The following is a 72,089-nucleotide window of genomic DNA, read 5'->3' on the forward strand; positions in this document are numbered from 1 at the left end:
GATGAAAATTTCAATGTGTGACGGTACCCTTAGGGAATGAGGGATATCGGAGGGAACGTGTAAGCGAGACAATAGTTCCAGGGAATTGTGAAGGCGTCTAGCGCTACTGGGCCCCCCCGGGGATCGATTGAGCAGAATGTGTCTACTTTCTGGTTTTGACTGTTCGCAAACAGGTCTATTTCTGGATGTCCCCAACGTTTTATGATCTGGTTGAACACTGATTGTTTTAGCTCCCACTCCCCTTGTTTTAAGCATGTCCTGCTCAAGAAATCTGCAGTTCGGTTTTCTGAACCTTTTATGTGGAGAGCTGTCAGGGATTTTAGATTGTGTTCTGCTATGTGGAATATGGATTGGGTTACCCCCATTAATGCTCGAGACCTGGTGCCCTCTTGGTAGTTTAGGTATGCTACCACTACCTGGTTGTCCGAAAAGATTTTTACGTGATAGGAGCAAATGAGCTTTAGAAAGTGCGTTAGGGCCAGTTTTACCGCTAACAGTTCTTTCATGTTTGAAGAGGCTAGCTGTTGATTTTGGCTCCAATTCCCGTGTGCCACTTGATCGTCTATGTGTGCTCCCCACCCCCAGGGGCTTGCATCTGTCGTTAGGATTTTTTCCGTCGGTAGTGCCCAAGGAACCCCTTTGGTTAAATTCACTGGGTCTGCCCACCATAGTAGGGAGTGTATCGTGTTTGACGAGATACTTAATCGCCCGTCTAAATTTCCGCGCAGAGACATGCTTGAGTCTAATGTTTCCCATTGCAGGTCCCGGGTGTGACATTGTGCCCACTGTACTGCCGGGATACAGGCGGTCATAGATCCCAGCAGGGACATCGCTTTTCTTAGAGTAGTGACCGGGAATGTTGTCATCTGTGACACTATCTGTGTCATTTTTTGGATCTTCCCCTGTGGAAGATAGCATTTCTGCGTGGTTAAGTCTAGGACTATCCCTAAGTACTCCTGTACCTGGGTTGGCACTATTCTGGATTTGGGTATGTTCAGTAGCCAACCTAGACTCATCAGTGAAGCCATGACCATCTCCAACTGTTGTTTGCAATGTTGGGATGAAGTTCCTACCACCAAGAGATCGTCCAGATAGGGAACTATTAGGGAACTATTAGGACATTCTGTTCCCGTATGTGGGCCATTACCTCTGACATTTTTGTGAATACCCGTGGTGCGATGGCTAACCCGAAAAGGAGAGCCCTGAATTGGTAGTGTTTCTCTTCCCCCTGGATAGTCACTGCCAGTCTCAGGTATTTTTCATGGTTGTTGTGGATAGGCACATGGTAATACGCGTCTCGTAAATCTAGAACAGTCATGAAGCACAAGGGAAAGAGCATCTTTACACAAGATTTTATTGTCTCCATTTTGAAATGTTGAATCTCGAGGAAATTGTTTAATCCTTTGAGATTTATGATCGCCCTGTGCGATCCGTCCGGTTTCCTGCGAAGGAAGAGGGGAGAGTAGAAGCCCATACCTTTCTCCTGGTAGGGGACTTCTTGCAACACTACCTTCTGAATCAAGTTCAAAATCTCTTCCTGAAGAGCTGACTGTTCGTGTGATTGTCTCTGAGGTGTTATCATGAAGGAATTGCCGGGAGGGGTGTGGAATTTCAGTTTGAGACCTTCTCTTATTATGCTTAGTATCCAGGTACTGTTTGAAATTTTTTCCCAGGCTGGAAGAAAACAGGTCAATCTCCCTCCGACCCGGGGAATACCTTCATTGTGATTTCGTATTGTCGGGGGGGGGGGGGGGGGGGGATTTGTTGAATATGAAGCCTTTGTACTTATTTCTTCTGTCCTCCCAACCATCTTTGTTCCCTTTTGGGGGTTTCCTCCGCATGAACTTTCTGCTCCGAAAAGGACGCCTGTAAGACTGATTGGGGAACCCGGGAAAAGATTTTTTCTTATCCCCGGCTTTGTCTAAGATGTCATCTAATGTTGACTCAAATAAGAACTCGCCTTCACATGGTATTGAGCATAATTTGGTTTTTGTTTGCAAATCCCCTGGCCAGCATTTTAGCCACAGGGCACGTCTTGCGGCGTTTGAGAAGGAAGCTGACCTAGCCGCCAGTCTGGCTGAATCTACTGATGTGTCGGCAAAAAGGCTGCCGCACCTTTCATAACAGACACTGCCTTTTGAAATGTCTCTCTTGAGACCTTTTCTTTTAATTGGGAATCTAAGTGCTCGAGCCATACCATTAAAGCACGGGCAGTACAAGTGGCCGCAGTGGCCAGTTTTAATCCACCTCCTGCTGCTTCCCAGGAGTTTTTTAAGAAAGTCTCGGCTTTTTTGTCCATCGGGTCCTTTAAGGTACCCATGTCTTCGAATGGCAGGGCGAATTTTTTAGAGGCCTTTGCTATGGCCACATCCAATTTTGGCGCCTTACTCCAGGATGAGCAGGCTGGGTCGTCGAAGGGGTATTTTCTCTTGGGGGTTAAGAGAACTTTTTTGTCTGGTTTCTTCCATTCTCTTTTAATTAGGGAGTGAATCTTTTCATTTATTGGGAATGCTCTCCTTTTCTTTTGTTCCAAACCACTGAAAATTATATCCTGCGCCGTTTTTTTAGGGCATTCGTCTACCAGACGGTCCCTGTTATGACCCCAATGGCAGGGGGTCTCAAAGACAAATAGCGAAGTCTGCAAACATAAAACCCAGCTCATAGGGCAGTGGTAACTGGGCTGACCATATACCTGAACCTAGCACACAAATAACAGCAGCCGGGGAACGTACCTACGTTGATTCTAGACGTCTCGCGCCAGCCGGAGAACTAACTAACCCTAGCAGGGAAAAGAAAGACCTTTCTTGCCTCCAGAGGAAATACCCCAAAAAGTTGGATACAAGCCCCCAACAAATAATAACGGTGAGGTAAGAAGAAAAGACAAACGCAAGAAATGAACTAGGTTTTTAGCAAAGAGAGGCCCACTAACTAATTGCAGAATATAGGAAGATGACTTATATGGTCAGCAAAAACCCTCACAAAAACTCCACGCGGAATATTCAAGAACCCCCGAACCGTCTAACGGCACGGGGGGAGAACATCCGCCCCCTAGAGCTTCCAGCAGTATCAGGAATCACATTTAGTACAAGCTGGACAAAAATAAGAGCACAGTAAATAACCAAAAACAAGAAAGCAGGACTTAGCTTAATTTTGCAAAGAACCAGGACCAGCAGAAAGGAGCAAACAGAAGGATCTGATTACAACGATGCCAGGCACCAGACTGAAAATCCAGGAAGTTCAAATAGCGACACCCCTGGACTAACGAGGCCAGGTGGGTACCAAGCAAGGGAAGGAATATCAAAGTGTCATATCACTAGTGACCACAAGAGGGAGCCAAAAAGTCTAATTCACAACAGGTCCCATTGTTGCCCTGACGGCTTTCACGAGGGCATCTGTCTCTTCGATAGGGAAGCAACTGCGTCCCCCTTCTGAAGATAGCGAAGAGGACTCGGAGGCTGATGAATCACTAGAATCGGATATTTCACTCTCTGACTCGTCCATACTGGATTCAGGGGACCTATGGCTTGATTTGCGTTGTTTCTTTGAGGTCTTAACGCCCTTAAGGGCACTCTCCACCTGGCTCTTTATTAGTGACTTTAAGTTTGAGGCAAACGCCGGGGATTCTTCCGGAATTGTTTTTTCTATGCAATTGCTGCATAGCTTTTTCTCCCATGAGGAAGGTAACTCTTCCGGGCATATAGCACATACCTTGTGCTTTGATTTGGTTACACATTTCTTTCCCTAGAAAAAAAGAGTAACTCTGTATTAAACTCAGGACTTTCACGTAGATCACTCACCCTCCTGTGGACAAGAGATACCGTCTCGGGCCTGGGGACTATATCCACCGCTGGATTCGTCACAGGTCGCGTGGTTTTCGCAGAAGCTCGGCTGCGTTGTGACCCTGAGCGTCCACTGCTGCTGCGCTGCTGAGAGGAAGTTTCCCTTGCGCTGATGCTGTGTACGCTGGTGCCGCTGTACCTGCGCTTGCTCGGGAGATAACTGTATAATCTCCTGCGCATCCTGCTGCTCCTGGTCGCTCACAGTGGCTTCCGCACTGTGATTAGTGCAGAGGAGATTTGAATTGTCCACATTTTCCTGCCTGGAGGCGCTCCCTTTATGCTTTGCGCTGCCGGCGGAAGTGATGATCTGAGCATGCGCACTGCTCGTTCTCATAGGGGAGGATATAAGCGGGGACACGCTGCCGCGCGCGCGCCCCTCAGCGTTCTGCCGACGCCCGCCCGCACACATGCTCGCCCTGGCCCAGGCGGCGATGGTGCCGGCGTTTCAGCGGTCCCACGTGCCCGGCGTCTCTCTGCCCAGGACTCCACATACCGGCATCTCGCCTGGGACCCCATGGGACGGTAGCCACCGCTACCCCCATGCACCGCTGTACGAGGCTATCTTGGTGACCGCCGCCACCTGCCTCCTTCCTTCCTTTTTTTTTTTTTCCCTTTGGGGAAGGCAGACTTAATCCTCTTCACTGCCTCCCCCTCCTCACTCACTCTCCAGGTCCGCCGACCCCAGCGGTGGTGCTTCAGGGAAGGAAAAAATGGGGAGAGAAAAACCGCTCGACCCAGCCGTGACAGGGTGCCCCCTGCCAGGAACCGAACTGGATCAGCCCCTGGTTTCCACGAAGGATCTTCAGGTACGTGCTGTAGGTTCCCCGTCAGGGACAGGAAACCAACTGATGTGGGAGAGAGGTACGCCCTTTTTCACCTGTAGGTTTCCTGTCCCTGGGGGCGGACCCCTCTCTCCGTGGTGCAATCATGGGGGATAGAGAAATAGTGGAATCACCTCCAAATAAAACAGTGTGGGGTCCCCCTATTTTGTTAAGCAGCCAAGGAAAAAGCAGACAGCTGCGGCCTGGTATTCTCAGGCTGGCAAGGCCCATGGATTTTGGCCCTCACCAGCCTAAAACTAGCAGCCCGCAGCTGCCCCACAATTGGCACATCCAAAGATGTGCCAATTGTGGCACTTTACCCGGCTCTTCCCACTTGCCCTGTAGCGGTGGTAAGTGGGGTAATATTTGTGGGGTTGATGTCACCTTTGTATTGTCCGGTGACATCAACCCGGCTTAGTAATAGAGAAGTGTCTATAAGACACCTATCCATTACTAATCCTATAGTTATATGGTACATAAAGACACAGCCAGAATAAAGTATTTTAATTGAAATAATCACAGACTCCTTTAATAGATCTTAATTAAACCATACTTACTGCATCGCCCATTCCACCGATGCCCTCGTTCTCCTGTAAGAGAAATAAAATAAAAAAGCAACAGTATACCATACCTGTCCACGGAGAAGATAATCCATAATGTCCCACAACGAGTCCATCTCTGCTACATTTGGATGCCTTTAGCTGAACGGTGGCATTATGCCAACATCCAGCCTGGCATCCAGACACAGCTGAGCTTGTAGATGAGCACCAGAGATAAATCGGTCTCCAGCAGTCACCTGCACTGTAGTTTTCACAATCAGCTGACCGTGAGCACTTAAAACTTAACGTTTAATCACTAAAGTAAAATGGACAACAAAATAACACAAGAAAAAAACAAACTGCTTGTGCAAACCAGTGCTCTATTAAAAAATGGTTTGATCTCACCAATGGACATGGATCCACAGCAAGTTCCCCTATTAGGTCATCTCATGAATAATTGATTCACGAGGGGGGAGGGGTAGAGGATATAAGGTTATATAAATACCTGTAGGAGCCAGTGGGCCAACAGGCAAGATTAATAGCTAATGTGACTGTGCCTATGCATTCACCTAGGCAGTGACACAGACAGTTACGGATCCGACCACTGTGGGGTTCAACTACACACACAAAACTTGCACATACTCAAAACGCACCACACATAAAACTCGCCATGCGTAAAACTTGCTGCACACAACTTGCTACACTAGCCTGTCACATGCAACTCGACACACAAAAAGTTGCTACACGCATGTCGCCACACAAAACTCATCTCACAAAAGTCGCTACACGCATGTCGCCACACGCAACTCAACATACACAACTTGACACATGAAACTCGCCCTAAAACACACACAAGTCAGGTATTATCCTTCAAAAATAAAAATCTGATTAATAAGCAGACAAACTACAAGAGCAACAAATGTACCATATAGGAAATACGGCAGCTGTCAGTCACATGACCTGTCTATTATGTGTATGTGTGAGCTAATATATACTGCCAGGGAGGAGGGCTTCCTGTTGGCTGGGGATTTATCAGGCTGCCAATTAGCTTACAAATACTGAGGTAAAAATACTGAGCAAATAACGTGTGAACGAGGTCTAATACAGGAGGAGATGACACACACATATATACTATATACAGGAGAGATGACACAGGTATATACTATATACAGGAGCAGATGACACACAGGTATATACTATATACAGGAGCAGATGACACACAGGTATATACTATATACAGGAGCAGATGACACACAGGTATATACTATATACAGGAGGAGATGACACAAAGGTATATACTATATACAGGAGGAGATGACACACAGGTATATACTATATACAGGAGGAGATGACATAGAGGTATATACTATATACAGGAGGAGATGACATACAGGTATATACTATATATAGGAGGAGATGACATAGAGGTATATACTATATACAGGAGGAGATGACTTACAGGTATATACTATATACAGGAAGAGATGACATACAGGTATGTACTATAGGAGGAGATGACATACAGGTATATACTATATATAGGAGGTTAATCCCATTATCCTATTTAAATTTTGGCCTGCACTTTAACCCCTTAATGACCGCCAATATGTCTTTTAACTGACCTGAAATATAAGAGAATAGCCTCCCCATACAGGTAATAATCCAGGAGCTGTCGGCTGTACACTATAGCTTACAACTTGCTGTATCAGCCATGATCAGTGTTTGCACCATCCAAATCTGTTTAACCCCTTAGATGCTGCTGTTAATAATGACTACATCATATAAATGGTTAACAGAGTGTGGCTTCTCCCTCTTTATCCCAATTGGTGCCCTCAGATCATGATTGTGTGGTCCTGATGCTTGCCGTGGCAATTCACGACCAAATACCGGCCTTAGAGTCTGACGGCTGTTGTAACCTGTTCAGTAGTTAGCGGCATTTAGTTGGTAAAAATACACATTGTCATTTCTGTCATGTCAGTTTGCATTAATTCCTGAAAATTACCTGAAGGGTTAATAAACTACCTGACTGCAGTTTTCAATATGTCAGGGGGTGCCGTTTTTAAAATGGTATAACTTTTGGGGGTTTCCCAATATATGGGACCCCTAAAGTCACTTCAAACATGGATAAGCCCCCAAAAAATAAATTTTGTAAATTTCCTTGAAACAATGAAAAATTACTGCTACATTTTGAAACCTCCTAAAATACTAACAAAATAAAATAACATTTTACAAATGGTGCTGATGTAAAGCAGACATGTTGGAAATGTTATTTATTAATGGTTTGCTGTGGTATGACCATCTGGATTAAAGGGATAATCATTCAAAGTTTAAAAATTGCAAATTTTTTAACATTTTTCTCAAAGTTCTGATATTTTTTATAAATAAATACAAAACATATTGACCTAAATTTACAATTATCATAAAGTATAATGTGTCACGAAAAAACAATCTCAAAATCACTAGGATATGTTGAAACGTTCCAGAGTTATTACCACAAAAAGTGACACTGGTAAGATTTTAAAAATTTGGTTCGGTCACTAAGGGGTTAATATGCATAATAACATAAAACTGCATGAAGTTTACATGCCAGTGAAAAGTGACTGAAAAAAAAGAGGAATTAAATCATAGAAAATAAAAAGAATTCTTTATTGAATAACAATGATAAAAACCTAGAACATAGAATTTAGAATTTAAAAAGACGGGATGAAAGAGACCTCCAAAGAAATTTCAGGAACAGAGGCACAACAGACCACCATATAGATGAAAAGATTTTAAAACACCACCCGCTAAAAACCAAATTGAATCGCTATAGCCTGCTAATAACAAATTGGATTTCAGAACCAACAAAAAAGATATGTGATATAGTAACACCCAGTAGGGGGAAATCCATAAAGTACAGATGGTCAGATTAATTCAATTGCAGCCAGATACAGATCAGTTAGGACAATGCACACATCAATAGGGAGAAAACCGGCAAAGGATATATAAATAAATTTTACCTGCAACCAATGTGTTGGTAAAGTGCTGCGGTGTGGTGCAGAGAGGAGGGGGTACTGCGTGCCGCTTCCTACGCCCGACGAGCGCTGTTTCGCTGATGCTTCTTAATGGGGCGATACAGGTACTAAGGTGGAAGGGGATTTTATACATGCCGAATGATTGCTTTACAACAGGTGCCGACTAACGAAATAAAGAAAACCGGATGTGTACACAGTGTTGCCAGGGCGTTACTGCTGCACGTGTCGCCGGAATCTGACTCCCTTGCTAATGGGACTTCCGGAACGGCGCTCTGTGACCCGCAGTGGAACGCGCTGCGGTCACATGTGGAGCACTTCCGGGAGAACCGGATGTGTACACAGTGTTGCCAGGGCGTTACTGCTGCGCGTGTCGCCGGAATCTGACTCCCTTGCTAATGGGACTTCCGGAACGGCGCTCTGTGACCCACAGTGGAACACACTGTGGTCACGTGTGGAGCACTTCCGGGAGTCAGAGAGAGATACAAGAAACCGCGCACGCACACTGAACATGCTGGCCACTGCGTGTGTAGCAGGAAAGGATGAGATGAAGGGAAGGCATTTACTTCATAATAGAAGTATGTGGGAGTTCTTACACGATTTCGGGAGCAAATAAATATTGAGGGGAAGAGTAAAAGTGGGAGAATGGATAAAGACTGGGATTACCGACAGTGACATAAAATGGGATATGCAGAATACAATAAAAATAATAAATAAATAGATAAAGATAAATATGCATATTGGCATCAATAAAGGAAAAGTGAAAAGAGAAGTAGAGTGGGAGGTGCCAGAAAGTGCTATATTAAGGTGCTACATTAGGATAGAAGGAAAGGTCATGATAAGTCCGGGAAATATTTAAACGACCCCGGGTTATAAAGTGCATATGTGCAGTTGGGCAAAACCCAAAAATATATAAGATAGATGTAAACTAAATTGTAAATATATTATATATAACATATCTATGTGGTGGATACACAGGTAAGTATATAATAAAGTGCACATAGGAATGTGAAAATATAATAAAAATAATGAAATGAAGTAAATAGGTGAGACAAATCTTGTTAAAATACAGATGTCAAACTAAATTTATATCATATCCCAAATTTGTAAGTCCACAGGAGTCTAAGTGGATTTAATTCATGTTGATATCCTTATTCTCGATGTTAATCCCCAGAGCGAATCCGGAGCAGAGAAGGTACCATCGCTGAAACGTCCTACATGGACCTTGGTTTGGATATAAGGAGAAGTATCATATAAAACCAACGCCCATCATCGACACCTATTGTTGCCTGCGGTAGATAAAAATTCAAATTTAGTACAAAATTTAAAATGGAGGAAAAAGGTATGGGGTAAATAAAAATGAGAATAAAACCTTAGAACCTAAAAGCCTCGGACAAGAGGTTAAAAAAATATGTGGTACTACAAAAACGAAAACTACTATAAGGGAAAATTGTTACAAAAAGGAATTGAAACCCAGGCTTTCATTGAGGCCTATAGGGGTCATCGTATTTAGTTGGTAAATCCATCTGCTTTCTTGTTGTGCCAATATTTTTCCCAAGTCCCCTCCACTTATACCCAGATCAATTTGCTCAATTGCTATGAAAGTAAGACCCCTAGGGTTAGAATTGTGATGGATTTTGAAATGACGGTGTAAAGTTGAGCAATGAAATGTCTTCAATGGTTTTGGCTTTTTCAATGTCTCTAATGTGCTCTCTTATTCAGATTTTAAATTCACGTGTAGTTAGTGCAATGTATATACGGTTGCAGGGGCAGGTTGCATGATAGATGACTCCACATGATCCACATGTAAGGTGTTTTCTGATAGTAAACAGCCTGGATCCACCTGAGTTTGGGAAAGTGTGGGATTTTTTTGCATTAAGACAAGCTTTACACATCCCACAAGGAAAAAAGCCCAAAGGTTGAGATGGATGACGTGATATATGGGGGGGATCATAGTGGCTGTGGACCAATAAGTCTTTGAGGTTACGGCTTCTTTTGGCCACCATGGATAGATATGGGGAAATACATAGTTTGAGGGTGGGGTCGGTCATCAGGATATGCCAATGTTTTTGTAATAGCCGTTTTATGTCTTCCCATTGGGTGTTGTAGGTTGAACTAAATCTAACCTGTCCATCTTGTGTTGGGCTATTTTTTTCGGTGTATATATCAGTTGTTGTCTTGGAGTCCTCTTAGCTTTTTTTATAGCCGTCTCTAATACAGCGTTTGCTGTATCCCCTGTTTCTAAATCTGACTGACAGGTCTGTGGCTTGTGTTTCAAAGGAGGACGTTTCAGCGATGGCGCCTTCTCTGCTCTGGATTCGCTCTGGGGATTAACATCGAGAATAAGGATATCAACATGAATTAAATCCACTTAAACTCCTGTGGACTTAAAAATTTGGGATATGATATAAATTTAGTTTGACATCTGTATTTTAACAAGATTTGTCTCACCTATTTACTTCATTTCATTATTTTTATTATATTTTCACATTCCTATGTGAACTTTATTATATACTTACCTGTGTATCCCCCACATAGATATGTTATACTAGCTATTGAACCCGTTCTACGCCCGGGTGGCGAGCATTTATATTGGTATATGGTCTCCATCCTGGTATGTGCGGCTCCCATCTTGCTCTCCCATCCTGTCATGTGCTGCTCCATCCTGCGTCCTCATTCTGTCATGTGCTGCTCCCATCCTGTGCCCCAATCTGTCCTGTGCTGCTCCCATCCTGTCATGTGCTCCCATCCTGCGCCCCATCCTGTCATGTGCTCCCATCCTACACCCCCATTCTGTCATGTGCTGCTCCCATTGTGCGCAATCATTCTGTCATGTGCTGCTCCCATCCCGCGCCCCCATTCTGTCATGTGCTGCTCCCATCCCGTGCCGCCATTCTATCATGTGCTGCTCCCATCCTGCGCCCCCATTCTGTTGTAATGTGCTGCACCCATTCTGCCTGTTCCTGTTTCCATTCTGCCATATGTTGCTCCCATCTTTTTCTCTCCGGCTCTACTGCCCGCAGGCGGCTGTGCTGAGTGCCGGCGGCTGTGCTGAGGGCCGGCGGCTGTGCTGAGCGCCGGCGGCTGTGCGTGGCTGTGGTGAGTGCGGGCGGCTGTGCGTGGCTGTGGTGAGTGCGGGCGGCTGTGCGTGGCTGTGGTGAGTGCGGGCGGCTGTGCGTGGCTGTGGTGAGTGCCGGCAGCTGTGCGTGGCTGTGGTGACGGCGGGCGGCTGTGCGTGGCGGTGCTGAGTGCGGGCGGCTGTGCGTGGATGTGGTGAGTGCGGGCGGCTGTGCGTGGCGGTGCTGAGTGCGGGCGGCTGTGCGTGGCTGTGGTAAGTGCGGGCGGCTGTGCGTGGCGGTGCTGAGTGCGGGCGGCTGTGCGTGGCTGTGGTGAGTGCGGGCGGCTGTGCGTGGCGGTGCTGAGTGCGGGCGGCTGTGCGTGGCTGTGGTGAGTGTGGGCGGCTGTGCGTGGCTGTGGTGAGTGCGGGCGGCTGTGCGTGGCTGTGGTGAGTGCGGGCGGCTGTGCGTGGCTGTGGTGAGTGCGGGCGGCTGTGCGTGGCTGTGGTGAGTGCGGGCGGCTGTGCGTGGCTGTGGTGAGTGCGGGCGGCTGTGCGTGGCTGTGGTGAGTGCGGGCGGCTGTGCGTGGCTGTGGTGAGTGCGGGCGGCTGTGCGTGGCGGTGCTGAGTGCGGGCGGCTGTGCGTGGCTGTGGTGAGTGCGGGCGGCTGTGCGTGGCTGTGGTGAGTGCGGGCGGCTGTGCGTGGCTGTGGTGAGTGCGGGCGGCTGTGCGTGGCTGTGGTGAGTGCGGGCGGCTGTGCGTGGCTGTGCTGGGCGCCGAGTGCTGGGGGCTGTGGGGGTCAGGTGCCGGAGTCGCCGCTAGCTCAGGCCCCCGGCACTTGCTATATTTACCTGACTGTCCCGTTCCACTGCTGCGCGCCGCTTCATCCTCCACATCCTCTGGCTGTGACTGTTCAGCATTAAGCGCGTCATCGTGCCCTCTGAACTGAACGTCACAGGCAGAGGATGGAGCAGCGCGCATCGGTGGAACGGGACAGTCAGATAAATATTGCATACTCACCCCCTCCTGGGTGGTACCTGCTTTTCCGTTGGAGATCGCGGTGTGCGTTCAGTACTTACGCATACCGCGATCTCCTGGGAGCGTCACTCTGTGGGGTCCAGACTGCGCCGGCGCTTGCGCAGTCTATAAAGGCTTCGGACAGAGTGACGCTCCCAGCGTTATATTATAGATATAATATATTTACAATTTAGTTTACATCTATCTTATATATTTTTGGGTTTCGCCCAACTGCACATATGCACTTTATAACCCGGGGTCGTTTAAATATTTCCCGGACTTATCATGACCTTTCCTTCTATCCTAATGTAGCACCCTAATATAGCACTTTCTGGCACCTCCCACTCTACTTCTCTTTTCACTTTTCCTTTATTGATGCCAATATGCATATTTATCTTTATCTATTTATTTATTATTTTTATTGTATTCTGCATATCCCATTTTATGTCACTGTCGGTAATCCCAGTCTTTATCCATTCTCCCACTTTTACTCTTCCCCTCAATATTTATTTGCTCCCGCAATCGTGTAAGAACTCCCACATCTATTATGAAGTAAATGCCTTCCCTTCCTCTCATCCTTTCCTGCTACACACGCAGTGGCCAGCACTTCAGTGCGCGTGCGCGGTTTCTTGTATCTCTCTGACTCCCAGAAGTGCTCCACATGTGACCGCAGTGCGTTCCACTGCGGGTCACAGAGCGCCGTTCCGGAAGTCCCATTAGCAAGGGAGTCAGTAATTACTGCGGCGCGTGTCACCGGAATCTGACTCCCTTGCTAATGGGACTTCCGGAACGGCGCTCTGTGACCCGCAGTGGAACGCACTGCGGTCACATGTGGAGCACTTCTGGGAGTCAGAGAGATACAAGAAACCGCGCACGCACACTGACTACGTCCTGGCAACACTGTGTACACATCCGGTTTTCTTTATTTCGTAACGCTACGTTCACATTTGCGGTCAGCGCCGCAGCGGCGCTGCATGCGTCATGCGCCCCTATATTTAACATGGGGACGCATGGACATGCGTTGTGCTGCGTTTTGCGCCGCATGGCCGCAAGCGTTGGACGCAAGAAACGCATCAAGTTGCATTTTTTTTTGCGTCCAACTTTCGGCCAAAAAGGACGCATGCGGCGCAAAACGCAGCGTTTTAGCGTGCGTTTTGCCGCGTTTTTGTTTGCGTTGTGCGCTGCGGCGCACAACGCAAATGTGAACGTAGCCTTAGGCTACGTTCACATTAGCGGCGCCCGCCGCAGCGGCGCCGCATGCATCATGCGCCCCTATATTTAACATGGGGGCGCATGGACATGCGGTGCACTTGCTTTTTGCGCCGCATGCGTCCCTGCGGCGCCCGCGTCGGGTCGCGGAGGACGCAGCAAGTTGCATTTTTGCTGCGTCCAAAATCAATGAAAAAAAGGACGCATGCGGCGCAAAAAGCTGCGTTGTGCATGTGTTCACATTTGCGCTGTGCGTTGCGGCGGCGACGCTGCGGCGCACACCGCAAATGTGAACGTAGCCTTAGTCGGCACCTGTTGTAAAGCAATCATTCGGCATGTATAATGTATAAAATCAGCGAAACAGCGCTCGTCGGGCGTAGGAAGCGGCACGCAGTACCCCCTCCTCTCTGCACCACACCGCAGCACTTTACCAACACATTGGTTGCAGGTAAAATTTATTTATATATCCTTTGCCGGTTTTCTCCCTATTGATGTGTGCATTGTCCTAACTGATCTGTATCTGGCTGCAATTGAATTAATCTGACCATCTGTACTTTATGGATTTCCCCCTACTGGGTGTTACTATATCACATATCTTTTTTGTTGGTTCTGAAATCCAATTTGTTATTAGCAGGCTATAGCGATTCAATTTGGTTTTTAGTGGGTGGTGTTTTAAAATCTTTTCATCTATATGGTGGTCTGTCGTGCCCGTTCCTGAAATTTCTTTGGAGGTCTCTTTCATCCCCTGTCTTTTTAAATTCTAAATTCTATGTTCTAGGTTTTTATCATTGTTATTCAATAAAGAATTCTTTTTATTTTCTATGATTTAATTCCTCTTTTTTTTTCAGTCACTTTTCACTGGCATGTAAACTTCATGCAGTTTTGTGTTATTATATATAGGAGGAGATGACATACAGGTATATACAATATACAGGAGGAGATGACATACAGGTACATACTATATACAGGGGAGATGACACAGGTATATACTATATACAGGAGCAGATGACACAGGTATATACTATATACAGGAGGAGATAACATACAGGTATATACTATATACAGGGGATGACATACAGGTATATACTATGTATAGGAGGAGATGACATACAGGTATATAGTATATACAGAAGAGATGACATACAGGTATATACTACAGGAGATGACACATAGGTATATACAATATACAGGAGGAGATGACATACAGCAGGTATATACTATTTACAGGGGAGATGACATACAGGTATATACTACTAGATGGTGGCCCGATTCTAATGCATCGGGTATTCTAGAATATGCATGTCCACGTAGTATATTGCACAGCCCACATAGTACATTGCCCAGCCACGTAGTATATTGCCCAGAGCCACCGTGATGTCATGGCAGGTCCTGCTCGCGCAGGCGCGCAGGGCCTGTGATGACGGTGCGGTCACATGACCGTGACGTCAGGGAAGGTCCTTCTGCCATACGATCCTTGGTACCGGAACCTGTCGCTGGCACACAGTGGTTACCGGAGGGTGGCGAGGAGCGGGAAAGGCAGCGGAAGGTGAGTATATAATGATTTTTTATTAAATTAATTTTAACATTAGATCCTTTCACTATTAACGCTGCATAGGCAGCGTCAATAGTAAAAACTGGTCACACAGGGTTAATAGTGGCGGTAACGGAGTGAGTTACCCGCGGCATTACGCAGTCCGTTACCGCTGGCATTAACCCTGTGTGAGCTGTGACTGCGGGGAGTATGGAGCGGCCGCCCGGCACTGACTGCAGGGGAGTAGGGAGGGACTAATTGGACTGTGCCCGTCACTGATTAGTCGAGGCAGCCATAACAGGCAGCTGGCGAGACCAATCAGCAAATGAATAACTGTGACGGAAGTTGCCGACAGAAGGACAGAAAGACGGAAGTACCCCTTAGACAAATATATATAGAGATATACAGGAGATGACATACAGGTGTATACTATATACAGGAGATGACATACAGGTGTATACTATATATAAGGGAGATGACAAACATGTATATACTGAGGGAAAAATGTGAGGTGAAAATGAAAAGGTGTGAGTGCAAAATGAGAGGAGTGAGGGAAAATAGTGGAGTGATCGGAAAATGACAAGTGTTAGGGGGGAATGAGAGGAGTGAGGGGAAATGTGAGGAGAAATGAGAGGAGTTGGGGGAAAATAAGAGGAGTGAGGGGGGAAAATGAGAGGTGTGATGGGAAAATAAGAGAAGTGAGGTGCTATAACTAACCAGAGATATTTACTATGCCCAGGCAACGCTGGGCTCTTCAGCTAGTACTATACACAGGAGATGACATAGAGGTATATACTATATATAGAAGATGACATACACGTATATACTTGTGGCGCCCCTAGGGGTATTTGCCACAAAAATAGTTATTGACACAAAATACAAATATTAAAATAGCAAGACTGCACTACCATCTCCGGCCAGAAGGGGGAGCTCCAGAGACTCCCCTTGATCTATTCTGGTCTGAGAAAAAGATCGGCAGTTGGGTTGAGGAGCTGAAAGTGTGAGGTCGTATAACTGAGCTCCTAACAGCCCTATGACGGATTATAGGCCCGTAATACCCATAGTAGGAAAAGAGGAATAGAGAAAAAGGACATTGTGAGAACCGGGTAGTAATAACCTCTACCCAGAATAGGAGCAGAGACGGATACCGGATCCGTGGCTATATTCATTATATATAATACAGCAACCGGAAGGAAGTGAGGTGATATCAGCTTCACCAGGGTAAGACGCAGCAACAGACACAGAGTTCAGCAGTACTCCCAGAGGGGGCAAGCCGACAAAAAGGACTCGGGTTGTCCGTCGAACCAGAGCACAGAAGAGACAGATTGGGTCGGCAGCCAGTTCACAAACAGCAGCAGGGCCGTACAGAAACTGTGCATAATAAGAGGTGGAAATCCTGACGGGGTCAAAGTAATTCAGGGTTCTTATACAGACTCCGGTGACAGTATTGGTGGCAAATCCCTTTTTGTTGAAGTAAATTGGTTAAACGTTTCAGCGCCTCAGTCTTTCATTTGGACAATAGCCGTCGATCCAGGATCGGGGTCATCACAGCTGAGAAGACCTGCTGCTGACCAAGTAAGTGTCTGTTCCTTCATGATATCCCTTACACTGTGCATCGCCTGAGGCCACAGCACCGGGTCAAGCCACTAGTGACATCCCCCTCAAGAGACAGACCTCATTGATCTGGTGCTGGGTACCTCGGTCTCCCGGGCGTCACATCTGGCGTCACGAACAGGATAGGGCCAGCCCGTACACCGGGTATTGTGTGCCGTAATTGGAGTCTGAAACTGTGAAAATTTGGATGAAAAGTCTTGGAAATTGACTTTGTTAAAGAAAATCCCGTTCCACATTGAAAACTATTGAAAGTGACTTTTCTCCATTGGTTATAATGGGGTAAAAATGGCTGCCATCCCCTGAAGTAATCATCTCATAACCGTCAGGCACAAAACTGTTAATCGAGCTACGTCATTACCCAAGCCCCAGTCTAACTGAAAAACTTCAAAATCCACCATCACAGAGCGTGCGGCAGTTAGAGGCAGCAGGGGGCGTGTCATTGTCATCCTGCTGCACAGAGGAACGAATCTACATTATCTAGACGGAAGCTGGGACCGGAGGGGTCTGGATTAACTAAGGGGGTACAGTATGTCGCAGCACGGAGACGCCGCATCACCCGGCGACGCTAATGCAGCTGAAAGACAGAGTGTCGATAGCCTGGCAGCGCACCAGTGCAAGGAGTGGCGCCCATCATGCCGGTGTTAATGCCATTTACCCCGGGTGGCCCGTGGCTTCCAATGTATGAAGGTGAACCTAATACCCTTGACGGTTTCAGGGAAAAGATGCTGGCTCATTTTGATATGTTCCCCGTGGGTGAAGCTCAGCGTGTTAGTCTCCTGATGATGCAGTTAAGTGGCCATGCTAAGCGAGAAGTCACGGCATGGGCAACTGATCTAAAAGGTACTGTTGAACGCATATTTGCTGGATTAAAAGCTACATTTGAAACCACTGCCAGCAGCAAAGCTAAAGTACGATTCTTTAATTGCAAACAAAAAGCTAATGAGGGCGTGAGAGATTTTGCCTTAAACCTGCAGGAAGCCCTTATATCACTTACACTGGCTGAACCCATATTTAACACAGGAGCCGATAAACTGCTAAGAGATCAATTTATTGAGGGACTCTACACCCCTTCTCACCGGGGGCATGTGAGCATGCTTGTTTTTAAGGACCCTGAATTGACATTTGCCCAATTAAAGGAGAGCGCTATACGTCTCCAGCTGGCAGAGGCACCTCGGGATCAGGATCTCACACAACCCATGGCAGATGCACTTCAGCAACGGGGAATGCCAGTGACATCAGCTACGTCCGGTGCCAGTGCTAAGTCCCTGGGGCCCATTACTAATGAGGCTCTTCAGCAAAAGCTTGACTCTTTAACTGATGTTGTTGCTTCAATGGCTAAAACCATGCAGGAGATGAGAGAACCCAAGATGGAGTTGGCAAACCGTAGAGAGGATGTTCCATGAATGAGGTCCCGGAGATACCCGACATGGAGAGGACGACCCCGTGACCGCTACCAACCGGATGGACAGCCCATTTGCTGCCGTTGCCAGCAGCCAGGCCACTTCGCACGAAATTGTGATTTAAATGGGAATCCCCTGGGAATGCGGGCCGATTCGCAGGAATGAATTTTCAAGGCCCAACACCCTGGCACGACAGGTACATCGGAGGACGACCCATCATCCCTATCGTGCTGGACGGAATTCCCCTCAACGCTTTGCTGGATACAGGTTCCCAGATTTCATCTATACCATATATCCTTTATAAGAGGTACTGGGCTGAGGTAGATATTGATAAAGGACCTTCTGATGTTGAACTAGATATATGGGCCAGTAATGGTAAGTTGGTACCGAAACTAGGATTCAGGGAGATGACCATAAAGATTGGTAAAGCAGAATTGAAGAAACAGGGTATAATTGTCGTTGATGTTGACCGACAGAACTGTGAACCAACTGTATTGATAGGAATGAATGTGTTAGAGAACTGCTTTTCCGAAGTTATTTCTGTCTTACAACAAATTGCTGAAACCGCCCGATCCTGCCAGCAGAGAGTTCTCCGGAGGGAAATAAAAGTATTAATGTTAAGGCATCAGATAGAAGTTGCAGGTGGAGAAATCGGCAGTGTGAGGGTGAGTGATCCAACGTCTATTGTAATCCCACCAAAAACAGAAATGCTGGTATGGTGTAGAGCGGCCATTGGTACTATAGGACGAGACTATCAAGCCTTAATAGAACCAGCGTACACCGACAGCAGACCCACTATACTCACGGCACGAGGGGTGGTCGAGGTACACCGGGGACGGGTGCCGGTACGACTTTTGAACTGTGGAGAGGAAGAGGTCACTTTGCCAAGGTACGCTACAGTGGCAAAGTTATATACTGTTGACAACAATGCCATCACAACCGTTGAGCCCTTAGAATCGACCTGTCAGGTGGAAAATAACGGCTCAGATGGAGGATTAGTGCCAACAGCTAGACGTGGGTGTAGATTCAACACATACCCATCAAAGACAAGGGGTATATAGATTAGTGACGGAATATGAACAGGTCTTCAGTAAACACCCATTGGACTTCAGACGGATAGAAGGGGTGGAACATACAATCCCCACCGGTGACCATCCCCCGATAAAAGAAAGATATAGACCCATACCGCCCGCTCACTATCAATGCGCGAAGGACATGCTGAGAGAGATGAAACAGGCCGGGGTAATAAGAGATAGTTGTAACCCTTGGGCGGCCCCTCTGGTGATAGTAAAAAAAAAAAGGACGGAACCATGAGAATGTGCGTAGACTACCGGCGGATTAATAACATCACCCATAAAGACGCCTATCCCTTGCCTAGGATAGAAGAGTCCTTGACTGCTTTGAAATCTGCTAATTATTTTTCCACCTTAGACTTAACAAGCGGGTATTGGCAAGTCCCTGTGGCTGAGAGAAAGAAAAAACGGCATTCACCACACCAATGGGTCTAAGCGAATTTAATCGCATGCCGTTCGGACTCTGCAACGCATCCGGTACTTTCCAGCGACTGATGGAATGTTGCCTCGGACACAAGAACTTCGAGACCGTCCTCCTGTACCTAGATGATGTGATCGTCTACTCAAAGACTTACGAACAGCACTTAACAGACCTGGCAGAGGTGTACGAAGCCTTATCCAAGTATGGTATGAAAATCAAACCATCCAAATGTTACCTTCTCAAGCCAAAGGTACAATACTTAGGGCACATCGTGAGTTTGGAGGGAGTAACACCGGATCCCGAGAAAATAACTGCCATAAGGGATTGGCCAAGACCTACCAATGCAAAAGAAGTGAGGCAATTCTTGGGATTAGTGGGTTACTATGGTAGATTTATAAAAGGATTTACCAAATTGGCAGCGCCCTTGCAAGATGCTTTCATAGGGCAGACGAAGAAACCTTCAAACCGAAACCCTCCTTTTCAGTGGAACGACGAAAGAGAAGACTCTTTTGAACAACTAAAGAAGGCACTAACCGGAGAAGTTCTGGCGTACCCGGATTACCATCAACCTTTCATCCTCTACACCGATGCCAGTAATGTGGGATTGGGAGCGGTGCTGTCACAAAAGCAAGAAGGTCGGGAGAAAGTCATCGCCTTTGCAAGTAGAAAACTCCGGCCTACTGAAAGAAATTTTGAAAATTATAGTTCCTTCAAATTGGAGCTACTGGCAGTAGTTTGGGCTGTGACTGAACGTTTCAAACACTATTTGACCGGTGCAGAATTTATTGTCTATACTGACAACAATCCATTGACCCACCTAGACACGGCTAAATTAGGTGCGTTAGAACAACGATGGATAGCCCGGTTATCTAATTACAACTTCGTGATCAAGTATCGAGCAGGTCGCAAGAATGGAAATGCCGATGCCCTATCCCGGATGCCACACTTGAGAGATGTAGAAGAAGAAACGGGGGAGCTTGAAGAAATTGAACTACCAGCCTTTCATCAGCCCAAGGCAAAACATCGTCAGTCAAATACCTATCAGAAACAACAAGAAGTGAATTTTAATCCGTTAGCACACCATAGATGGGCTGACACCCAAGATAGCAATCCGGCTGTGAAGATAGTGAAGGAACTATTGACTGAGCAAAGTGCATATCCCGATGAGGATGCCCCAGAAGAGACGCATCAACTCTGGAAAGAGAGAGGCAAAATGTTCCTGTATCAAGGGAAACTCTGTAGAAGATACACCAATCTGAAAACACATGAATTGGTTTGGCAGATTATCGTGCCTAAACAAGATGTGAGGATGGTCCTCGAGGCTTACCACAATGGTGCTGGTCACTTTGGTTGGAAAAAGCTAGAAGTACTTCTGAGAGAACGATTGATTTTCTCATCCCGACCCAATAAAATCTAACAGTGGTGTAGAAACTGTGGCCTGTGCAACCTCAGAAGGAACGATCAAAAGAGCACCACTGCAGCCCATAATCACCAAACAACCACTTGAACTGGTAGCCATGGACCACGTGAAGTTGACACCGAGCCGGTCCGGTTACGTCTATGCCTTGACCATCGTGGACCATTATTCGCGCTTCTTGGTAGTAGTACCTGTAAAGGATCTGACTGCAAAAACAGCAGCCAAAGCGTTCCAAACGTACTTTTGTAGACCCCATGGATATCCGGAACAGGTTCTCACTGACCAGGGTACAGCCTTTGAATCAGAGATCTTCAGAGAATTCTGTAATATGTATGGTTGCAAAAAGATCCGGACGACGGCCTATCATCCGCAAACAAACGGCTTATGTGAGAAGATGAGCCATATTGTGATAGACCTACTAAAGACTTTACCTGAAACGGAAAGGAATCAGTGGCCAGAGAAATTGCCTGACTTGGTGGATCTGTATAATCATGTCCCGGTGAGCTCTACCAACTGCACCCCAGCTTATCTTATGCGTGCAAGACCCGGCCAATTACCAATCGATCTAGAAATGGGAATTCTGAAACCAGACGCAGAAGTTCAAGACTCCAATTGGGATGTCGTACGGCAAAAGCAGTATCGCCAAGTGCAAGAGAGTGTGGAAAGAAGCCTCAAGCAAACCAGAGAAAGACAAGAGCGAACTTTCAACCAGAATGCTCTAGCAACTCCATTAAGACCGGGTGACCAAGTACTCAAGAGGAATCATCGAACCAATAAACTGGATAATCAATGGGAAGCCGTACCCTACACAGTTTTACCAACAAGAATGGATAATCCTAAAATGTGTCTCATTAGCAAAAACGGAGGTTTAACATCTGTACTAGTGTCAAGAGACAATCTTAAATTATGTCCGGAAACGTTGAAAGAGCCAGAAGTTGTCCAGCCAGAATCAGAAGTTATTCAACCTATACAGGTTCAACCAGTAAAGGAAAAAGAGGAGGAAATGTATCACACCTGTATAGGAGACTTTCCCAAAACCCTACTAAAAAACCATGGTGCAGTAGTGGTTCCCATGGTGGCCTTTTATCCAACACCGAACCCAATATTAGAAGTCCCAAGACAGGAAGAGGCTGACCCCGTACTACAAGAGGTTCCAGGTCAGGAAGAACAGATTCCTGATCAGAGTGATCCCATTCACGGTGGACTTGCCAACCCCATAGTGGTGGAATTATCTTTAGCAGAGAGGGCAGATACTATATCCGCAGTAGACAGTAGTACACCACATAAAGAGACACCGCTATTACGTAGATCCCAGCGTAGTACCCAGGGTCAATTACCGGCCAGGTATGCGGATTACCAACTATAAGACTACAGTCATTGTTATCGTTCTGTAACGTTTAAGCCCAGTACCTACAGAGACTTACCTGTATGAACTTCTTGCATATTCTTGAACTTTTTATCAGCCCGGAAACACTAAATCAAAGCTCCGGAAAGACTGCTTTGTGAACTTTGCTTCCTAGTACCTTCAAGGATAGAACTGTATTAATGGACGCTATTTGAAGTGACTTTTTACAGAATTCCATTTTTTTTTCTTTGTTTCTTTGAGTGGTTTTTGTAATTTTTCATTTTTAAGACTCTGTATATATCAATTGTTATTTCAAAATGTTATCGTCCCACAGTCCCGGAGTACTGTTTTTAACTAAGGGTGAATGTGGCGCCCCTAGGGGTATTTGCCACAAAAATAGTTATTGACACAAAATACAAATATTAAAATAGCAAGACTGCACTACCATCTCCGGCCAGAAGGGGGAGCTCCAGAGACTCCCCTTGATCTATTCTGGTCTGAGAAAAAGATCGGCAGTTGGGTTGAGGAGCTGAAAGTGAGAGGTCGTATAACTGAACTCCTAACAGCCCTATGATGGATTATAGGCCCGTGATACCCATAGTAGGAAAAGAGGAATAGAGAAAAAGGACATTGTGAGAACCGGGTAGTAATAACCTCTACCCAGAATAGGAGCAGAGACGGATACCGGATCCGTGGCTATATTCATTATATATAATACAGCAACCGGAAGGAAGTGAGGTGATATCAGCTTCACCAGGGTAAGACGCAGCAACAGACACAGAGTTCAGCAGTACTCCCAGAGGGGGCAAGCCGACAAAAAGGACTCGGGTTGTCCGTCGAACCAGAGCACAGAAGAGACAGATTGGGTCGGCAGCCAGTTCACAAACAGCAGCAGGGCCGTACAGAAACTGTGCATAATAAGAGGTGGAAATCCTGACGGGGTCAAAGTAATTCAGGGTTCTTATACAGACTCCGGTGACAGTATTGGTGGCAAATCCCTTTTTGTTGAAGTAAATTGGTTAAACGTTTCAGCGCCTCAGTCTTTCATTTGGACAATAGCCATCGATCCAGGATCGGGGTCATCACAGCTGGGAGGACCTGCTGCTGATCAAGTAAGTGTCTGTTCCTTCATGATATCCCTTATACTGTGCATCGCCTGAGGCCACAGCACCGGGTCAAGCCACTAGTGACATCCCCCTCAACAGATGGACCTCATTGATCTGGTGCTGGGTACCTCGGTCTCCCGGGCGTCACATCCTATATACAGAAGAGATGACATACAGGTATATACTATATACAGGAGATGACACATAGGTATATACAATATACAGGAGGAGATGACATAAAGCAGGTATATACTATTTACAGGGGAGATGACATACAGGCATATACTATATACAGGAGATGACATACAGGTATATACTATATATAGGAGGACATGACATACAGGTATATACTATATACAGAAGAGATGACATACAGGTATATACAGGAGATGACACAGGTATATACAATATACAGGAGATGACATACAGCAGGTTTATACTATTTACAGGGGAGATGGCATACAGGAATATACTATATACAGGAGAAGACATACAGGTGTATACTATATATAAGGGAGATGACATACATGTATATGCTTTGTACAAAAAGAGAAAAAAAAAAAAAGGTGAGTTTAAGCGCTCCTTTCATATTGGTGCTGTGCGGCGGCCATTGTTGCTGTGGCTTTGTGCTGGTGGGGCGGCGCGGTCTGGAGTCATGGGGGCTCAGTCTTGCAGCATGGGTGCTGTGGAGCAACAGGCCGTCCGCCCTGCTGGTGCATGGCCGCTGTGGCGGTGGTCGCCCTATGGCTCCGCTCCGTTAGAGCGGTAGGACCCACTACGAGGTTTGCCGTGAAGGGGCAGTGGGCTTCATACAGTCTGATCAGAATGTTAAACTGAAAACCTCATGTTCAGTAATAAAAAATTTGCCTAGCGGCTTTAGATCAACGTATGATTTTTGGAGGTGTGGTTCATGCTCTTTTTTTTTTTCTTGTTCTACATACATGTATATACTGAGGGGAAAATGAGGTGTGAGGTGAAAATGAAAGGGTGTGAGTACAAAATGAGAGGAGTGAGGGAAAATAGAGGAGTGATCGGAAAATGACAGATGTGAGGTTGAAATGACAAGTGTTAGGGGGGAATGAGAGGAGTGAGGGGGAAAATAAGAGGAGTGAGGTGCTATAACTAACTACAGATTACTATGCCCAGGTGTCTCTATAAAGACGATGCAGTTTTACCACATCTCATGACAGTGAATGGGTCATTTACACTGCGGAGACGGAGCATCTCCACTACATAAATGGACATGCTGCGGTCTGGAAAGACACTCCACATGTCCGGATACGCAGGGAGCCGCTGGTGTCTCTGAATGCATAGTGGAGAGGGGCTTTCCTGAAATCCCATCCACTATGCTGTAACATCTGGCTGCTGCAGGTCTGACCCTGTGGATGTACGCAGCCTCAATCCCGCAGCGTTTACTGACCGTGTGCACATACCCTTATAGTTCTCCAGGTTCCACTCCTGGCTTTGGTGCACTGACGTGTGAATGAGGCCCTGGCTACCTTGCTGAGTACACACCGCCCCACATGTAGCCACTAGGCAGGGTGTTGATTGGCCTCTATTTCCCGGAGAAACTGTGACACCAGCCGGCCGGGACATGTCAGCCCCTACAGCAGCTGTTGCCGGCCGCCTATGGCCCTCCTGTGGCTGCATAGCTCCTCGGGCCGTGCGCCTGCGCCCTGGGACAGAGCTGAGCGCACACAGCGCCAGCAGCCGCTCCGCTCCCCTGTCCCCAGTATGATATCGTGCACTGCTGCCCTAGAAATATCTCAAAGAGCAGGAGCTCAGTCTCCGCCCATAAATAAATCGGACCACGCCCCTCAGAGGTCACTCCCGCTTCACGTGCACCTCACGATAATTCCGCCCACTCCCATCCAATGAAAAGCCTTATTTCCGGTAAATGGGCGGGCGAGATAGAGCGAAGACGTATCCCTGGCTTACAGTCAGGTGGGTGTGGCCCAGGCAGTGCTGGGCGGCACCACTAACAATGTGGGCGGGGACACGTCTTTTCAGCCTTTCACTACATAGGAAGCGCATTCATTTCTGATCGTGCAGCGCCGCGGCCGGGCCTGAGCTGAGGATACCGACACGGGCGGTATGTACCTGCGGAAAAGGCTGGGTCACGTGATGCAGGGCTGGCTGCCGGTGTGCAGGGGGAGAGTCCTGCTTTGAGGGCCCGGGATCCGGCGCTCGCGTGTCACGTGGTGGGGGCTTGTGCAGGGTCGCTGGTCCTAGTGGCAGGTGACTTCCATAGTTGGCGCTGCTGTCTGTCCGCCTCCTCACTCACCTGTCCGATGTCATCAGGCAGCGGAGTGAGTGGCCCGGATCTGGCAGCGAGCAGTGACCGCTCAGTGGCGTCTATGGCTGCATGCCCCTGGTGTGGGGACGGGCTGGGCAGCTCCAGCAGCCCCTGTGTAAGGAAGGATTCTGGGAAGGGTCCAGGAGATCGGGAGGCAAGCCGTCAGCATCCCCATCAGATGCTATAGGGGCAGAGACCCTGATTCCAGACACGTGTCAATTAGTCTACGTTCACATTTGCGTTCGGCGTCGCCGCATGCGTCATGCGCCCATATATTTAACATGGGGGCACAAGGACATGCGTTGTGATGCGTTTTTTGACACATGCGTCTTTTGGGGCGCACGCGTCAGGGCGCAGAGGATGCAGCAAGTTGCATTTTTTGTGCGTCCAAAAATCATGCAAAAAAGGACGCATGCGTCAAAAAAACAATGAGTTTTGCATGCGTTGTGCGTTGCGTCGCCGACGCAACACACAACGCAAATGTGAACGTAGCCTAACTGCAGATTTACCAGTTCTCTGAATGCTGAACTCGGTGTCCTACACCACTGTCTGGCAGCTTTCTGCCTATGCACAGTGTACACAGGAGCTGCTAATCAGTAGTGGGGTTATACAGAGCTCATGAATATGGAGGCCTACATGGCAGCAGGTTTATTTGCCCTTTAGTGATGATCTTCTGCTGATAAAGCAGTGCTGTTATGAAAATTACAGCAAGCAGCCCAGGTAGTGACACATTGCTGGAATCAGGGTCTCTGTCCTTCCTCCGAAAAGAGGTATCAGAACCTTGGTAATGGCCTGGCTGTAGTGTAATCACACACTGTCTGTTCTCCTTTCTGCAGGCAGCACCCGCTCGCTTGGCAGTACAGAAGCTGCTTACAATTACCAGGATTTGTTGTGTTTTTATTGCTTTTTTGTTGTCTCTTGTGCCTGCGGATAAAGTTTAGTGTCCCCCCAAAAAGTCATGCTGCATCTTCTTTATGGTTTTTGCACTGAATACTCAGCGATGCCTGTATTTTTTTTTGCTGCGTTTTTGCACTTACTCATTGCTTTCTATGTGTGAAAAACGCTGAAATAAGTGACACACTGCAGATTGCAAAAAAAGCAGCAGTTTTCCGAATCAGTCAGGAAATAAGCCCTTGTGTGCAGGAGATTCCTGACAACCCGGCTTTTGCTGTTGCTGTAAAACAGCTTAAAATTGCATAAAAAAAAACCGCAACATGTGAACTTGGCCTGACAGTGCGTTGTTCCTGGGGCAGCAGACTATGGTGACCCCAGGCGTGTGCCCCCTATGGGATCCACTGCTGCGTGCCCTTGTGCCGCTCTTATCTACAGATGGCGGCTGTGCTGACCCCGGGATCTCCCCTGTGATTTTGTTGACACAGACCGATACGCCGGCTCATTAGTATCCCGCTAATAGGTCACGTATAGCCCCATTTGTTATGTGTCGGGCGCTGCTCCCCGCCCCAGTATCTCTGCCCATCTGTCCATGTTGACAGTGAATGTCGTAAATGAGCGGAGACTGATCTCCGGAGATGCAGGTGAGAACACGGCGTCCTGCTCTGTGATAGAACCGTCACTGATCGGGAACTCGCTGCCCTTTCTACTGACCGGCTGCTGCATTACAAGGCACGGAATCCTAGGGAGAGACCTGTCAATCAAGCTGACCTGGGCGGAGGAGATACCGGGCTGGATTTCCCAGCTGACGCTTCTCCATGTGCCCGGCCTACAGTAGAGCCAAGGTTACTCTGAAATGCCGCCATGTTGTAGGGTCAAACAGCACCACTTGTCATTGCTTTTCATGCTGCTCGTGGTTTGCATCAGATGGATCTCATGACTGGTGGTCCCCTTATTATGCAGTGGTCTCCCTATGTGGTGGTCCCCAGTCACCCTACATTAGTTTGCCTTCAGGATGTCTTGTGCTGGGTCACACTCCCCTACATTGCGCCCCTCTTGTCCATTGGTTGTCCGTTTTGCATCCTGGCTCCAGTTATATGAAGGCTGAGCACCAAATGTCTGAGGCCGACTAGTAGCCGCTTAGAACCTTGATACTGACATGTCACTGCCGGACTTACTTTTTAGTCTCCAGGCAAATAGGAAAAAAAATCTGCTGCTTACAAAATATTCACCTGCTGCATGAAAAAGCAGACCATTTTTACCCCTTCTCAATGGTAGCTGACGTCATGGGACTGTTCAGTCTGGTAGGTTTGCTCAGGCCAGTCACCCCGTACACCCTCGTAGAGACTTTCTAGATCCCTGCCATGTCCTCCATTATGTAACAACTAGATGGTGGCCTGATTCTAACGCATCAGGTATTCTAGAATATCTATGTATGTATGTATATAGCAGCCACATAGTATATAGCACAGGCCATGTAGTTTATAGCATGCAAATACTACGTGGCCTGTGCTATATACTATGTAGCTGCTATATACATACATACATATTGTAGAATACCCGATGCGTTAGCACAGGCCACGCAGTATATAGCACAGGCCACGCAGTATATAACACAGCCCACATAGTATATAGCAGTGTGGGCACCATATTCTTGTTAAAAACAATATTTAAAATAACAGATATATACTCACCCGCCGGAATCCAGCGAAGCTGTGCCAATGCGCGCGCGACTGCCGCCATCTTCCGTTCCCAGGATGCATTGGAAAATTACCCAGATGACTTAGCGGTCTCACGAGACCGCTAAGTCTTCTGGGTAATCTCGCAATGCATCTCTGGGAACGGAAGCTGGCGGCAGCCGCGTGCGCCTCGGCGGACTACGGAAGGTGAGAATAGCAGATTTTTTTGTTTTATTATTTTTAACATTACATCTTTTTACTATTGATGCTGCATAGGCAGCATCAATTGTAAAAAGTTGGGGACACACAGGGTTAACAGCGTTAATGGAGTGCGTTAGCTGCGGCATAACGCGGTCCGTTAACGCTGGCATTAACCCTGTGTGAGCGCTGACTGGGGGGGAGTGAGTATGGAGCGGGCGCCGGGCACTGAGTGGACTGAAGTAGGTAGAGACTAATCAGACTGTGCCCGTCGCTGATTGGTCGCGGCAGCCAGGATAGGCAGCTGGCGAGACCAATCAGCGACACGGGATTTCCGGGACAGACAGACAGACGGAAGTACCCCTTAGACAATTAAATAGTAGATTCTGGAATCACTACAGAACATGATGGAGATGTCAGGGGGCTTTCACATTTATTTTGACACCTTTTTGTTGGTCCTGACAGGGTTTATGTCTGAACTTCTCCCATCAAAACTGGATTTGGGCCCAAGAGCCTACTGGGCCATAGACTATGGTGGTGCCTACAGAGTGAACGTGCCCTCTGCTGTGCATAATCTCCAGCGTATACATCTACTAGAGGCGGACACTCGCGTAGTAGACTGCATCTGTGTGACGGTCTCCGGTGGGCATACACGTTGGAGCGCACATCACTCTGTAGGCGCCATTACAGTCTGTGGCCCCATCGGTGCATACACCTGAATCTCATTTCATGGGGGGGATCGGAAGCAGCTCTGACACGACCAACAAACAGGTGGAAAACTCATTGTGAAAGCCCCCTGACGTCTCTATCTTGTGCTGTTCCCCAGTTATCACTCTTAGGCTATGTTCACACTGTGCGGTTTTTGCTGCGGATCCGCAGCGGGTTTGCACTGCGGATCCGCAGCAGTTTTCCATGTAGGTTACAGTACAATGTAACCCAATGGAAAACAGGACCCGCTGTGCCGACGATCCTTTTTTCCACAGGCAAATCCGCAGCGGTTTTGCCTGCAGAAAAAAGAAGTACCATGTCTATTCTTTCTGCGGATTCCGCAGCGGGTTTCCAGCAGCCCCAATAGGAAACTGCATTTGGAAACCCGCAGTGGAATCCGCAGAAGAAAAAGGATCAAAAACCGCAGCTAAACCGCAGCTAAAATCAGCGCTGAATTTAGCTGCGGTTTTTCAAAACAGGACCTGAAAAAAAAAGGATGAAAAAAAGGAACGTGTGAACGTAGCCTTAGAAATGCTTTGGGATAAGTTGCCCCCGGACGTTACCAGTGGGGGTTTTCGTACTCTCCTAATTGTACTATAGGGATACCACTTTTTGACGAGGGGAATGGTAACACCAAGTTGTTAATTCATGATGGTACAATGCGGAGTAACGAGAAGATGCTGCCGAATTGTCGTTTTCTGGGGGATACTCTTCTATAAGACATGTCAGGAGAGGTGACGGATCTTGGTTACTGGGGAAAGTTTCCATATCCCTGTAGAATGTAGCTGCTGCGTGTTCTGTGTCGCCACCGCGGTGCACAGGATTTCCAGACTCAGAGACTTTATAAGGATAGTTGATAGCGTTTTCTTGCTATACCTGACCTTGTCTGACAAGTAGGATTGCTTCTTCACCTGCCCCCTACTTATATGCAGTGTGACTTAGCTGCCAGCAAGTTCTCGCCTCCCCGGACGTTCCTGCTGCAGAGGGTTCTTTCATCTCCTGTAATAATTCCCCAACCAGTCTGACTGCAGTGAGTGGCTCCTGGAGGACAGATGAGGCCATACGATCCGGGGCTGGCTCCTCGGTGACCTTGCTGAAGGACGGTGACGTTCCACCATACTGCTATTTATCAGCTGATGCAGAACATTTCCTTTGGATCTTGGAATGGGTTCAGTCCCTCTCTGCTCTCAATACTATTGAGCTTTTTAGGCCGAATGTAACAACTCCAGATTTCATCAACCTGACCTAATCCGAAGTGGTTCTGCCGCGGCTGCTCTGCATGTTAATCGCCTGGTTTCCCATTACCTTTTTTTAATGCATACTTTACAGCTGATTTTCCTTAACAGGGTTAATCTTTTTGGGACTATTCTGCCATAAATGTCCTATCTAGTGCTACCTTTGGGACTTGGTTCTGTATGAAGGAAGGGGCTCCATCGTACGCTGTGAAGAATAGAGGCTCGCTCCATACACTTGCATGAGTGTTGAGAAAACTGTTGGGCAATTTTTTGAAGTTCCATATAAGATCAATGTGAAAAATTGTAAATGCTCAGACACCTCTTCATTCTTGGCAGTGTGCAATGGGGTCCTGTTCTAGAGATGGAACAGACCTACATTGATGGGACTTTCATAAATTAAGCCGTGAACATGCTGTAAATGTCTCAGAAGGAATATCTCTTTAAAGAGTACCTCCAGTTTTATTTTTTAGTTTCTGACCTAGAGACAAGTTTGTAGTGTTTGTTTGGGAGTCCATGAACTTGGTGGCTATATCTTAATATCAACAATGCATTTAAAGGAGGATCTGTCACCAGGTTTTTATGTAATCTGAGAGCGGCATGATGTAGGGGCAGAGACCCTGATTCCAGCCATGTATCATTTTCTGATCTGCATGCTGTCATATTGATACAATCACTGTTTTATCTGCTGCAGATTTAGCAGGGCTCGGAGTGCTGAGCTCTGTATAACCCCACCTCCACCACCAATTGGCAGCTTTTTGCATAGGCAGAAAGCTGCTGTTCAGTGTTGTCAGTGTGGTAACCAGCAGGTGGATGAGAGGCATGAGACATCTAGTCCTGTAGTGATAATCTCCTGCTGATAAACCACTGATTTTATTAAAACCAAAAAATAAGGCCTAGTAAGTGACACATCTCTGGAGTCTGGGTCACAGCCCCTACATTGTTCTGCTGTCAGATTACATAGCAAAGCCTGCTGATGGATTCCGTTTGTACCTTAAATCTGTACTGCTTTTCTGATTGCTTTCCATATTCTGGGCAGTCATTAGCTCCGTCCTTGCAGCTTAATTTGATCTTTATTTGTTTTTTCATTTTTTGCTAGCTACTAATCTTCCATGATTTTTGCTGGAAGGAGACAGGGCGTTAGTCCTGTTCCCCAGTGATTGGCATAGGAATGCATGTTAGAGTTTATACACAAATAGTTGGCCTCGGGGGAGTCCTGTTACAAGCACCAAGTTCCTGCATGGGGCTGTGTTAACCATTGAAGGTAAATGTCACCAGATCAGTGTACAGTGCCCTCATACCTGGTCTAGGTAAAGAAATGGTGCCTTGAAGGGGTTATCCACTAATTCACTGAAAAAATGCCCCTTGTAAAATAAAATCCATTATGTGAACGGCGGCGACTGTGTATTGGGGCCTCCAGACTCTCCCCTGACAGATGATGTCGGGGAAGAGAAAGATTGGGCAGGTGGGCCTTCAGTGCCTGGTTCTCCTGTTTTCAGATACCCACGAGGGGCGCGTGTGATGTGATCTGTCAGGAGGAGCTTTTTACAGACTGAAGCATTTCTTGTTTTGCAGGCAAAATTGAGACCTCACAAGTGAACATGTCTGCTGCTAGCTGGAAGCCATTTATATATGGAGGACTTGCCTCGATAACCGCTGAATGTGGTGAGTTCTGTGCTGAAATATATGTACCATTCTAGTTTTCTAAATAAGTGAGTCATATGCGTTTGCATCATTGGTGGCTTAGGGCCCATTTAGGCAGGCCGATAATTGGGGAATGCGAATTGAAATGCTCGTTCCGATCATTGGCCTGTCTAAAAAACGCCAACGAGTCACCTGTTGCAGGAGCAAAACCCTCTGTTGTCGGGAGAGAGAATTTTATTTATTTTTTTTTAAAGTGAGCTCAAAAATCTTAATTCTCGGCAGCACATCGTCCTGTGTAAACAAGGCACGTGCTGTCGAGAACATGTTCTCTAACACAGAGCATTCGTGTTCATGATTTTTGTGTGCACAAAGAAATGCGGTTGGCCTGTCTAAACAGGACATTAAGGCCTCTTTCACACTTCCGTCTTTTTGAAGACGTTGCAATGCGTCGTTCTGTGCAAAAACCGCATCCTGCAAAGTTTCCCGCAGGATGCCTTTTTTGCACCTAGACTTGTATTACCAACGCATCGCGACATATGGACACACGTTCCATACGTCGTGCATTGGATGCGTTGGTAATTGGCGGACCGTCGTCACAAAAAAAGTTCAATGTAACTTTTTTTTGTGCGACGCGTCCGCCATTTTCGACCGCATGCACGGCCGAAACTCCGCCCCCACCTCCCAGGAACTCATAATGGGCAGCGGATGCGTCTGAAAACTGCATCCGCTGCCCACGTTGTGCACTATTTCCACAATGTACGTCGGGCCGACAGTTTGCGATGGCCCCATACCGACGGAAATGTGAAAGAAGCCTAAATGGGTCTTGGAGAGAGATTCTCCCCCCCCCCCCCCCCCACACACAACCTAAAGTTTCAGGTCACCATTGATCTCAGTGGGATTCGGGTTCTGGTTGAAGTTCGGGTACATTCTGCCACCCGAACCTTGGACTAAAGTTTAGTGGAGTGCCAGAACCTGACCCTCCACAGGTCCGCTCCTCCCTAACGGTTACTACCTGATCTTATACAGAAGAGTGCGGCATACATCCCTACCTGCGCAGGCAGTAGGCAGCCATGTTGGATATGTATGTACCCACTTGGGGAACACACATTGGAATCCGCTCCTGATCCTATAGCTGCGCCTGCGGAGAAAGTATCCATGGCAGAGCTAACCGTATGCCCTGGCAGTCGGCATTGCTGTGTACTCGTTGATGTTCTGCATATACTGTAAAAAGATCAGTAACTTATGGTTTGCTGGAGAAAATCCACGGTGTGCTATATCCAAGGCTTCTGTTCCCCTATTCCCCCCCCCCCTCCCCAAACTGTTTTAATTAATGGAAATGATCCCAACTTATATTTTGGGCAAATAAAGAACATGTTTGATCGACTCAAGCACCAGATGAGGCTGGCGTCAGTCCTGGCATGTTTTGTGTTCTTGTGTCCCGGGTCTGTGGCAGCTTGATAAGGTTTCTAAGCTGTTTACTTCATTTCAGCTTTTACGGTAAAAGTGGTTGGCCAGTTTATTAAGTTTTTTGTTTTTTTCTTTTTGTTTTTGAACGCTTTTATTTTAGGCTAAAAAATAATTTTTGCCATTAGGTTTCATTACAAATTTTGCACCGTGTTCCATGTTCCAAATTATTATGCAAATTACATTTTCTCTGATTTTCCTAAATGGTCGGTGCAAATGACAGTAAGTCTAATAAAAGTCATCACCTGTTAGAGTATACATCGAATTTTATTGAATAAACCTCCCAATGATAACAGTATAATCTCCAAAATGAATAAAACCTCAAAATGCACTGTTCCAAATTATTAGGCACAGTAGAATTTCTAAACATTTGATAAGTTTTAAAGAACTGAAAATGCTCATTTGTGGAATTTGCAGCATTAGGAGGTCACATTCACTGAACAAAAAAGCTATTTAACTCCAAAACATCCTAACAGGCCAAGTTACATGTTACCATAGGACCCCTTCTTTGATATCATCTTCACAATTCCTGCATCCATTGAGTTTCTGCTTGTATTTCTTTGCATGAAGTCAGAATTACCTCCCAGAGCTGCTGTTTTGATGTGAACTGCCTATCACCCTCATAGATCTTTTGCTTGAATGATACTCCAAAGGTTCTCTGTAGCAGAGGTCCCCAACCTTTTTTGCACCAGGGACCGGCTTTAAGCAAGACCAATTTTCCATGGCCCGGTGGGGGTAGGGCAGGGGCGGGGCTTTGGTCATATGGGGGTGGGGTTATGGAGGGATGGAGCTTAGTGCATACTTATGATATAATTATGACATTTATAATGAGAATGTGACTTTGTTGAATGATTGCATATGCTAGCAATGCACCTTGCGGTGTGTTTACAATGTGCCGCACTGAACAGAGACGTGCCACCACAACTTCATGCCCTCAAGCAGCTATTCCGTGTCTTTCATGTGTGACAGGGCCCAGGGGCATCACTGGAGATCAGATTTTGCAAGTGAAAGGGTCAGTGAGCACGCAGCAGAGCAGACCCAGGCTCAGCAGCAGCAGGCTGCATCCCATATTCCCCCCGCCCCCGCAAAGTGCAGACGAGTCACTCACTCACTGCTTCACCGGCCCGTCCATCGCCCTCGTTGTGGACACAGCAGGAGAGGGTGCTGCACGGTCCTCACTGCAGCTGCTGCTCGTCTTTTCCTGCTTGCCGCTGCTGGACCTCATGTCCTGGACGGTGACCTGGTGGACGCTGCGCTGGACGACGTGGGGCTCTCTCTCTGTCTTCTTGCTCTTAGGATGATGAGCCGACCGGAAGTAACAGGAGAGATGACCCAGCGTCGCCCGGAAGTGTATTGTGTGTATCCATGGTGAGGGCCGGCGGGGGTGAGTATTGCAGCTATTGCAGCTGCGCAGCGCCAGGAGCTGGCGAAACAGCTCAGACAGAGCTCTGTGGCTGTGGACCCCCTGCAGCCGAGGCGCCGCCGGGCGCCGGGGATGATGAGGGATTTAATTGTGCGAGCTCTGACCAGGCGCAGGGCCGCGGAGCTAGCTGTCAGCGGCGCCGCGGATCGGCTGAAAAACCCCAACGGCCCGGTCCTGGTCCACGGACCGGCGGTTGGGGACCTCTGCTCTGTAGGGTTGAGGTCAGGGGAAGATGGTGGCCACACCATGAGTTTATCTCCTTTTATGCCCATAGCAGCCAATGACTCAGAGGTATTCTTTGCAGCATGAGATGGTGCATTGTCAGCATGAAGATTTTGCTCCTGAAGGCACATTTCTGCTTTTTATACCATGGAGGAAAGTTGTCAGTCAGAAACTCTATATACTTTGCAGAGGTCATTTTCACACCTTCAGGAACCTTAAAGGGCCCTACCAGCTGTTTCCCATGATTCTGGCCCGAAACATGACTCCTCCACCTCCTTGCTGATGTTGCAGCCTTGTTGGGACATGGTGGCCATACACCAACCATCCACTATTCCATCCATTTGGACCATCCAGGGTTGCTCAACGTTTATCAGTAAACAAGACTGTTTGGAAATTAGTCTTCATGTATGTGTGGGCCCAATACAACCATTTCTGCTTGTGAACAGTGTTTAGGGGTGGCCGAATAGTAGGTTTATGCACCACAGCAAGCCTTTGAAGGATCCTACACCTTGAGGTTCGAGGGACCCCAGAGGCACCAGCAGCTTCAAATAACTGTTTGCTGCTTTGTAATGGCTTTTTAGCAGCTGCTAAATCCGATGAACTTGCCTGGCAGAAATCTTCCTCATTATGCGTTTATCAGCACAAACACATCTGTGCTGAGATACAGCCACAAATCTCTTTAACAGTACGATGATCACGCTTAAGTTTTCGGGAAATTTCTAATGTTTTCATCCCTTCACCAAGGCATTGCACTATTTGATGCTTTTCAGCAGTAGAGAGATCCTTTTTCTTTCCCATGTTAAGGTACCTTCACACGAAGCGACGCTGCAGCGATAGCGACAACGATGCCGATCGCTGCAGCGTCGCTGTTTGATCGCTGGAGAGCTGTCACACAGACCGCTCTCCAGCGACCAACGATGCCGAGGTCCCCGGGTAACCAGGGTAAACATCGGGTTGCTAAGCGCAGGGCCGCGCTTAGTAACCCAATGTTTACCCTGGTTACCAGCGTAAAAGTAAAAAAAACAAACAGTACATGCTCACCTGCGCGTCCCCCAGCGTCTGCTTCCTGACACTGACTGAGCTCCGGCCCTAACAGCACAGCGGTGACGTCACCGCTGTGCTTTCACTTTCACTTTAGGGCCGGCGCTCAGTAAGTGTCAGGAAGCAGACGCTGGGGGACGAGCAGGTGAGCATGTACTGTTTGTTTTTTTTACTTTTACGCTGGTAACCAGGGTAAACATCGGGTTACTAAGCGCGGCCCTGCGCTTGGTAACCCGATGTTTACCCTGGTTACCAGTGTAAAACATCGCTGGTATCGTTGCTTTTGCTTTCAAACACAAAGATACACAGCGATCGGACGACCAAATAAAGTTCTGGACTTTATTCAGCGACCAGCGACATCACAGCAGGATCCTGATCGCTGCTGCATGTCAAACGAAACGATATCGCTAGCCAGGACGCTGCAACGTCACGGATCGCTAGCGATGTCGTTTCGTGTGAAGGTACCTTTACTTGAAAACTGTGGCCTGCCTAATAACGTGGAACATCATTTTTAAGTAGTTTTCCTTAATTGGTTTTCCAGGTGATTCTAAATAATCACATGTGTTTAAGATTGATTTCAGTGATCCATGGAGCCCTGAGACACAATACCATCCACGAGTTTATTTGAAAAACAAAACAATTATATCTTTATCACACTTAAATCCAATTTGCATAATAATTTTGAACAGTGTAGAGGCTTAAGTTTCTCTGTGCATTTAATGTTAAGCTTCCTATGGAGGCTATCAAATCAGACTGTCTCTTCCTGGATCCCCAGGCCTTGTCCAGAAGTGTGGGGAAAGTACAAGTTTTTGCTCCAGCTCTATAACATTGCAGCCAGTCTGTAGCTGGATGGTGGAGCTGGCAGTAGGCATGGCATTGCTGTGCCACATCCAAGGATAAATAATGATTCAGTAGAGGATATGAACAATTAGAAGGCAAAGTCTCCTCCATACTTACTGCTCGGAGCAAATCCACAATCTGCCAGGACAGCGCCATTCTTTACAAGTGTATAGAAGAAATACGTGAATAGGATTGAGTATTCCTATCTGGTGCTGCAGATTCTGATGGCTCTATATAAGCAATGTACAGTAAGGCTGTGGGCCCACGTTGCGTTTTTTGCCAAAGTGGAAACGCTTAAAAACCGCATTCCTATGCAATCGTATGGGATTCTGCAGTTACTGTGCCCATGCTGTGGATTTTCCCACTGTGGAATCGCATAGCTGTGGAATCGCATAGCAGTAAAATCCACAGCATGTTCATTATTTCTACGGAATCGTGGCGATGCCGCCGCCATAGGATTGCATTGAAACGCTCAATTTACGCATGTGGCTATGCCCACAATGCGTAAAGTGAGCGCTTCATGTGCGGATGGTACCCAGGGTTTGGAGAAGAGGAGAATCTCCTCCAGGCTCCGGGTACAATATTCATGTAAAAAAATAGGGATATACTTACTTACCTTCTGATGGTCCCCGGAGTCTTCCCGCCTCTCAGCGGTACACACGGCAGCTTCCGTTCCCAGGGATGCATTGCACGAATCACCTGGGATGATGTCGTGGTCACGCAACCTTGACGTCACAAAGGTCCTTTGCACAAAGCATCCCTGGGAACGGAACATACCAGGAGTGCCGCTGAGGAGATTGGGGGCCGTCGTAAGGTGAGAGTAACCATATTTTGTAATTTTTTTTTTTTAATATATTTTTTTTTTTTTTTTTACTATTTTTAACATTCTGTCTTTTACTATTGATGCTGCATGGCAGCATCAATAGTAAAAAGTTGGTCACTTGTCAAGCAATCATTTTTCCAAGCGATGCTTCAAATCGCTTGGAAAATGCAAGCATTCTGCAATCTAAGAACGCTTGCAAAACACATGCGAATTCCGCGGCAGGGAGTTGCGGACATTTATGCAGCATTTTTGCAACGTGGGCACATAGCCTAAATCTGGTGGCTGTCCGTACTGCACCATTGGGTCACCTTGTTTTATTCTACTAAATGTCACTTACCGTGGACATCCAGGCCCTCGCCCACTGTGTCTCAGTACAGTTGTTTTACAATGAATTTGTTGTTGTGTTCCACCCGCGCACGCACACGTTTAGTTCCTTGGGGCCATGTACTCAGACGTCTGCTGTTCTTGTTCGTCTGACATCCCGCTAACGCCCTGCCCGCTGTAACATAAAAATGCGGTCTTCAGTAACTTCTCTCTTCAGAAATGTAAACTCTTGGTGCAACCTGACTCTTCGCAACATAAATCAACCATTGATTTGCGCAACATGACCCATTTGTTCCTTCCATTTTTTTTCCTCAAGGTACATTTCCTATAGACTTAACCAAAACGCGTCTCCAAATCCAGGGGCAAGCTAACGATGCGAAATACAAAGAAATCCGCTACCGAGGGATGCTCCATGCGCTTGTGAGGATATGCAGAGAAGAGGGGCTGGCAGCTTTATACTCTGGGTAGGTAGACTTTTTGGAGATGCATTGGCAGGTTGGCATGATTACTGTGGTATTGTATGTTGGGAGTACCGCTAACATGACATTTAAGAAATCTGAATAATACCAGAGGCATGTTGTCTGGAGTACGGCATTCCCATCATACTTATGACTGGGGGGTCGTATTGATGGTGGTATCTCAATGTATCAGAAGATCAAGTTAAACCTTGGTTATTTTCTATATTCTATTGTCTTGTTCTTATTGGCGTATGTCATCTCTCACCAGGCCATCAGTTTTGACTCCGCACAGGGGCATTGTAGGTTTCAGGCCTCCTGCTGTATTACGGCCCCATTCAGGTTAACGGGGCTGGCTACAGGTTCATGCACCTCCAGGCGGCTGAGGGAAAGCTGAAGCAGCGCTGCTTCTCCTTTGTTGTGAGATTATTTGGGGTCTCATTGGCCAGTGCCCCAGTGATCATTATGTGATGGCATAGCCTATTTTCTGCTCTTTTATATAGCGCCATTAATTTCACAGCACTTTACAGACCTCGTTTCCTAGTGATGACTTACTTCCCTGAGATGGGAATACTGTTGCCTGGCATGAACCATCAGAAACCATGTTTACTCGCCATTAGAGATCCTCCTCGTCCACTACAGCTGGTTGGTCCTGTTCTCTGAAGCATTAAGGCTGAGTAATCTCTGAGGCCATGTGCACACGTTCAGTATTTTTCGCGTTTTTTTTGCTATAAAAACGTGAAAAAAACGCTAACATATGCCTCCCATTATTTTTTCAGGGTATTCCGCATTTTTTTGTGCAAATGTTGCATTTTTTTCCGCGAAAAAAATCGCATAGCGGAAAAAAAAGCAACATGTTTATTAAAATGCGGAATTGCGGGGATTCCGCACACCTAGGAATGCATTGATCTGCTTACTTCCCGCACGGGGCTGTGCACACCATGCGGGAAGTAAGCAGATCATGTGCGGTTGGTACCCAGGGTGGAGGAGAGGAGACTCTCCTCCACGGACTGGGCACCATATAATTAGTAAAAAAAAAAAAGAATTAAAATAAAAAAGTGATATACTCACCCTCTGATGGCCCCAGAGTCTTCCCGCCTCTCAGGTGCATGCTGCCGCTTCGGTTCCTATAGCTGGTGTGTGGTGAAGGACCTGCGATGACGTCGCGGTCTTGTGATTGGTCGCGAGACCGGTCATGTGACCGTGACGTCATCGAAGGTCCTGCACCCACACAACATCTATAGGAACGGATGCCGCTGAGGAGATCGGCTGTCTGCAGGTGAGTATAACCTTTTTATTTTTTTAATTACTTTTAAACATTCTATCTTTTACTATTGATGCTGCATCTATAGTATAAAGTTGGTCACACTTGTCAAACATAGTTTTCCAAGCGATGCTACAGATCGCTTGGAAAACTTCAGCATTCTGCAAGCTAATTTCGCTTGCAAAATGCTAAAAAAAAACACGAAAAAACTGGAAAAAAACGCAAAAAAAAAATGCGGATTTCTTGCAGAAAATTTCCGGTTTTCTTCAGGAAACTTCTGCAAGAAATCCTGACGTGTGCACATACCCTGATGTCTAGAGTAATGTAGCCCAGTGCATTGTAGATTACAGGTGGGGCAGATAATCATGTCCATGATCCTTGTGAATGGAGCAGCCGGTGACGTCAGAGCTCCTGTCATGTACAACGTGTCTCTTGTTTATGCTGGTTACACAATAGTCTGCTCAGTTTTACAACTCTGCCCCTTCACCTACAAAGGCTGGCATCGCTCTAGGTAGAGGTTATATAGTGCTGTGACACTTTGGCTTTCACCCCAGTCACGATTCTACCTTGTGATCAGTCTTGTGAAATGGAGATCAAGACGTATTGATGTGAAACAGTTTGCAGGAAACGTAGAACTAGAGCACAGTCTGGTGCACGGCAATGGTTCTCTTCCATCAATGCAAATCCACACAGGAGCCGGCACTTGTACCTTCCGTATAAAAAGATGCTTTATTGAATCACATTAAAAACATAGATGGCTGAGCTTAGCGGCACATGAGACAAAAATGGCAGATGATACGCACACAATCCCAAGCAAGGCGTTTCTGAGCCTTTGCAGGAAAGGAGAAGAGTTAAAGACGTACTCCAAGACTGCCACTGAGTAACTCTAATATTAGTTATATATTTTATACTCTGACCTTGTGACTAATGAAAGCTTGGCTATGGGCCGACATCGAGCCCTGCCGGGTTTCCATGCACTGTGATCTGTATCCTGACTCCTTAAGTTGCCCCACTATTTACTTTGTGTTTCGTCTCCGCAGGATTGCTCCAGCAATGCTCCGACAGGCATCGTATGGGACAATAAAAATCGGAACGTACCAGAGCATGAAGCGGTTATTTGTGGATCGTCCGGAAGGTGTGTGTGAATAGTGTTCACATCTAGTGCGGATCAGGCAGGGTTGGTAACTGGTAGGTTACTATTTCCTAGGCCATTTTCTGAGAACAGGCCTGTAGCTGTAATATGCTGCGGTGACCGTGTGACACCGAGTGCACTCTGCAATAACCACGTACCGTGCACTGGCATGGATTGGGAGCGCAGGCTCTGATTGGGGTGACGATCGTAGCTTTACACTCACCACACTTTCGGCTCCTCAATGCAGAGGTAAATCTGCTGTAATCGTTACACTGCACAGTAACTTTCACAACGGTCCCATCATTTGCACACATTGTGAACTTTTCTTTGGGGATAAACATTATTTATGAAACAAACTCATTTAAGGTGAAAAAAGAAAATTATCCCCATTTTTTAGAGTTCAAAAGGGCATATTTCACAATCTGGGCACCGCCATCTGTATTCCGATATTCAGACAATGAAATGTGCCTGTCCGCACCCGGCCTTTAAAGATTTACTGTTTTTTAAGAATAATTGAATTAACTGAGGTTACCATTGTCTGCTGCAGATGAGACTTTGGTTCTCAATGTTTTCTGTGGAGTGTTATCCGGAGTAGTTTCTTCGTGCATCGCCAACCCCACTGATGTTCTTAAGGTAAGCGCTCATCTGCTTCAGTTTGCACGTGAGCTAGTCTGCAGATTGGTGCCTTCACCATGTCGGTGCTTTAGGAACACTATTAATTGTGGAATACTTGGCCGACATAGCTGGGAACTGTAACAGTGCAGAAGTGTGTGCTTCAAGAACAAATGTAACAGCTGAATTTTTTTTTTTTTTTTTGGGCAGTCTGTTCTTAAACTCTCTTCTGCTACGTCTGCCTTTTTTTTTTTGTATTGAGCAGACAAATGTATCATGTGGTTGTTTGAACTCGCTGTTAAATGCCTTTAGCCCTTGGGTGATATGTGCGAGTGCCTGGTCATGGATGGAGCATTAAGAGAACTGGAGGCCTAGGAGTTGGCAGTCATTCCAGATGAAGAGGAGCAACACCTACATAGTGTGAGAACATTCTGTGCTGCCAAACTAAAAGGAGCGTGCCCGATGCCGGAAATACTCAGCCAGCGCTATGCCTATATCATTTTTGACCTCTTTATTGGAGAAAGCTCCCTATGCTTTATTAAAATGGAAGTTGTGGTGGCAACAGTTGGCCGTAGATTATAATGGCATTAATCCATCGGAAATGTCTAAAAATACCTTTTAAAACGTATGCACACTTAGGGGCGGCATGTGATTGGTGCCTTACACTGGCATGGGCACCTAAAGACCACTTTAAAGGATTACATTGTAACCCCCCCACCCCTGTGGACGTAGCAGGTTGAATTAGCCCAGTTTATGTTTACCTGTATACTGACCCCCTTTAAGTAAATTGAGCCTTATGAACCCTCTTGGCATGTCCTGCATGTCTACAACGTTCTTACTGTGAATGCTAAATGTAGGAGACAGGCCGATGTGAACGAAAAACTTGTATGGCCTAGAAAAATTAGAAGTCTGTTTAATTAGAATTAACATCGATGTTTAATAATAAACAAACAACCCTGTTCCTAGTTCCGCATATGTGAGGACTTTGCTGTGTACGGAGTTGGGCATGTGACATGTTGGGTTGTCGTGCAGGCGGCGAGGCACTAGTCATGTTTGGATGACGTGGTGTCACAGGGCAGACGGTTCAGGGAGTCCCGGGAGAGAACGCTATGCACAGTCAGGTCTCCACACCGGGCAGATGTTGCTTCATACGCCGTATCCCTAGAATAGCTCGGACGAGGCACAGCAGTGACTGACATGTGAGAATGGGGTTTACTGTACTCCGAAAATAACCCAGCCGGCACACTGCCTCCGATTCTGTCTGCTCTGTGTCCTCTGTGCAGCCAAAGCAAATCATTACTTTATTTTTCTGCCAAGGATTCATAAGACGTAAGAAAAAATCATGACCTTTTTATGTATACACAATTTACCAGACATTGGCTGGTAATTGTAGAAATATATAAGAAACCGTGTGCACACCTTAAAGTTCACATCTTCATCAGTAAGAATTTTTCTTATTTTTTTTCCTTTGCCCCTCTGCCCTTTCAGAAAGCCTTCTCTGGTATGCACAGTTTGTTGGAAAAAAAAAAAAAATCGCCCACTGCAGTGATTGGCTGCAGAGTGGTCGACTGGATGTCACCACTGCAGCCGAGCGCAGAATGGGGCAGCATGTCTGAGACCTAGTGCTGGACTCGGAGGGTGGAGTAAACGGCATGTTTTTTTACTGAATGTACAGTAAGGTTTGATGGGGTGGGTTTTTTTTTTTTTTTTTTTTTGAGACCACCTCAGTTACTGAGGCGGCGTGATTAGAATAGGAGTCAGTTTACTGACACATCAGTGCCCTGTCATTCACACAGGAGGATGAATATGGGACCAAAACGCCAAGATAAGACCCTGCCCACAGGCCCGACCCGATGCACCAAGATATGATTTCCATCAGTATTACAGTGCCGGTATGGTCATGTCTGTACCTGGCAAAATTCTCTTTAATCTGAAGGGTTAATTGTAGTACAGTAGAAGATCACCTTCATAATGCAAGTGCGGCACCTGGAAGAAAATGATGTTTTGTTTTTTTTTTTTGTTTTTTTTTTCCTCCTGGTAGCTGCTGGCTTTGTCATGCAGGAATGTCAGTGTGGAATCAGTCAGATGGAAGCGTGCCCCCGACTGCCAGCTCAGGAACGCATCATTGCAGAGTCGGCTGCCAGTTATCCACTGTACAGGTTCCCTTTAAAACTCTGCAAACACTTGAGGGATTCTGGGAGATTTAAGCTCTGAATTGTAACTGAAGCCCCAACATTCTGCCACGTGCAGCACAAGTCTTACCGACAAAATGAATGCCACCTGATCCCATCGTAATTCAATGTGGTTCGTAGAGAACCATCATGTAACAGAGGTGGGAAACCTCTGGGTCTTTATGGCCCACAATTATCTTTTATCCGGCCCCCAGATGAATTCCTGAGGACCACTGTGCTTGGGCCGCCAGCTGTATTTTGCATCGTGGTGCTTGTGCACACAGTGTTCACTACTGAGCGCGAGCAATGAAAGGTTACGTCCTGACACCAGTGCCATCGTCAGGACGTGCTTTGTGGGCAGAGTTGGCACACAGTATGTACGGCCCCCGAAGGGCGGTATAAATATGCAAATGGCGCCTTGGCAGAAAAGGTTCCCCAACCCCGATGTAACAGATTGGGCGTAGTGCCAACTATGAACCGGAGCCTTGATGCACGTCTGATCAGATACACAACCTTTTTTTTCATCTTTAGCTGTCTGTTATGTAGATGTGGGTTTTTGTTTTATTTTGTTCCCGTGCCTGTTTCTCTACTTGGACATCATATCTGCTCCATGGTGTAAGGGTATGTGCACACGTCAGGATTTCTTGCAGAAATTTTCCTGACAAAAAAATGGAATTTTCTACCAGAAATCCGCATGCGTTTTTTCCCAGATGCATAGAATTGCGGGAAAAACGCAGAAAATCTGCAAAATTTATGAACATGCTCATTTTTTTTACCCCGATGCGTTTTTTTTCGCGGAAAAAACGCATCCATGTGCACAAAACATGCAGAATGCATTCTAAATGATAGAATGCATAATGCATGCGTTTTTAATGAGTTTTATAGCGTTTTTAGCATGAAAAAATGCGAAAAAAACGCGAAAAAAACTGAACGTGTGCACATAGCCTAAGGCTTTATTCACACATCAGTGTTTGTACTCCAAACCACAGAACGGGGTCAGTCTTTCTATTGGTTTCTCTGTAAGTTCCAGTCCTGGTTTTGTCACAGTGATGGAAACTACGGCTGTGTGAATGCGGCCTTATGCTGCAGTTACACGGGGCAGCGAAGTACCCTGATAGAACACTGTATGGGGTCCACAGAATGGTGGGATTAGATGCTGCCATGAGTCTTCACATCCGTCCTCATGTTGTTCTCCATCCTTGGCTCCAGATCAGGATGCAGGCACAAGGCAGTGTGATGCAAGGGGGCATGATCGGGAACTTCATCAACATTTACCAGCAGGAAGGCACGCGAGGCCTGTGGAAGGTGACTGGTTTCTTCATTGTCTTGTGTGCGGTTCCCCCTGCTGATATGGAAGTAATCTACATTATGTTCTCTTCCAGGGGGTGTCGCTGACGGCTCAGAGAGCTGCCATTGTAGTGGGCGTGGAGCTGCCAGTCTATGACATTACCAAGAAACATTTGATCCTGTCTGGACTGATGGGTGACACAGTCTATACACATTTTCTGTAAGTTGTGTTCTTTAATATAAATTGTTAAATTCTACCTGGGTGTATTTGTCTGCTCCCAACAATGGCTAAAATAAATGGGCAGCGCTATATATTTCAGCCCTTCACCAGTGAAGCCTATAAAGGTCGGAGAAAAACGTTTGATGTAGCGATTTGTGGAGATCTTGGTGGTCGGGCCCTTACAGATTTCATTTCTGCGCTAAACAGTAATAATTGAATCCTGTCCTTCCCGAGACTTTTAGGTTTTTAATGTTTATTTTGAAGATCTATACATTGTGCACATGAACCTTAAACATTTAAAGGGGTTCTCCAGGATTAGAAAGACATGGCCATTTTCTCCCAGAAATGGCGCCACTGCTATTCATGTGCTGTGCCGTGATAGTGTAGCCCTACTTATTTCATTAAAGCTGAGCTGCAATACCTAACACAACCCATAGTAAGCTGTGGTGCTGTTGCCGAAATAAATCGGCATTGTTTTTTGACCCTTTTTTTTTTTTTTTTACCTGTTAATTGTAATTTTTATTTTGTAATGGCCACTAGAAGATACTAGTTTCCTTTTTTTGGACCGTAGTGGTTATAATTCAGGATTTTACTCACGTGTAGCGCCACCTGCAGCACTTCAGACATTATCATCATTGTCCCCATTGGGGCTCAAAATCTAGATTCCTCATCACTGTGCGGGTTTCCTCTGGGTTCCTCCCACTCTCCAAAGACAAACATGGGGAGAACCTACTGGCCCCTATTCATCAAAGCTTTTTACTCCAGAAACCTGGCTTAAAAAGCTTTGAAAAGTCATTTTATTGTACAACATGAAGTTTCTGAAACGTTTCTAGACTTTCGACATTTTGACACCAACTTCTCCCACCTCCGCCTAAAATGAGCAGAGCTGGGGTACAACAGAGGCACGATTCATTAAGACATGTGCACCAATTAATGAATCTGGAGCATTGGACTCAAACATGTCCCCTCATTAACCTCTTAGTGACTGAGCTAATTTTGACCTTAATGACCAGGCAAAATTTTTAAAAATCTGTCGTCACTTTAATAGCTCTGCAACACTTCAACGGATCCCTCTGATTCTGAGACTGTTTTTTCGTGACTTATTGTACTTCAAGTTAGCGATAAATTTTGGTCAATATGATTTGCGTTTATTTTTGATTATTTGTCAATTTTGCAATTTCCAAACTTTTAATATATAAACTTATTTCCGATCACCAGTTTAAAACGGCAATGTAGGATTAAGGCCCCTTAACGGCCACCGGTTTAATGCGTATCGGCAGTCATTAACCCCTTCCCGACATATGACGCAGCGTATGCGTCATGAAAGTCGGTGCCAATCCGACCTGTGATGCAGCGTATGCGTCATGGTGGGATTGTGTTCCCGTGGGTCGGGTGAAAGGGTTAACTGAAATTTCACCCGACCCGCAGGGGGACTTGTACTTGAGCCCATGGAAGCTGAACAGTGAGGTGCCTGCATGCTGCCCTGCCACATACTCACCGCGATTGCTGCCGCCAGGTACTCCCCCTCTGCTGCCCTCCACTCCCCACCCCGTCTGCTCCCTGCCCCGGTGATTATCCCCCCCGCTGCTGCCGGCTCAATCTGCTGCTGCATCTCCTAGGCCCCCGCCCCAGTATTGCCATTTGGGTTGGAGTTGGGCTAAAGTTATCGTTGGGATTAGGGGTAGGGGTTGGTGATGAGCGAATATACTCATTGCTCGGGTGGTCTCCGAGTGTTTGTAAGTGCTCGGAGATTTAGTTTTCGTTGCCTCAGCTGCATGATTTACAGCTGATAGACAGACAGCTTGAATACATGTGGGGATTCCCTAGCAACCAGGCAACCCCCACATGTACTCAGGCTGGCTAGCAGCCGTAAATCATGCAGCTGCATCAACAAACTAAATCTTTGAGCTGTTACAAATACTCGGAGACCTCCCGAGCGTGCTCAGGAAAACCCGAGCAACGAGTACACTCGCTCATCACTAGTAGGGGTGTGTTGGGGTTAGGGTTGGAGTTAGAATTGGGGGGTTCCCACTGTTAAGGAACATCAGGGGCTCTGCAAACATAACATGACGCCCACAGACCATTCCATCAAAGTCTGCAACTCAAAACGTCACTACTTCCCTACCGAGCCCCGACGTGCGCCCAAACAGTGGTTCCCCCCCACATATGGGGTACCATCGTACTCAGGACAAACTGGACAACAACTTTTTGGGTCCAGTTTCTCCTGTTACCCTTGTGAAAAAAAAAAAATTGCTGGTTAAAAAATTATTTTTGAGGGGGAAAAAATGTTTTTTTTTTTTTTTTTTTTTTTGGGCTCTACGTTATAAACTTCTGAGTAGCACTTGCAGGTAAAAAATGCTCACCACACATCTAGATAAGTTCTTTGGGGGTCTAGTTTCCAAAATGGGGTCACTTGTGGGGGAGCTCCAATGTTTAGGCACACAGGGGCTCTCCAAATACGACATGGTGTCTGCTAACGATTGGAGCTAATTTTTAATTCAAAAAGTCAAATGGCGCTCCTTCCCATCTGAGCTCTGCTGTGCCCCCAAACAGTGGTTTACCCCCACATATGAGGTATCGGTGTACTCAGGAGAAATTGGCCAACAAATTTTAGGATCCATTTTATATGTAAGTAAGCTGATAGTCTGTTGTGTTATTCTGATGGAGCGGCCATACTATGATGGAGCGGCCATACAATGTCAGTATTTGTGACTGATGGGTCTTTGCTTTCAATCAGGTCAAGTTTCACATGTGGTTTGGCAGGCGCATTAGCATCGAATCCAGTTGATGTTGTGAGAACCAGGATGATGAACCAAAGGTCAATGTGTGCGATGTCGGGTTACAAAGGCACCCTGGACTGTTTACTGCAGGTATATGCCTCAGTTTGAGTAAGAAAAATTTAAATGTAAGAGGGGGAAAAAAAGGCCCATGGCGATCAGGATAATATTGCTGAGTGATCGCTGCTTCACATTCCTGCACCAGGGCATAACTTTATGTATACCATATTTTTTTGGACTATTAGACGCACTGGACAATAAGACGCACCCCCAAATTTTGAGGTGCAAAAAAGATTTTTATAAGATGGGGGTCCGTCTTATTGTTCGAATTTAAGGTATCTTGCCTGAGAGCCAGCAGTGGGGTCACAGAAGGCAGGGTCCCTTCCTCAGTAAGCCGGCAGCGGCAGAAGTGGGGCAATGCTGTGGGTCCGGTGTAGGCGGTGAGCTGGAGCAGGGTCCCATCCTCAGGATGCTGGCGGCGACAGATGTGGCGATGCTGCGATGGTGGGCTGTGCGGAGTGCACCTGAGCAGGGTCCCTTCTTCAGGATGCCGGCAGAAATGTGGCGGCGCCGCAGCCCGGTGTACACGGTTAGCAGAGTGCGTCACCGGTTTCCCTGCGGCCATCTTCCTGAAGCCGTGGGCCGCCTGAGATTGAAATCTCGGCGGCACTTGATCTGCGCATGCGCGGCCTCTGGTGGCCATTTTCCTGAAGCCTCCGGCGGCCCATGGCTTTAGGAAGATGGCTGCAGGGAAACCGGTGATTCACTCTGCTCACTGTGGACACCGGGCTGCGGCGCCGCCACATTTCTGCTGCCGCATTCTGAAGAAGGGACCCTGCTCGGGTGCACCGCCCACCACCGCAGCATCACCACACCTCTGCCGCAACCCCCCGTAAGCCTACGTTTGCACTGTAAGATGCATCCCCATTTTCCTCCCAAATCTTTTGGGGGAAAGGTGCGTCTTATAGTCTGAAAAATACGGTAATTGGGGCCACATCTGCAAGAAGTGTGCGTGTTTTTTATTTCATACATTTCTGCTAGATATTATGTATTTCCCGCATCCTCTGTATCTGTGCTTCACCTTTCTTGAGTGCATTACATGGGTATCATATGTTATGATCTAACTTGCCTTTATTTATTTTTTTTTTAAATCTATAGTAATGTATATATTCAGACATGATTAAATAATGACTTTTGACTCTTCTAAAGTAAATCTTCTTTTTTTTTTTTTTTTCCCTTCCTCCCAGACCTGGAAAAATGAAGGTTTTTTTGCTCTATACAAAGGGTTTTGGCCAAACTGGTTAAGATTGGGACCCTGGAATATAATTGTATCCTTATCACTGGTTACACCAAAGACTTATTACCGCTGTATTATTATTATTAGTATTATTATTATAATACATTTTTATAGCGCCATTTATTCCATGGCGCTTTACATGTGAAAAGGGGGCAAATATAGACAAATGCATTAAACATGAGCAAAAAACAAGGAATACGGGTACATAAAGAGGGAGGACCCTGTCCGTGAGGGCTCAGTCTGCAGGGGATGGGTGATGATACACTAGGAGAGGCTAGAGCTGGTTGTGCGGTGGTTCAGTAGGTTGAGGATCACTGCAGGCTGTAGGCTTGTCGGAAGAGGTAGGTCTTCAGGTTCTTTTTGAAGGTTTCTATGGTAGGCGAGAGTCTGATGTGCTGGGGTAGAGAGTTCCAGAGTATGGGGGAAGCACGGGAGAAGTCTTGGATTTGGTTGTGGGAGGAAGAGATGAGAGGGGAGCAGAGGAGGAGATCTTGAGAGGATCGGAGGCTGCGTGTAGATAAGTACCGGGAGACCATGTACAATTTGTATATGGTTTTGGATGGATCTTTTTTTGTTTGCAACACTGTTATACCTCAGTTGTGCTGAACGTATATTTCCGTAGGGTGATTTGATTTCAGTTTGGTTAAAGGGATCATCTGAATTTAATATTGATTTTAATCCAAAATGTCTATTGTAGTAATCTAATCTCTTTTCTAATATATCTTAATTAAAAAGTCCTTGCCATTCCCTCCCTGTATTTTATTTATTTTTTTTATAACTTTTCTGTTTTGATGACCATTCCATTTGAGATTCCCCAGTGTATGCTTGGGATACACAAACGGGAAGTCATCAGGGAGCAGAAGCTATTGTCACTGACGAAGCCTCTGTCCCCACCCTGAAATGAAGGCTAGTCCCTGCTCTACTTGGCTGTCAATTCCAATGTATGTTCAGTACGAGCTCCCTTGTCACTCTGCATTGTTCTTAATGTACAGTGACAGTGCGCTCCCTCACCAGCTCTAATGAGAAGTGATGAGCCGGCAAGTTAGATTAGAGGGGGAACAAATGGTAGGAACTTTTTAAATAAAGTATATTGGAAAAGATTAGATTAGAACATTAGATTATTACAATAAATACACAGGCATTTGGGATTAAAATCAATATTTGTGTCGGACCACCCCTGCTGGAGCAGTAATAAAATGCACTTGTACTACCACTGTCTGTTATATTTTCGAATGAATGGGATCCGATCTCATTAGAAGAAAATACAAGAACTGCCATGTGGGATCAATACCATCTTGTGTATAAAGCCGAACCAAATGGCAGCTTTAGCATTGCAGATCCATGATGGAACCAAAAAATAGATTTATTTATATTTAGAATAGTCAATTCTAAAAAGTAACTTCTAGTCACTTGTCATCTTGCATTAATCCTTAACTATCTTCTACAGTTCTTTATAACCTATGAACAGCTCAAGAAACTAAACCTCTAATGCGTAATCCGTGCAGCCTGCCAAGTCTTTTAATGTCAGGAACATTCTCGAATTTCATACTGATGTGCTCCAAAGTCTATTCATGTCGTCACTAAAGGAATGTATGACAAGTGACGCTTTCTTGGAGACCAGCTTACCAAATGTCAGCACTTCACTGGAAGACTTCCTAAGAAATGTGGTGCTGGGAACTCAGCTGGGACAACAAATCTAATTTTAAGATTCCAGAGGCCCGAAAGGTGTAAAATGTTAATTTAAGTTATTTGGGTACTGCCTTTGTCTAGTTAGTAACGAGTCCTCCCAATAGTGATCTGTACCTTTTGAGTGGTACACTTGTTGCACAATTCATTTTTTTTTTTTTCTGTAGAGGAAATGGTGTCAAAACGTTTTAGACTTCTTTTTCATTGAATTAGCAATTTTTTTTTTTTATTTAATACAGGACCATTCAAAACCACCAACTGGCTCATTTGTGAGGGAAATGAGTAATAATTGTGTAAAGGAATTGTTTTAAATCTTCAGGGTTTTTTGATTTCTAGGACTGTTCGTCAGCCCGTGTCTGCTTTGCCGTATGTAGAATACCTTCTGATGGAAGTGGCATTTAGCTGACAGACTAACTGGCCAACTGTGCAGAATTTGGTTTGCCTAAGGAAGTAATACCAAGTAGTAGATGCTAATTTCGGGAATAGTGGGATTATATTTCAAGCCGTAACATTGAAATTTGTAGCAATCTGTAAAAATGTAAATTTTTTTTTTTTCAGTATTGGTTAATGCAGTGTCAGCACCTTTTGATTGTCACCACGTTAAAATTGAAGCAATACATTTATGCATTGATGTCCTTCCTTATATTTTTAGGGTATGTGGACTCCTTAAAGCGGCTGTCCAGGCTTGAGGTTCATGTCTGCATGCAAATACTTAAATGAATTGTATAGGCTTGGGGTTCATGTCTGCAGCACACTGCAGCTGCCAGGATTCTCCGGTGCCAGTAGCGGGTGGTCATGTAACTGCAAGTATGTGATTTCCATACTCCCGGCCACATTCCGACTAGACTTGTCTGGCCTCCCTCAATATGCTTGCATTGAGCAAGGCTGTGCACGTCTAGTTGGCACGTGACCGCATGTATGCAAATCACACCCTTGCAGTCATGCATTGGCACCAGAGAATCCTGACCACACGTTGTATGGATTCACAAGTCTGCAGTCACATAGCGACTGCACACCTGAACCCCAAGCCTGGACAATCACTTTGAAGTATTTCCTGCTGATGTTTTTTCATAAAAAGTGTCTATTGGTAGGAAAAATGCTGCATTAAAAAAAGTATCTTTGTGATGTGTACATATCCATTCATTTGAATGGGTGATAGAATTGTCATTCTGCATTGCTTCAAATCTGCAAGGAAAAAAAAAAGCATCATGTGCATTCGAGTTTAGAAAGCGCATTCATTTGCTTGGACAGTAAAATGCTTCAATTTTTTTTTTTTTTCCTGCAAAAATGCTGAAAGGAAAAAAAATAAAAACAAAACGCTACATGTGATCCTCCCTGATCTTGCATCAGTTATGGAAATACACCACTGCATGCCCTTTAGATAGTTCTAGAGGCAAGTGCCTGGCACCGAGTATTATTCATGGATCCATTTCTCATTCTCAGGATGGAATCTGTGCAGAATCTTTTTTTTTTTTTTTTTTCTTTTTTTTTGTGGGGGGGTAAGCCACAAGTGTACATATCTCTTTTCAACTGCACTTGTAAGGACCATTGTAGGTTATGTGAAAGAATATAGCGAGATTTAATATCTTTGTATTTTTCTAACCCCATGAAGGTTTTTTTTTCTAAGAGAATTTTTAATCGCACCTCTGTGTGTATGACACCTGGGCCTCTACAGTTGGCAATCTTGGAGCACTACATTCCACCCCTTCTGCTGACACACGTTATTTCTTGGACAGTGACATTTCAGAGGATAGAACTCGGATGTATATTTTTATATTCCTGTGCACTTGACACTTTGCATTATTCTGCCAATGCCGTTCTATGGACTGTTGTGCTACGGTTACCTTGTAGACAGGCTTGTAAATTTTTGCTTCTCGTATTGTGGCTACAACATGTCTTTGTTGGGTGCTATTGTGTCGCTTCACTGTGCTTCTAATTTTTGCTTTGTGTGTAGATATGTACAGTTTGAGATTTTAGATACTGTATGTTACAGAAGGTATTTTTATTTTGCAATGCAGTTACCGTATGTTGTAATATTACATTATTCCCATCAGTTCTTTTAGGTGTTATAATTATTTCATTGCAGACTAGAACGTCAAATGTTCGTGACGTAGAGGTATGTTGCTTATTTTGCTGGGTCGGAAGCGATTGGTAAAGAAGGTATTCTATTGTCTACCCCCCAAAAACCAGCCTAATATTTCTATTTTTTTTTTCTTTTGTCTTAATTTTGTAAGGCAATTCCTTATGAATAAAGGAAAAGCTGTCTAAAGGTGTCACATGAACTTTACTTCTGCTGTCATTAATATTCGCTACCAATCCATATTTATATATACTTTTGTTTTGCAGACACTTGTTCAAGTGAACAAAAAAGAGGTGGAAAATGTTCTAAAATGTGAAAAATTGTATAGAAAAAGTACAGTTTCTGAATACTTTACAAATCCTTTTTTACAGGATACTGGCAATGATGTTTTTTTGTTTTCAGACAAATACATTTTGGACTGGATTAAAAAGGTTGTCCACTACGGTACTTTACCATTGATGACCTATCTTCTAGGAGACTCAACTGAAATTTCCACAATAGATATGTACTGGATGCGGTAAATCCAAATTGTTAAATGAACAGCTTTATATTTACATAGTAACATAGTTATTAAGGTTGAAGGAAGTCTTTAAGTCATCTAGTTCAACCCATAGCCTAACCTAACATGCCCTAACATGTTGATCCAGAGGAAGGCAAAAAAAACCCATGTGGCAAAGAGTAAGCTCCACATTGGGGAAAAAAAATTGTTCCCGACTCCACAGACGGCAATCAGACTAGATCCCTGGATCAACGCCCTATCAAGGAATCTAGTGTATATACCCTGTAACATTATACTTTTCCAGAAAGGTATCCAGTCCCCTCTTAAATTTAAGTAACGAATCACTCATTACAACATCATACGGCAGAGAGTTCCATAGTCTCACTGCTCTTACAGTAAAGAATCCGCGTCTGGTATTATGCTTAAACCTTCTTTCCTCCAGACGTAGAGGATGCCCCCTTGTCCCTGTCTCAGGTCTATGATTAAAAAGATCATCAGAAAGGTCTTTGTACTGTCCCCTCATATATTTATACATTAACATAAGATCACCCCTTAGTCTTCGTTTTTCCAAACTAAATAACCCTAAGTGTAATAATCTATATTGGTATTGCAGACCCCCCAGTCCTCTAATAACCTTGGTCGCTCTTCTCTGCACCCGCTCTAGTTCAGCTATGTCTTTCTTATACACCGGAGACCAGAACTGTGCACAGTATTCTAAGTGTGGTCGCACTAGTGACTTGTATAGAGGTAAAATTATGTTCTCCTCATGAGCATCTATGCCTCTTTTAATGCATCCCATTATTTTATTTGCCTTTGTAGCAGTTGCCTGACACTGGCCACTGAATATGAGTTTGTCATCCACCCATACACCCAGGTCTTTTTCATTGACTGTTTTGCCCAGAGTTTTAGAATTAAGCACATAGTTATACATTTTATTACTTCTACCCAAGTGCATGACCTTACATTTATCTCCATTAAAGCTCACTTGCCATTTATCAGCCCAAGCTTCTAGTTTACATAAATCATCCTGTAATATAAAATTGTCCTCCCCTGTATTGATTACCTGGCAGAGTTTAGTGTCATCGGCAAATATTGAAATTCTACTCTGAATGCCCCCTACAAGGTCATTAATAAATATGTTAAAAAGAAGAGGGCCCAATACTGACCCCTGTGGTACCCTACTGCTAACCGCGACCCAGTCTGAGTGTGCTGCATTAATAACCACCCTTTGTTTCCTATCCCTGAGCCAGCTCTTAACCCACTTACACATATTTTCCCCTATCCCCATTATACTCATTTTATGTAACAACCTTTTGTGTGGCACCGTATCAAAAGCTTTGAAAAGTCCATATACACTACGTCCACTGGGTTCCCTTGGTCCAGTCCGGAACTTACCTCTTCATAGAAGCTGATCAAATTAGTCTGACATGAACGGTCCCTAGTAAACCCGTGCTGATACTGGGTCATGAGGTTATTCCTCTTCAGATACTCCAGCATAGCATCCCTTAGAATGCCCTCCAGGATTTTACCCACAGTAGAGGTTGTGTTGTGGTACAGACTCTGTTATTATGGACTCTTTGAAGATTAACTTTGAAATATTTGTACTTATTGAAGATTGTTCTAGTTAACGCCTCCTTTAGACTGTACTCCTTCATACAATGTTATATGGAGTTGCTTCCAGGTTCATCTCGGACACCGGTCCTAAACTGATCCGTCTATCGTGTATTTGTTGTACCCTGTGGGCTTTTGTTTAACATCTTAAAATGTTTCTGGGGCAATTCATGTAACATGGTGGTTTGTTTGTGTTGTTTTCTTTATTAATCCAAGTACAAAACCAAAAAGTTCAGATGGGGTGTGATTTTAATTTTTTTTTTTTTTAGGTGAGTGGTGAGCAACATACAGCAGCAATTTTTTTTTTAACCATAGAAAACAGTATTTCTATATATAAAAGAAAGTCATACTGACATCCATATAATATCCAGTTTAAACTAATATATTGCTGATATTATATAGGATGATGAATTTAACCTTTTTTGTGATTGGAGATGTAAAGTGTTATACGGGCATGAAAAATGCACTTAGGAAACACCATATAGATGACTTGACATCTTGACAATTGGAGGATTTTTGATATGTGCCTCTGAACACTGACTTACACCACAACTACCAGAGTCTTTCCTACAGGCAGTAAAAAAAATCTTTGAAAAGGCTTCATTTAGCGATCACATATAAAAATTCATTCACTGTTTAAAGGAGGTCATTAAAATGGCCTATCAATTTTCTGACCTGTTATAGAGACACGTCTATAAAGTCGTTATAAGTAACATGTTATTCTAGTCCCATACACCCCCTTTAAATGATAAAGTGGACGTTCCGTGAAATGTTTTTCTTAAAACAAACACGTAAACAATTGCTACTTGTCATCTCAAATGTGTCCCTTTCTCCTTGGCGCCAGACTAAACATGTGGTGTTTTGAAAAGCAATAGCGCATGCAGGTAACATGGGCGCTCATGTGTATTTTGATGGTGCCACTGTTTAGACAACCTATTGCCTCTGTGAATTTTTCATACCTACAGACAGTATTTTATTAACACCAAGGATAAACCTGTAAGGCCTATATCATGAGGCCAAAGAACACTGTATGATCCTGCAACATTGCGTTGCAAGTGAATGGGGTTGCATTTCGTCCCACAAGGCATTGTGACAGGCAGGTAGTAAATAATCCAAATTGCTCCAAACTTTTTGAACATTCTTGTCGCGATCCGTTGCATTTCTCAGTATGACTCCATTCACTTGCACCTTGTAACAGCGACATACAACAATATTTTGCCATACAAGCAGTGCCACAGTCAAAGTTGTGTACTCCAAAGTAAAACTTAGTACCTCTGAAATCGGACCTGGCTTCCCCCAGTCTCCCATCTATAAACATTCCTAGGAGGATATAAAATGAAATAAAGCAAAAATGAGTTATGGGAAGTCATTGTGATATAAGGAGACAGTGCGCTTTATACAGTATCGTCACAATCATCTAGTGAAAACCTGCTCCTGGATCGCTCGGCACTGGATCAATTTCACGTGTTCACCATAATGCTATTCAGAAGTTGTTACAGATTCAGACCATATTTATTTACTTTTAACTGTGAATCCTTTTTTGTTTTGTACATGTTCTGCTTTTGCTGCATTTTGTGGTTTGCATAAAAAAAATTTCTGTAACAAAGTTTATTAAAGTTCACATAAACCTTGTGAATGTTCGTTATCTGTCATGTACTACTGGGGTCCTGAGCAGCACAGGCCAAACTTGTATGATCAGGAATGTGTGTCCATTTGAGACAAAATTCAGCTCCCATTAGTCATCTGAGTTACACATTGTCTGGATGTAAGGACACTGCAAGGAGAGAAGACCGACAGGTTTTAGGTACAACTAGTGCATAAGGGTGAATCAAGCACACACCCTCTATTCTATTTATTTCAAAATTGTGGGGTTTTTTTTTTTTTTACTCCAATGGCAAAAATTCATAAAGTTAAAAAAGATTATCCTGGAACAAATCAATAATGAGATCCAACTCCACATTAAAAATACAAAAGTTTATTTGAAAGAAAATTAAAATTAATAGGATGCAAGCATAGTCATCTCAGCTCCTTGAAGGGGGGGGGGGGGGGGGAGAGTAATAGGGGGCAAACTCATCTAGATAGCAATGACTAAAGACTCCAGGTTCTGAAATGCATCTGCCTCTTATTACTTCACCCAAGGAGCTGTGACTACCATACTTGTATCCTGCATGATTAGGAAGCAGAGACGACTAACATATTTCAGATAAAGTTCCTGTGAGGAAATGGGCAGCACTGCGGAGTTCGGCTTTGTCACATTACAAACATTTATCAGCTTCCCTCTCAAAGCTGAGTTACCTCTGCTGTTCTACCCCTCCACCACACTGCTTGGCCAAAGCGGAAATCTGTGTCAGTATCACACTTAGAAGTAATGGGAGACAGTGTGGCTTTGTCCTGCGCTGCTGAATCACCGAAAGTCCGAACGCATTAGTAAATGTGTTTTTTTTTTTTTTATTTATTTATTTTTTATTTTATTCAGTGCGTTTCAGAGTTCTAAGACTCCCATCAGGAAACTCCACAATTTGTGGTGTTTCCTGATGGAGGAGTCTTAGAACACTGAAACACGTTGAATAAAAACCACATTTACTAATGCGTTCGGACTCTCGGTGATTCAGCAGCCCAGAACAAAACCACACTTTCTCCCATTACTTCTAATTAACGGCCAGTCTCGACTGGACCTGTCGCTCTGCTGCCGCGAATTCTCTCAAAGCTTTATTTTGGCTACATCTGGTGAGTACAATTTAATCGTCTCAACCGATTATATCTCGGATAAGACCCTATTTTTCCGCCATTTCCTCCTAACAGCGCTCATCAGTATCGCACTTATGATGTGAAGGTAATCGGAGGATTTTGCACTCTGTATAAAGGTGCTGGTGCTCAAAAGGAAGAATAGCAGTCAATTTCAAAAGTAACCAACCATGCCAGACAAGTACGCCAGACACCCCCGGTAAAAGAAATCCTTGAAAAAGGCCTCAATGCTGAAACGTTAGATCGAAGTTTCTGTATACCTATATGTTGGCTGTGAATTAAAATTTAATAATAATCATTGACATGAAGTGTCATGATTTGAGTGCTACAGGTTCCTTTTGAAATTGAAAGTATCACACTTATGTCTGTTCTGCTCAACTTGTAATCGCTCTGCAGTGAGCTCATTAAATGTCTCACACAGGAGTAGCAAACAGCAGGCAGGTTACTCCTGTGCGAGATGTGATGACGGCCTGATTGTTTTCAATGAAGAGCAATGGCAAATGCTTGAGCATAGTGTGAAATCTGAAACCGCCCACTTGGACTTAACAAGCCTTAACTCATTAGGTGCCAAATACTGATTGCTAATATCTTGGCAACAGAGGTGAAATGAAAAAATAAAAAAAAAGCGGGCTGCATCTGACTTCCACTTCCTGTTCAATCCGTATGAAGTCTGAGACAGTGACGCCATCACTGATTGGGCGCGGGCACCTCATGTCATTCCACCGTACCACAGCTCCCGGACTGAGTGCTGACACCGCTTTATTATATTATCAGGGCCAAACATTTAGTTCAAGTAGGGGTTGTCCTAGTAGTGGACAACCCTTTTAACATTAATCCATGCAGAATATTGGTATATAGCAGTCATGTGTATTATGCTTCTCGGCAAATAGAGAATACTCAGTGCATGTCTCCTATTTTCATTCTGCACATTCCTAGTTTCTCCCCACACAGTGGTATCTCGAACTATGAAACAGGAAGTCAGTTTTCTAAAATGATGACACAGCAGAGTGCCCAATTTCAATCTGCCTTTCTTAAAGGTAAACTTGTGAAAAAAACGCTATGAACTATATTCTTGCTGGTATTCTACGGCTTTGTCACCACATTGTACATGGTGAGCTGCAGCTGTAACCGTGCCCCGGCTGACTGACAGCCAGCTCTACAGCGTGTTAGTCAGTGCTGGGGCTAGTTAGTTGTTGCTCAATATATACTGACTAGTGACTGAAGCTGTGCCTCTGACTGATGGCACAAGGCAGCCAGGAGGGTTGAAGTTAATTTCCTCCCAGTAGCTGGAGTTTCAGTGAGGTGTCCACACTGCTCAAGAACGCAGATTACTCCATATATGCAGGTTAATATCGGTTTGTTTTTTTTTAACCCCTTTACCCCCAAGGGTGGTTTGCACGTTAATGACGGGCCAATTTTTACAATTCTGACCACTGTTCCTTTATGAGGTTATAACTCTGGAACGCTTCAACGGATCTTGGCGATTCTGATACTGTTTTCTCGTGACATTGTACTTCATGATAGTGGTAAAATTTATTCGATATAACTTGCGTTTATTTGTGAAAAAAAACGGGAATTTGACAAATTTTGAAAATTTAGCAATTTTCCAACTTTGAATTTTTATGCCCTTAAATCACAGAGATATCACACAAAATACCTAATAGGTAACATTTCCCACATGTCTACTTTACATCAGCACAAATTAGGAACCAACATTTTTTTTTGTTAGGGAGTTATAAGGGTTAAAAGTTGACCAGCAATTTCTCATTTTTACAACACCATTTTTTTTTTTTTTTTTAGGGACCACATCTCATTTGAAGTCATTTTGAGGGGTCTATATGATAGAAAATACCCAAGTGTGACACCATTCTAAAAACTGCACCCCTCAAGGTGCTCAAAACCACATTCAAGAAATGTATTAACCCTTCAGGTGTTTCACAGGAATTTTTGGAATGTTTAAATAAAAATGAACATTTACATTTTTTTTACACAATTTATTTCAGCTCCAATTTGTTTTATTTCACCAAGGGTAACAGGAGAAAATTGACCCCAAAAGTTGTTGTACAATTTGTGCTGAGTACGCTGATACCCCATATGTGGGGGTAAACCACTGTTTGGGCGTATGGCAGAGCTCGGAAGGGAAGGAGCGCCATTTTACTTTTCAATGCAAAATTGACTGGAATTGAGATGGGACGCCATGTTGCGTTTGGAGAGCCCCTGATTTGCCTAAACATTGAAACCCCCCACAAGTGACACCATTTTGGAAAGTAGACCCCTTAAGGAACTTATCTAGATGTGTGGTGAGCACTTTGACCCACCAAGTGCTTCACAGAAGTTTATAATGCAGAGCCGTAAAAATAAAAAATCATATTTTTTCACAAATTATCTTTTTGCCCCCAATTTTTCATTTTCCCAAGGGTAAGAGAAGAAATTAGACCACAAAAGTTGTTGTGCAATTTGTCCTGAGTACACAGATACCCCATATGTGGGGGTAAATGACTGTTTGGGCGCATGGCAGAGCTCGGAAGGGAAGGAGCGCCATTTGACTTTTCAATGCAAAATTGACTGGAATTAAGATGGGACGCCATGTCGCGTTTGGAGAACCCCTGATGTGCCTAAACATTAAACCCCCCCACAAGTGACACCATTTTGGAAAGTAGACACCCTAAGGAACTTATCTAGATGTGTTTTGAGAGCTTTGATCCCCCAAGTGTTTCACTACAGTTTATAACGCAGAGCCGTGAAAATAAAAATTCTCTTTTTTCACAAAAATGATTTTTTAGCAGTTTTATTCTTCGGGTCAGTACGATTACAGCGATACCTCACTTATATCATTTTTTATGCTTTGGCGCTTTTATACGATAAAAACTATTTTATAGAATAAATAATTCCTTTGGCATCGCTTTATTCTGAGGACTATAACTTTTTTTTATTTTTTCTTTGACGCTGTATGGTGGCTCGTTTTTTGCGGGACAAGATGACGTTTTCAGCGGTACCATGGTTATTTATATCCGTCTTTTGATCGCGTGTTATTCCACTTTTTGTTCGGCGGTATGATAATAAAGCGTTGTTTTGCCTCGTTTTTGTTGTTTTTTTTTCCCTACGGTGTTCACTGAAGGGGTTAACTAGTGATATAGTTTTATAGGTGGGGTCGTTACGGACGCGGCAATACTAAATATGTGTACTTTTATTTTATTTTTTTTATTTAGATAAAAAATGTATTTATGGGAATAATATATATTTATTTAGGATATTTATTTATTTTTTTACTTTGTCCCAGGTGGGGACATCACAGATCGCTGATCTGACAGTTTGCACAGCACTCTGTCAGATCACCGATCTGACTTACAGCACTGCAGGCTTACCAAGCGCCTGCTCTGAGCAGACACTCGGTAAGCCACCTCCCTCCCTGCAGGACCCGGATGCTGCGGCCATCTTGGATCCGGGCACCTGCAGCGAGGAGGAGTTAAGAGACCCTCGCAGCAACGCGATCACATCGCGTTGCTCTGGGGATCTCAGGGAAGCCCGCAGGGAGCCCCCTCCCTGCGCAATGCTTCCCTGTACCACCGGCACACCGCGATCATGTTTGATCGCGGTGTGCCGGGGGTTAATGTGCCGGGGGCGGTCCGTGACCGCTCCTGGCACATAGTGCCGGATGTCAGCCGCGATGGTAAGCTGACACCCGGCCGCGCTCCCCCCGTGAGCGCCGCCGATCGCGCTGGACGTACTATCCCGTCGGTGGTCATACGCGCCCACCCCACCTCGACGGGATAGTACGTCCAATGTCAGAAAGGGGTTAAAGGACTGGTTTCCTATAAATGTCCATAGCTTTCATTACTATAGAATACATTTTAGTTTTCCTAAGTGTATATTTGAGATGTTTTCTATTTTGGTCTCCTTTTATTTAATGTTTTCCATTATGTGATCAGTGGTCTTTTAAGAATCTGCCAGATCCCGCAGGACACATTCAGGTTTCTTGAGAAGTCTCATGCCATCATAGGTCAGGGCTGTTTCTAGCAACTATTCAAATAAGTTATGTCGTATTAAAGACCTGAGGGATCCCAAATAATAAAAATGCCTTGTGTTACTTTGACAACGGTTACCGGTACATTACTTTCAAGTCCATGAAAGAGGTCATCAGCTTGAACTACATGTGACTATTGTGAAACTGTTCACTTATGATAAGCCAGGAGACTATCACGGGTGAATGGCTCATAGCAATTGGAACAAAGTAACTTTTTCCTTTAATGCTAATTTTATTTAAATCTATCACACAATTCATATTGGTAGTAGCGAGACTAATGATCATTGATGTATGTAATGCACTGCTCCTGGATCCAAATGAATGATAGTTCTACAGGGTGGGCCATGTATTATATGAATACACCTAAATAGAATGGGAATGGTTGGTGATATCAACTTCCTATTTGTGGCACATTAGTATGTGGGAGGGGGAAAACTTTTCAAGATGGGTGGTGACCATTTTGAAGTCGGCCATTTTGGATCCAACTTTATTTTTTCCAATGGGAACAGGGTGATGTGAAATTCTCAATAAGATTGATGTCACAAGAAAAACAATGGTGTGTTGGGTTTTAACTTTATTCTTTCATGAGTTATTTACAAGTTTGACCACTTATAAAATGTGTTCAAAGTGCTGCTCATTGTGTTGGATTGTCAATGCAACCTTCTCCCACTCTTTACACACTGATAGCAACACAGCACAAGAAATGCTAGCACAGGCTTCCAGTATCCGTTGTTTCAGATGCTGGGGTCATCTGAAGGCAATTGTCTATGCTGTGAAGATATGAGATGTGCAGCATCTGTAACAACGGATACTCAATTTCCCGTTGACTAACATTGCTTGTGCACTACACTGTGGATTTGATGCAATTCCGTGCGTCCAAAAATGCTGCCGATCCGCATCCAAATCCGCAACGTGAGCCGAACAGTCATGGTGTATTCAAGCCTGTTGAATTGAAAGCGTGTATCCTACTAATTGTGTGTAGTGGTTTGCCTTCTTGTCGCCAAAAAATGTTTTCACCAGAAAAATTAAGACTGGGCATATAATTCTTTTTTTTATTCATTGACTCTATGAAATGTTGGTGATTTGTAAGTTGTCTGATCTGTGAGCGAGCCCAAATTCCTGCCTTCAGTTTTTCCATGGTAATCCAGGTAACTTATGCTTTACGTATTCAATCCACAAACTGACTTTTTTCAAAGCCTGTACAAATTAGTTCATCAGATGGAACTTTACATGAAGTGTTAGTTATACTTCCATCTCTTGCTGCCAAAGGATCATTGTTCCATATTGTCCTCCACCACCACATAGTCCCTTGGAGGCCAATCTTTACTTGACCAATGTTCTTGTTATGACATCTTGATTCTGCAGAAAACATCTTTTAAAATGCGGACTAAAATTTTATAAATGCAACCCTATCTATGAAACTATAGCTGATACTGTCTAGCCAATGCAATTTTCTGAATCCGCACCTCCAATAACCCCAGGAACAGGCCAGAACAAAAATCCATGATAATCAATGGGACCCTTTTGCTTCCATTTGCACAACTAATGCAACAGATCACTTATTCCTAAAAGTGAACAAAAAAATTAAAAACCGAACAGACATGACCACAGTCTAAAGCTCAAGTAAGATTCCTGACTAGTGATCAGAGAAAGTGCTCTGGTGTTATCGGCGTATATGGGCGTGCTCGTATATTATATTCGAGTCCCTGCAGCTGCATGATTTGCATCTGTTAGGGAATCGCCGCGTGTGTTAAGGCTGTCTAGCAAACAGGCAACCCCCACATTTGTTCAGGCTGTCTAATAGCCGCAAATCATGCAGCCACGGGACTCGAAAATAATATGCGATCACGCCCAAGATATTTGGTTAACACCCGAGCATGCTCTCTCATCAGTATTCCTGACACTAAGCCTATGCACAAATGAGAAAAACCGACTGGCACATCCAGATTAATGTGAATTAGGTGCATACCAGGAGTTTCATACTCTTCATGGGGTGATTTTAATTATAGCAGGTTCCTACTTACCCATGAATGAAGGCATTGCTGACAGAGGTGTCCGCATTCACCCAGGAATTCATCAGGCAATAGCCTAAGGCCGGGGTCACATTTGCGAGTCCAATGCACGAGTCTCTCACATCAATACCTGGGCACTGCTCCCGGCACTCAGGACTCTTAGAAATACATGCAGCTGCACGTTCCGGTCCCGAGTGACGGCAGTGCTGGGTATTGAGACGAGAGACTTGTGCGAGTTTCTTGCATTGCACTCGGAAGTATGACACCGGCATAAGAGAGGTGTTCCCACACATAGGTACCCCTCAGTTTGAGACCACCTTGATGATGGTTTATGGGCAGATATAATTTGGCCAAATTTTATGCTAAGCGTCTTAAAAAATTTTTCCTAATCATAAGCCTTATTGCTATTCATAATTCATACATTTCACATTGACATGATTTAGCATGATTGAGTGCAACCTTCTTTTATATATTGTACCTGGAGGTAGCTCCTCCTGGTCAGGGCTGTGGAATCGGAGTCAGTATAAAATGGACTGACTCAAACTCCTAAAATATATAATACCGTATATACTCGTGTATAAGCTGAGTTTTTTAGCACATTTTTTTTCGTGCTGAAAATGCACCCCTCAGCATATACGCGAGTCAGTTGTCCAGAAGGCGGTGGGGGAGGGAGAGCGGCGGAGCAGTGGGTCACAGGAGGCAGAAGGCTGCAGCTGTAACTGTGCCCGCTGCTAAAGAGAAATGAATATTAATTTCTCTTACAGCAGTGCACAATGACAGTCGCTGGCTTCCAGAAGACCTACTCACCCACCAGCGTGCCCTCACAGCATTTCGGTGGTCCCTGCGCCTTGGCAGCATCTCGATGGTTCCGGCTTCCAGCAGCTCTTCCGGCGCGATCACGTAGCGGCGCTCATTAAGGTAATGAAAATGCACGCGTCTCCACTCCCATAGGCGTGGAGCACATATTCATTACCTTAATGAGCGGTGCCAAGTGATCGCTCAGTACAGGAAGAGCAGCAGGAAGCTGGAACCATCAAGATGCTGCGAAGATGTCTGGACCACCGAGATGTTGCAAAGGCACGCTGGTGGGTGAGTAGGATAGGGAATAAGGAGCCATGCATACCAGCACGGGATGGGGGCAGTCATGCGTAGCAGGAGAGGGACCGGGGGAGCATGCATACCAGGACAGCGATGGGGGAGCTATGCATACCAGGACAGGGATGAGGGGACTGCATACCTGGCTTATACTAGAGTCTTTCTAGAAGCTTACCCAGTTTTCCGTGGCAAAATCAGGTGCCTCTGCTTATAGTTGGGTTGGCTCATACTGGAGTATATATGGTAAATTGGGTACAGTAGTTCAATGCAGTTTGTGGGGCTTTTTGTTTTCATAAGAATTTCAGAAAGTTATGAAGTGTCTTATACATGTCTGTCCTAAGGTCTAGACTTTTAGCTCAGAAGAATCTGTGCTGCTGTTTATGTTCATAAGTAGTGAAGCTCCTCCTCTATCAATAAGGGGAAAAAATAAACCCAGGGAAGGAAAGCCTACATTCATCTCAGAACTTCTGGAATGAACAGGAAAGCAGGATTAAGGAAGGTAAGTGCTTAAAGCATATCTAAACTTTCAATAAACTGTGCATAAATCAATAGTCCAGTATATGTTGTCTCTGTATGCTTGATGGTTTAATGTTTTTCCTCTTCGCTCATGTTTGGAGAAATTAGATGCTCTGATGACTTGTATACACGATACACTATACATAGAAAACAGTTTTTATTCGGACTCCCATGACAGCACCACGAGAGAGAGGGGATCTGCCCTTCAGGAACAGGAAACCTACAGGTACAAAAGGGCTGCTCTCTCCCACGCATCAGTTGGTTTCCTGTTCCTGATGGGCCGGATCCCTACAGATGCCTACAGGATTTAGGATCCTAGGACCGGCTGGTCGACTCAGGTAACGGGGGGTCTCCTACCTCGACCGGTGCAGGGGTCGTGGAAGAGCCACAGTGCTCGATGGTGGCATGGCAGGGAGCAGGGTCCGGAGGATTGCTGTCTCAGAGTGGCTAGCGCCGAGGTAAGTATCCTCCTTGGCTCCAGCGGTGCTCTCTGTGGTCCCGGGCGGCGGTGGTTTTTGGTGCAGGGGTGGGTGCAGCTCTCTTCCGGGCATCCCGGAGTGGCCTCTGGCATGCTCTGTCGGGGCCGGTGTGTACTTCTGGGTCATGCGCAGGGGGTTTCGAGCGCTGGGAAGATGGAGGTGGCCAGCTGAGTGACCGATCCAGCCGCAGGACTTCTTCCAGAACGACACTGGCTGAAAAATTCCCCCCTCGTATTTCGGTACCTATCTATGCAGACACTGGTGAGTGATCTTCGTGAATGTTCTCTGTGATGCAGCCTACCCTTTTTTATTCTTAGGGGAAGAAGTGCACAGATAAGGCAAGGCACAGGGAATGCACCCTCTGTGGTGCCCCCTACCGGACTCTAGTCCAAAGAGATTATACCCCCCCCTGTATCCAACAAATGGTGAGGCTTAGGAGGGGGAGACCACGTAGCTCCTAGATGGCCCTTATTTTCCGTTAATGTTCCCCTCAGGTGGCGGGGGAGACTCCCAACTTCTCAAGTCTGAAAGAAATTATCACGACTGAAGTAAGGGAGTCTATAAAATCCCTGTCCCTTGGAGAGTTCTAAGCAGAAGGATCTCCCAGAATCATACTCGTCAATAGACTGGAGGAGGGATGAAGTTTCACCTGAATCATCTCTCTCGGGCTTCATCTGAGGATTCGGGCCGCTTCTGTCTTCCCCTAGACCATGTACAGTAGATAAACTTGTAAAAGCGGTCAGGCGGACAATGGTGATAGTAGAACCCAGACCAGAAATGTCAATACAGGATGTCATGTTTAAGGGCCTAGATCAGAAGCGGCGTAGATCCTTTCCCTTGAACGAGAAGATTCAGGGTCTGATTCTCCGCGAATGGAAAAGGCCAGATAAGAGGGGCTTCTTACCTCTGGCCCTCAAATGGAGATACCCTTTTGATGACCCGGCTGTTAATCTCTGGGATAAAGCCCCTAAACTAGACGCAGCAATCTCAAAGGCATCTAAAAAATCTCTGCCCTTCAAGGAAAAGGGCTCCCTTAAAGATCCCCTAGATAGAAAGGTGGACTTTTTCCTTAACGGAACCTAGGAGATGGCAGCCGGATCTCTGAGGCCAGCAGTGGTGTCCACTTGCGCAGCCAGATCTATGATGGTCGGGTTGGACCAACTTGAGTCTCAACTTAAAGAAGGAACTCGAGAGTCGATCTTGGGAGCTCTTACAACAATTCAGGAGACAGCAGCTTTCTTGTCGGATGCCTCAATTGATTCAGGATGGCGGCAAGGGCAGCGGGTCTCTCCAAAGCAGCCTGCAGAGCGCTGTGGTTAAAATGCTGGCCAGGCAATATCCAAGCAAGGTCTAAGCTCTGTGCCATCCCATGTGCAGGGGAATACCTCTTTTGTTCTGTCCGGAACGAATTACTGGATAAAGCAGGTGATGAGAAAAAGAGATTTCACAATCCATTGTCCTCCTTTCGACATCCTTTTAGCAGGAGAAGAGAAGATTTGGTCAAAGAAGACTGTCAAGGGACCGCTCTAAATGGGATGACAAGAAGTGAGGTACCGGCTTCATGTTCAGGCGTTCATCGCAGGAACGGAAAAAAACATGCCAGTGACTAGCGGTTTCCATGGGAGATTAGATTGTCGGCCTTTATCCATCCTGGTCTCTTATCACCAACAGCAGTTGGATGCAAGGCGTGATATCCACAGGACATAAACTTGAGTTCCTTTCAACCCCAGGGGATAATTTCAAGATGACTCCTGTCCGTTCCTCCCTGATAGAACAGTCTTCCTTAGAGTCTGAGGTTTGACAAATTGTGCCAAAAAAGGGTCCTGGTGGAGATTTTTTACTCTCCCCTTTTCTTGGTCCGGAAGCCAGACAAATCTTATAGGACCATCATTAATCTTCGGTCCCTTAATAGATTTCTGTTCGCTTGACTCTTTAAAATGGAAACAGTTGGCTCAGCAATAAAAATGTTGTTTCAAAACTTTGGTGGTTTTAGATTTAAATTAAATTTTTTTTTGCTAGGAAGTTATAAGGGATAAAATTTGACCAGCGATTTCTCATTTTTACAACAAAATTTACAAAACCATTTTTTTTAGGGACCACCTCACATTTGAAGTCAGTTTGAGGGTTCTATATGGCTGAAAATACCCAAGTGACACCATTCTAAAAACTGCACCCCTCAAGGTGCTCAAAACCACATTCAAGAAGTTTATTAACCCTTCAGGTGTTTCACAGCAGCAGAAGCAACATGGAAGTAAAAAATGAACATTTAACTTTTTAGTCACAAAAATGATCTTTAGGCAACAATTTTTTTATTTTCCCAAGGGTAAAAGGAGAAACTAAACGTTGTCCAATTTGTCCTGAGTACGCTGATACCTCATATGTGGGGGTAAACCACTGTTTGGGCGCACGGCAGGGCTCGGGAAGGGAAGGAGCGCCATTTGACTTTTTGAATAAAAAATTGGCTTCAATCTTTAGCGGACACCATGTCGCGTTTGGAGAGCCCCAGTGTGTCTAAACATTGGAGCTCCCCCACAAGTGACCCCATTTTGGAAACTAGACCCCCCAAGGAACTTATCTAGAAGCATAGTGAGCACTTTAAACCCCCAGGTGCTTCACAAATTGATCCGTAAAAATGAAAAAGTACTTTTTTTCCACACAATTTCTTTTAGCCTCAATTTTCTTTCATTTGCACATGGGCAGCAGGATAAAATGGATCCTCAAATTTGTTGGGCAATTTCTCCTGAGTACGCCGATACCTCATATGTGGGGGTAAACCACTGTTTGGGTGCACGGCAAGGCTCGGAAGGGAAGGCGCGCCATTTGACTTTTCTATTCGCCACGACAGCACCCACAGAGAGGGGATCCGCCCCTGGGAACAGGAAACCTACAGAGAGATAAAAGGGGCGGCCCCCCCTCGCTCCTCAGTTTGGTTTCCTGTTCCTAGGTAGGAGACCTCAGAGAGAAGCTCTGCTACAATTAAGAAGTGGATAGCTTGCCTGGATGGCCGCCTGTACGTCTCTGTTGAGCGGCAGGGGCTCCAGAGTGAGTATCAGTCGGGGTTATTCCTGCTGGTTTCCCCCTCTTCTGTTCGCATCCGCAGGATGCCGGATAAACAACATTCCCTGCTGGGATCCTGTTGTGTCGCTCCCCCGCAATTTTGGGCGACCCTTCAACGATAGGGTAAGTGGTCGCTGTATACCTTTGCCTTACACCTATCTGCAGTGGTGGTGCGGCGGGGGTAGCGTGGCAGCCTCGGTAAATGCGGTGGCTTCAGCCGCATGAAGGAGAGGAGCGCGCACATGCGCGGTGTGGCTGGCGTCCCGGAAGTGGATGCGTCAACTTCCGGGGGCGCGAGGCCGGCTGACAGGGAGATTAACCCTCCGGTGGAACCGGTAAGAAAAAAAAAAAAAAAAGCAACTACACGCCGCACTCGGGGACTCCCTATGAACTGGTGTTCGTTGGAATGTCTCCAGGTGTAGCGGTTCACTACACCACTGTTTCATTAGAGCGCACCCCATCCCCCATCAGGAGTCTAAAAAAAAAAAAGGGGGAGGAAGAGGTGTGTCCCTTCAGCTACACTATATATGGCAGATAAAACATTAGTGTGTGCGCAACATGTCGTCCCAGGAGGATATCGAGCGCCCACTGTAGGATTTAATCCTACCTAGTGGTGATGCAAAAAAGAAAGGCAGTGGACTGTTGTGAACTCTATTTTTGGGCTCCCTCTAGTGGTCACAAGCGGTACTGTGTAGTGTTGTCTTTCTGCAGGTGGCCTCATCAGCTGGTTCGTTATCCTTGGTTGGTTTCCTATTTAACTCACCTGGATACTCAGTTCCTTGCCTGCTAGCAATGTATTCAGTGCTCTTCAGATTCCTTGTGACTACCTTGCTCCCAGTCTCTCCAAGACAAGCTAAGTCCTTGTTTGTTCATTTTCTGATTATCAGCGTTCATCATGTTTTTTTTGTCCAGCTTGCTAAAATGTGATTTCTTACTTGCTGGTTGCTCTAGGGGACTGACTTTCTCCCCCCACACCGTTAGTTGGTGTGGGGGTTCTTGAAATCTCAGTGTGGATATTTTGTAAGGGTTTTTTACTGACCGCATAGACCCCTTTGCTATTTTCTGCTATCTAGAATTAGTGGGCTTCTTTTGCTGAATCTGCTTTCACCCCTGTGTATGTGCCTTCCTCTTACCTCACCGTTATTATCTGTTGGGGACTTCTATATCTTTGGAGATTATTTCTCTGGAGGCAAGAGGTCTTTCTTTCTCTCTAGGGGTAGTTAGTTCCTCAGGCTGGCTAGAGACGTCTAGGATTTTTAGGCACGTTCACCGGCTACTTCTAGTGTGTTTGGATAGGTTCAGATTTGCGGTCAGTCCAGTTTGCCACCTCCCTAGAGCTTTTCCTATGTTTTGTTACTTAGCTGGAGTAATTTGTGATCCTCAACCACTAAGGATCATAACAGTGGACACTCGAAAATGAGTGACTCCACTGAAACATCGGTAAAAAAGTCAGGCCGTTCTACACCAAAAGCTGATCGTACGACCCGGCAGACGGTATTTAACCTTATTCCTGGGTAAGGCGTAGATGGCTTTATGGAGGCTAATGGTAGTTTCTCCTACTTCTGTCTTATAGGGTAAGCGGACGGAGAAAACTAGGCACAAGCAGTGTGAAATGTGTAAGGAGCCCCTATCAGACTCCTATATTAAAAAATTATGTCAAAGTTGCATAGATTACACCCTGCAACAGGAAAATTTGGTCAGAATGAAGGAGATACGTCTCATGATCAGGGAAGAGCTTCAGTCCTTGGGAGATAGTCCGGCTGTGAATGTTGAGAGGAGGACCAGGAGAGAACCTTCACCTGCAGCAGACACATCAGCAGAAAGTGGGGAGGTTAACTCCGACATCTCTCAGAACTCGGGTTCCTCGGATGATGAGGAATATGTCTGTTTTCCTACAGACAGTGTAAACAATTTGATTAAGTCAGTGAGAGGTACTATGGGGGTATCAGAGTCTAAGGAACCTCAGACACCTCAGGACGTTATGTTCGCCGGTCTCTCGCAGCGGAAAGGCCAGGTGTTTCCGGTAAATCGCGCCATCAAGGACCTTGTTAAACGGGAATGGAGCAAGGGACAAAAGGGATTTGTACCAGTCTCATGTAAAAGGCGGTACCCCTTCGATGATGATGACTTGACCACTTGGTCTAAAGTACCTAAAGTGGATGCGGCTGTGGCATCCACCTCCCGCCGTTCCTCCCTGCCGGTGGAGGATGCAGGTTCCTTATCAGATCCTATGGACAGGAAGTCTGACGCACTTCTTAAGTCATGGGAGGCCTGTGTAACTGCATTTAAACCTGCAATCTCCGCCACATCTACTAGTAGGTCTATGCTAGTTTGGCTGGACCAGCTGGACCAAAACATCAAAACTGGTGTATCCAGGGAAAAATTGCGGGCTGCTATTCCTTTGATTAAGGGGGCTGCAGCGTTTATATCTGATGCCTCTATAGACTCGCTCCGTCTGGCGGCCAGAACAGCTAGCCTCACTAATACGGCCCGTCGGGCATTATGGTTAAAAAACTGGAAAGGAGATGCCCAGTCCAGATCCAAGTTGTGTGCCATACCCTGTCAGGGTGAGTACCTCTTCGGAACCGTATTAGATGAAATACTCACTAAAGCGGGTGAAAGGAAGAAGGGGTTCCCTAATCCCTTTATTCCTTCTTACAGAAGGGCGTTCAGGAAGCCACCATTCGGCAAGAAGGGAGGCTTTAAAGACCGTTGGAATAATAAAGATTTTAACCCCTTCCTGACATCCGACGTACTATCCCGTCGAGGTGGGGTGGGCCCGTATGACCGCCGACGGGATAGTACGTCATACGCGATCAGCGGCGCTCACGGGGGGAGCGCCGCCGATCGCGGCCGGGTGTCAGCTGATTATCACAGCTGACATCCG

General features: G+C 45.4%; 1 protein-coding gene across 2 annotated transcripts; it reads left to right on the forward strand.

Annotated features, from left to right (window-relative positions):
• The first annotated feature begins 13,904 nt into the window (after positions 1 to 13,904).
• SLC25A30 (solute carrier family 25 member 30) lies at positions 13,905 to 55,715 on the forward strand. 2 transcript variants are annotated; one of them, XM_077297371.1, is made up of 10 exons: positions 13,905 to 13,939; positions 31,978 to 32,067; positions 38,500 to 38,647; positions 40,943 to 41,037; positions 41,582 to 41,667; positions 45,027 to 45,122; positions 45,200 to 45,324; positions 48,062 to 48,194; positions 49,349 to 49,429; positions 50,846 to 55,715. In XM_077297371.1, the coding sequence occupies exons 2-10, from the start codon at positions 32,004 to 32,006 to the stop codon at positions 50,885 to 50,887; spliced, it is 870 nt and encodes a 289-aa protein (XP_077153486.1). In that variant the 5' UTR covers positions 13,905 to 13,939; positions 31,978 to 32,003; the 3' UTR covers positions 50,888 to 55,715. The 2 variants fall into 2 exon arrangements, with proteins under 2 accessions (XP_077153486.1, XP_077153484.1); XM_077297369.1 differs by lacking the exon at positions 13,905 to 13,939 and adding an exon at positions 25,311 to 25,490.
• Positions 55,716 to 72,089: the final 16,374 nt, after the last annotated feature.

Source organism: Ranitomeya variabilis, chromosome 3 (assembly GCF_051348905.1).
Source record: "Ranitomeya variabilis isolate aRanVar5 chromosome 3, aRanVar5.hap1, whole genome shotgun sequence".
Classification (NCBI taxonomy): domain Eukaryota; kingdom Metazoa; phylum Chordata; class Amphibia; order Anura; family Dendrobatidae; genus Ranitomeya; species Ranitomeya variabilis.

Excerpts from the sequence above, each read along its gene's own strand:
- SLC25A30 (XM_077297371.1), top strand. The coding sequence starts at position 32,004 with ATGTCTGCTGCTAGCTGGAAGCCATTTATATATGGAGGACTTGCCTCG. Across the intron at positions 32,068-38,499 it reads CTCGATAACCGCTGAATGTG|GTACATTTCCTATAGACTTA; the intron begins GTGAGTTCTGTG and ends TTTTTCCTCAAG. Across the intron at positions 41,668-45,026 it reads ACCCCACTGATGTTCTTAAG|ATCAGGATGCAGGCACAAGG; the intron begins GTAAGCGCTCAT and ends CCTTGGCTCCAG.